This window comes from Malus domestica, chromosome 02 (genome assembly GCF_042453785.1).
Source record: "Malus domestica chromosome 02, GDT2T_hap1".
NCBI lineage: Eukaryota > Viridiplantae > Streptophyta > Magnoliopsida > Rosales > Rosaceae > Malus > Malus domestica.
In genome coordinates this window covers 18,699,638-18,771,726 of record NC_091662.1, presented here as the reverse complement: position 1 = coordinate 18,771,726, position 72,089 = coordinate 18,699,638, and the positions used below count along the sequence as shown (strand labels likewise).

The 72,089-nt window shown below is 37.3% G+C and overlaps 4 protein-coding genes and 1 long non-coding RNA gene across 9 annotated transcripts in view; all 5 read right to left on the bottom strand.

Moving 5' to 3' along the window:
- The window catches only part of LOC103405657 (MADS-box protein SOC1-like), a 6,012-nt gene extending 5,011 nt beyond the window's left edge, over positions 1-1,001 (bottom strand). For 2 of the 5 annotated variants that reach the window (XM_070804364.1, XM_070804375.1), the window contains exons 1-2: positions 272-1,001; positions 22-104 (exon numbers count right to left, since the gene is read on the bottom strand). The gene's annotated coding sequence lies outside the window, so the exon portion shown is untranslated. The remainder of the gene's footprint in view (positions 1-21; positions 105-271) is intronic. The other 3 variants (XM_070804378.1, XM_070804368.1, XM_070804373.1) reach the window with 3 other exon arrangements.
- Positions 1,002-29,197: 28,196 nt separating this feature from the next.
- LOC139193552 (uncharacterized) lies at positions 29,198-29,710 on the bottom strand. The gene is made up of 2 exons (XR_011577767.1): positions 29,414-29,710; positions 29,198-29,319 (listed from the first exon to the last, which is right to left on the bottom strand). It is a non-coding gene; the product is annotated as an uncharacterized lncRNA (long non-coding RNA).
- A 337-nt stretch (positions 29,711-30,047) lies between these two features.
- LOC114821066 (lysophospholipid acyltransferase LPEAT2-like) lies at positions 30,048-37,230 on the bottom strand. Its single transcript, XM_029092878.2, has 14 exons — positions 36,690-37,230; positions 35,991-36,171; positions 35,819-35,878; positions 34,803-34,966; positions 34,655-34,718; positions 34,486-34,554; positions 34,251-34,352; positions 33,996-34,040; positions 33,124-33,194; positions 32,019-32,085; positions 31,245-31,295; positions 30,843-30,953; positions 30,680-30,727; positions 30,048-30,559 (listed from the first exon to the last, which is right to left on the bottom strand). The coding sequence occupies exons 1-14, from the start codon at positions 37,142-37,144 to the stop codon at positions 30,389-30,391; spliced, it is 1,659 nt and encodes a 552-aa protein (XP_028948711.2). The 5' UTR covers positions 37,145-37,230; the 3' UTR covers positions 30,048-30,388.
- A 25,872-nt stretch (positions 37,231-63,102) lies between these two features.
- On the bottom strand, positions 63,103-63,855 carry LOC103413802 (disease resistance protein Roq1-like). The gene has a single exon (XM_008352245.2). The coding sequence runs from the start codon at positions 63,853-63,855 to the stop codon at positions 63,103-63,105; it is 753 nt and encodes a 250-aa protein (XP_008350467.2).
- A 6,295-nt stretch (positions 63,856-70,150) lies between these two features.
- The window catches only part of LOC103450260 (CRS2-associated factor 1, mitochondrial), a 3,071-nt gene continuing 1,132 nt past the window's right edge, over positions 70,151-72,089 (bottom strand). Inside the window, exons 2-5 of the mRNA XM_008389581.4 lie at positions 71,859-71,986; positions 71,433-71,658; positions 71,217-71,344; positions 70,151-70,913 (exon numbers count right to left, since the gene is read on the bottom strand). Of these exons, the coding sequence (XP_008387803.2) occupies positions 70,707-70,913; positions 71,217-71,344; positions 71,433-71,658; positions 71,859-71,986 (689 nt within the window). The 3' untranslated portion in view covers positions 70,151-70,706. The remainder of the gene's footprint in view (positions 70,914-71,216; positions 71,345-71,432; positions 71,659-71,858; positions 71,987-72,089) is intronic.

The window sequence follows — 72,089 nt, the reverse complement described above, 5'->3', positions numbered from 1 at the left end:
AAGAAGATAATTAAATCTTACCAAATAAGCAAAATTAACCCAAAAAGCTTATTTCTTTTTGTGAGTTGGAATGATGGTATAGATCAGGTGGAAGGGAATAGATCCTGTTCAGTTCAAAAGGGTTGGCAAGCAATCAATATATATACATATAGATATAATTTGTGTAAGCAAACGAAGAGTGCATAAATTAAAATGAAGAGTAAACAAAAACAAACAAAGAAAAAGTGGATGAGAGAGAGAGAGAGAGTCTAAGGGAATAAGTAAGTCTTACGAAATTATCACCAAATAGCCAAAAGTGGAAAGCGAGAGCTCTTTTCTCTTAAGTTTTTGAGCAAGGACTTGGACTACACCCCAAAAATAGCACATGTATTTGCGCATATATATATATATATATAGAGAGAGAGAGAGAGAGAGAGAGAGAGAGAGAGAGAGAGAGAGAGGGAGGAGGAGGAGGTCGAGGAGGTGGGTGTTTTGTGAATGATTGATTCAAAGAAAAAGAGAAGATCTTCTTCAGAGTAGTGGAAGAGGGTACTGAGCGAATTTACCAAATATGCAAACTAACCCAGAAGAAGCTATGGACAAATATGAGAAGAACAAGATGCCAAAGAAAGAAAGAAAAAAAGAGGAGAGAGAGAGAGAGAGAGAGAGAGAGAGAGAGAGGGAGAGTGATGGGGGAGACTAAAAAACCCAGAAAGAAAGGAAATTATAGAGAAACAGGGAGGGTGGAGATTGATGATTGACCCTTAGCCTGGTGTAAGCTGAGGCAACTAACACACCCACCTTTTTTTCTCTTTTTTTTCTTTCCTTAAGACCCCACCTTGAAAAAGAAACGTAAAATATACTATAATAATATAAAAATCAAAGGTTGTATGCAAAAATGCCTCATCTTTGCTTGTTTTGGTAAACCCACAAAACACACAAGAAAAATAAATTCTGGACACAAAGGGCAAGTACTATGAGAAAGCAAGGAACTTAAAACTACCTGTTTGATGAAAGTTCTCAAAAGAAAAACCAAAGAGTGAGATGTACAAATATGAGAGTGTACTGAGTTTCTGGGTTGGTACGCTTTTTATATTAATGTTATCGTTGTTTATTATGTATTGTTCCTGCAGTGCGAGGAGAGGAATAATTTGATGTTAAAACGCAGTAGATTAAAAAAAATACTAACCTTCGAGGAAGAAAGTTGAAATTTCATCATAAAATCAATTAATAATATAAGAAATAACTTAATTACTTACAAACACGTATAAAATCTTTCATCTCGTCAACGTAGATTTATCCTGAACATCATCCACCACCTGCACATTATATTTTTATATTAATTTTCTCATTGTTGTTATTAATGCATTGATTTTTATTTTGTTTCTTGTGATGGACAATAAACTACAGAATGGCACCCATAACACAAAGCAAAGAAAAAGAGCCAAAAAAAAAAAACACAATAAAATATGGGAGGGGCAGAGTTAAAACCGGCAAAGATAGTACAATGTTAGCAATACATCAACATCGTCCGTACGACTAGGCAGGCCTCCAGCCAATAAGAAGTCGAAAACGCAACAAGCCTATATCATTAATTTGCTTGTCAAACTTAGGGGTGTAGTCCCCACTGCCCCGACCTTATCTGGCACATCACATTTTTCCCTTTTCCCCAGTTTTGTTTACTTTACTTTTTTAATGCCAAAAAAAATATATTATAGAGTAGATGTTTCTTTATATAATTAAATAATTAAAAGTTTGTGATTAAATTATAAAAGGAATAATGCTAAATAATTAAATATGCAGGGAAAATATGTAAGTTTGTAAATTTTATTGGTGACACATCATTTAGTTTGTAAATTTTATCTAAAAATTTAATCAACCTAGCATTACCCTTATAAAAATGGGTAATGCTAGGAAGATTAAATTTTATAAACTAAATGATATAGAAGTTAATAATTGTGTTATTACTTAAGTGTTGATAAACATGCTCATTTATATTAATGACAAATTATTTAATTTACAAATTTTGTCTATAAATTTAATCGTCTTAGTATTATCTTGTAGAAATAGTTTATGTAAAAAGGCAAGCATGACAACTGGGGGAGCAACGAGCATTAGTAGGGCTTGTGTTTGTCAAAGCCTCAAAAGGATCATCTCTTTCTTGTGTGGTCGAATCGACCGGATAATGTAATGTGATATTGGCACTAGATAATTCATTTTTCTCACTCCTTATGTCCTATTATATTGTACTAATTTATCTTTTAATATTTAAGTTAGCAAATACCAATCCCACAAGTAAAGATAAAAGAGCATGATAGGTTGCCTTAGGCTGTCTCCAACAAGGGTGGAAAAAAAACTCACATTTTGGGTCCAAATCATCGCTAAGGCTGTCTTCAACTGGGGTGAAAAAAAAAAAAAAATTCAAATTTTGAGTCCAAATCATCTTCCAGACTAGGCCTGACAAACGGGTCATGTCTGTCGTGTTCGTGTTGTTTTCGTGTAACACATGTTATCTTAACAGATCATATCGTATCACACCCGTTAAGAAAAATATATTTTTTTCTTAAATTTACACATATCACATATTGCCACATAAATATTATTTCAAAACATTAAAATACATTTGTCGTTTAAGTACTACATCTAGACTCGAAAATAAGAGTCTAATAAACAAACATCCATACACTACTGGTCTATTACAAAATATTAAATGTGCAAAATAAACGTGCAAGGATATGCAAAATGAAAGAGTTTTTGTTTTCAGGTTGTGAAGCCTTTCTTAAAAGTTTAAACCTTGTCAATGGAACTCAAAGCTTGCATATTATTCTTTTTACAAAATCCTCAATTTTCATCGATCATCATGACATAAGATTTTGTGGTATCCACTAGTGTAAATATTTTAAATTGAAGATTGAATTCATTCATTATATTTATATAGGGTCAAAGAGTGTAGCTGTAAAAAAAATCATCAAAATAAAAGTTAAAATAACCATTAAATCGTGATTTTTCATTGATAACTGTCGAAAAGTTTTGTTCTGTTACTTGATATTTGAATGTTTGTTCTTTGTGATTTTTGGCATATGCGATCTTGAAGCATATACAAACCAAGTTTGATGGTTGGATCGTTGAAATTAGTTTCGTAGAATGCGTATCCCATTAAAACGATAGATTTACTAACACTTAGAGTTTATTTATACTTTCATTAAATATAACAGAATGAAGTAAGTTTAGTGATTTTTTATTATTTCTCGAAAATTTAGCTTTTAACCCCCAACCACTGGAGTTTGTTTAAAGCTCTGTTTGAGATTGCTTTTTTTTTTTTCTTTCCCAAATTTGCTTCAAGTGAAGAACCAAAAATCTGTTTGGTAAATATTTATAGACCTGCTTATTTTTAAAATTTAAGCCTTTTCACGGTAACTTTTAAAAGCTACTATTAGGTTGCTTTTAAAAGCCACTTAAAAAAAAAAAAGCAAAATATAAAACGCGGAAGGATTAAAATTAGTTTCTCTATACCTACAATGCTCCTTTTATTTTTCTAAATGGCTTCATCTGCCCTATTTTTTACACGCTATTATATATACAATATATATATATAAATAACAAACCCTAGCCTAATCTGTGAGCTTTTTGCACAGCCTCAAATTCATCTCTTTGAACTCTTTGAAGGCGAACTCTAGTTTTGGATTTTATGGTTTTCTTTCTAAAGAATTCATTTTTCTTGTTGGTGTGCTATTTCCCTTTAGTGGTGATGTTTGTTCTATAAAATAACTCATAGGTTTGATACATATTTATTTATTAATTCTAATGATGCTAATCATTTTAATTTATTAGTGTCAAGTTGGGAGGAAAGTTCTAGCAACATATGTTTTTTTATACTTTGATTGTGCAATACTCTTTAGCTATATTGTTGCTTGTATGTTTGGGCACTCTAGCAATATGTAACATAGTAGTTCGGTAAAAACATAACAGAGCAACAATCATGTTATTTCTTGTCATCTTTGATATTACTCTTAAAAATTTATTGGTTTATATTTTTTTTTTCAAATTTGACATCATGCCTATTTTTGTCATTATACAAAATACAATTTTTATATTACTATTTACCAAACACTTTTTATAATATGTTTCATACTCACAACAGTTTTAAAAATACAGTTTACCAAACGCTTATCTGCTTTATTTCACAACTGATTTTTTGAAAAACACATCACAAAATTTTTTTCAAAAAAAAGTGCATCAATCCCAAACTGGCCTCAAGAGATGTTTTGGGGTGGAAAAAATAGGAATTTGAGTTTGGGGGCCTAGCAACACGTGAAAGGGGGAGTGGCGAGCCCACGCGTCAGCAACAGGGGTCAATGAATTCACTGGGGGCAGGTGCATAGCTAGCCCAGTTCCTACTGCTGAGATTTGCATGCGGTTGTCATCCAATCGATGTCATGCGCTCCTAGATTATGAACTAGTGTGGCACTTCTAACTACATCAGTTTTCAAGGGTCAGTTTTGAACTTTTTTTTCAATGCCTTATTGTGAGTGCTAGTCAGCTACCATCCTTGATTTTGTTGAGTGTATTACTCGTCGTTACGGATGCGTGGGTGTAAGCGAAATTGAATTTGGAGCTAAAACAAAGATTTTACAGTATTCGGAACAATATGGCCATTTTGGTAATTTTACAATTAGAGATATTTCTCCATCACGGACCATTAGGGTGGCGACATGTGGCGACTTTTTAATCCCTCATGTGATCTCTCTCTCTATTTTTTCCTTGTCTCTCCCCGGGAAACACTCTTTCCCTCTCTCCGAGCACACCACCACCCACCCCTCGCAACTACAGCGACCATTACACCCTCAGCCACTGTTACCAACTCAGCCACCTCTAGCTCTCTATCTCTCCCTAATCTCCCTCCCCTTTTCTTCCATGTCTGTGCAAGCTGCACAAGGAAGCAGAAACCACCTTACCGTCTTCAGTGAACTTTAAACCCTCGACCAAGGTGAGCCTCGAGAATACTTTAAATTTTATACATTCATCTTCGTGGTTCGATTTTGAGCATGCTTGTGTGTTTTGGATTGGTTTTAGGACAAAAAATAGCTCGGGGAACTTCCCAAGTTTTTCGGCGAGTCCGACGGCTTTCGAGCCTTTTTTCGATCAACTCCGACTACGACCGAAGAAACCAAAGGTAAATTTTGATTCCTTGTTCCTTGGGCTTCATTTTGGTATATTACATGACTAGCTTTAGTTAGGTTTTGGTGATGAGTGGAGCTTGGAAGCTCCAACTTTCTTCTTCTTGAAGACCGGTCGACCTACGGTTTGAAACTGGGTCGACCTGGCCTGTAGCCCAATCGGATCTAGCCCAACCCAAACCAAGCCCAACCTAATAGCTGGATCCAATCCAATAACCCGGCCCAAACCCTTGGGCCATGTAACCTAAGCCCATGGCCTATTAACCCTAACTCGACCTAACCCATTAAACCTAAGCCAGATCCGACACGGATCCGACCGGATCTGGACCCAAGCCCTGTCATGGTCGGTGCGTGGCGTATATGCTCCTTCGCCAGAGGCAGCCCCGCCAATGACTTTTTCGAAGAATTTTTCGGCGACCCAACTCAGCACGTGCGGTGGTGCGTGGGGAAACCTCAGGTCCTTCCTTAGATTTTTTGACGTGTCGAATCGAAATCCACTGTATGTTTTCCCAAATTCTATCATTTTTGTAGAGTTTTACCAAATGGTCTCAAATTGTATTTAGGTGCGTTGGTGGGAAACGACACCATCCTATCTAGTTCAAGCAGCTCCTCGGCAATGGAATACTGTGAGTGGACTCCTTCTTAAATTGCATGTTTTATAAAATATTAGGCTTGCATGCATTTCATATTTCATGATTTAAGTATGTTTTATATTATGTTTTTATGGATTCCTATATTTATGGTTTACAGAGAATTTATGAGTTATTTATATTGCTTTTACGAAATATTTATGATTTATTGAATTTATGTTCTACTAAAGGTTATGACTTATTGGATTTTCATATATGAAATTCTATGGATTTACAAATATGGCTTATCATGGATTTATGAGATGAGGCTTTGAGCTTTTGAGCTTTGGATTTGATATGAGTTTGAGGTACGTTTTTGGTGCTTATCTAGTGGGTTATCATACAACACATCCACACAACTTGGGTATGTAGACGTCAATGGCCATAGGACACAAATGAGGATATTTATGCCATACCCCTAGCTTCACCAACGAAACTAGTGTCAGACAGTTTCACTAGCCACGGCTAGTGTCAGTGTGAGATGTTATATGTATATGTTTCTTCTCTGGCACAACCTGGAGTCGTACAGCTTCACCTTTGGGTGATAAGGCCTACCATGTTTCTTCACTAGCATAACCCAGTGTCATACAACTTCACCTTCGAGTGATGGACATGTTATGCCTTCGGGCGACTGTGATACCTCTAGTGAGTATAGTATTGATAAGATTTACGAATTTGCCTTCGGGCGGCTATATTACCTTTACTAAGCACTGTTTTACATGTACAAGTTTTATGAACATTTTCCATTGCATGCTAGAGTTTTCAGAAAACCTATTATGTAGTATTATATGTGTTTTCAAAACAGGGGGTTAGTATGTTAATAAAGAAAATGGTTTTCTTATTATTATTACTATTATTATTATTATTATTATTATTATTATAAACTTTGGTCCACTCACCTTTTGGTTTTGCACCCCTTTCAGGATTTAGATTCGAGGCACATAATCCAGGCGTTAAGGCATTTCTACGTAGGGATCTTCGAGCCTTCTCAGGGTAGGACCCGTTCTTCTATTGTACCTTTTTATAATAATTCCTTCACATTATTCTCAATTAGTTGTATGCTCTGAACACGATTATGCATTAATGCATTTCTTCCTATTTACATATTTTAGTTGTATGCATGTTTAAAATGGCTTCGTCACCCTTGGGTGTCAACCAGCATGTGCCTATCTTGGTATTTGGGGATATCGGGATCGGGACGTGTCAGTTTGGTATCAGAGCATGGTTTGTTCAGAGCATACTTAGGATCTTTTCCTACTCTAGTTGTGCGTCGGCCTTGATATCATTCAGATGTCATGGCTTCTATCTATTGATGTCATTTGGCACGGTTGTGTAACCCTCATCCTGCCTGAATAGTCATATCCTATTTGAAGCAATAGAAATTCGTGTTAGAATTGAGCCTCAAGTTTAACGTATTTGTCTGATGAATGACTTTCAACATCGAATCGATACTTTACGACATGTGTTCCTTAGGAATGGCGGGCAGTGTCTGATTTACATAGAAGTGATGTGAAATAGAGAAATCTTAGTGGGATGAAGTTTAGTTGGGACCAGTAGAAGATTAGAAACGATGATGGTCCTATGCATATTGCGTTCTTTAGGAATGGCGAGCAGAGGCATACCTGTTAGGAGATCGCTTAAAATATCCGAAGTTCGTGTTAGAGAAAATTAAGGAAGCACTAGTCATAGGCGAAGTTAGCAGATATCTATAGGGTAGACCGAATCAGTTTCCTCAGACCTACTGCTTCCACTAAGGGAATTCGCATAGACCCTCAGAAAATGTCTCAGTGATTGTTTTGTCAATAATGTCATTGTTTACTCCAAGCATAAGTTCAATTTAATAAACGTCAACATCCAACTTCATACCAAATTTCTCAAATGTCGATCTTGCTTAGATTTCGTACCTTTCTTGGGAGCCGTGTGCGTAGCAGAAGATATATTCTTACCAAATCCAAGGTTGAGATAGTTGGAAATTGAAAATTCTCTCGAGTGTCGTGAATTCCGAAATACCATTGGTTGTGTCGATTCTATTGACAGTTATCAACGATTCTTTAACCATAATCCTATTTCCATTTCCTTTGGCTAGGAAATAGTCAGTTTTGTTATGATGTCAAATATGAACGAAGTTCCTAACAATTGAAGTGTTGTCTCACTCGATCATTTGTTCTTACACTTTCCGATGACATGTTTTACCAAACGTGTAGATATGCATTGATGCAACATGATCGAGTAACGCTTATGCATTTCGATGTTGGAACTGCATGAAGTAAACGTTTTATTTACTACCTCCTGTCAACGGCTACTACCCTTACTTAAAAACCTGATGACACCCCTATGTGGAGACCACCGAGATGATTCGATGTTTATTGACCATCTCATTCGTTGTACTATCCATTAGTCCGTGAGGACTATACTTTGAACCATTTGGCCAAATTCCTTATTCTCGATTCTTCCAACCTTTCTGACATCTTGGTCTGCATCGACTCTATTCGTAATCTTAGTTTCACCTCCTGGTATTAAAAGATATCTGAAGTAGACAAACTGTCTAAGTGGACCACTCAGACATTGGAGTTCTTAGTTGAGATCGTCAGTCCTTCAATCACCCAATCAACACCCTGTCGTAATGAATTTTTGTGAATTTTGGATTATGGGAAAATTTAAATTTTCATTCATCAGTTTTCATTAGACTATCGTTCAAGTTAAGTTAGCGTTCGACCATTTCAATTGCTATCACATAACCAAGTTAAGTATTTACACATATTCAAGCATCTGAGTTGTATATTCAATCCAGACATCTTGTAATCTAGATTTAATGGACTTGTTTTGACCCTTAAAATCCTGGAGTGTTCTTTTAGCCTTCTTGATATAGTTTCTAGCTAAATCCGTGAGGAATTCACGATGGATCGACTAGGCTGAAATGTGCGTCCAATTTCATATCGATTCTAACATGAACATTAGGAGCATAACCTTTTCGCAAGCTTACCAGACTTACCAGGAAGACTTCCAAGTGGCTTTGAGGATTGAGCAGTCTTTTAGCATGGAATTGGTGAAGGTAGAAATGTAGATTCTGAGCGTGGCGTTTGTGGTGTCAATTCATATGTGTGGCTCGAAATGGTAACTATCATTTGAAAGAAGTGATCAAGTGATAGTTCCTCTAAAATAGGTTTCGAATTTTGTATCCCTCGATTAGGAGCACGATGATCATGGTTAGTCACGAAAGAAATATTTTACGATAAGTGTTCGCCTTTATGCATCTTTTAAGTATTCCACTACACGACCTTATTGTTCATGTGTATGGGGATGTTGAAGCACTTCTAGCAGCTCTAATTGGTGCACTTTGGGGTAGTGCGACAACACGATCGAGGCATAAATCGGACGATTCATGCACATTCTCACATTGAAGAGCAAATTGGTAATTTTGGTACCCTCGGGAACTTCTCATTTGTTTACCGAGACAACAATGAGTTATTGGCATTACAGGCTGCAGACTATAATATCGATGACTTATTTATTGGGTTCACTAAGCAAGTCGGCCGTCTATGATGGTAATTGTGAAGTACTATGGTTAAGACTCGACCCAAGACACACACACCCATTCTCAAAGTACGTGACATGACAAATGCTTGGGCAGAGCCCATTTTCATTTTTGGTTTTGATTTTCCATGCAAATATTTTAAACTACATTATTTTATTTATATATGTATTTTTGCCATTACAAATTTTAGGTGGGTCATTTCTACTCTCGATTTTAAACTCAGTGCAAATATTTGAATCGTACATTTTTATATATCTAATTTTGTTGTTGTCTTATTATACGCATATATTTTTGACCTTATGTTATTTCCTAATAATATGCATTTTCAACTTTATATTTTTATAAGTATTATACTATACTATTATATCAAGGAAGGAAGAAGGTATGAGCTTGGAGGCATGAAAGAGGAATCAGTGCAATCCGATCACGACGGAATGACATTCTTTTTTATGCAACCTCTCTAATTTGATTTCTTCCTTGTATATATATACACATATATTTTCTCTCTATTTTCAAGTATTTTACATATAGCAAAGTTATTTCACATTTCAAGGATGAAATTTTGTTAAGAGGGTAGATTGTAACGACCCGTCCCCAAATATTACAGCTTTTATAATTTTAAAATGCAAATTTATGAAAATGCCCTTCGAGGCAAAAATGTTGACTTATGTTGATCGCCTTGTCGTGTCACGTAAGATTCATTTCCTTGGCGTAACCTTGTAGTACTCGTCGTTATGGACTCGTGGGCGCAAGTATAATTGAATTTGGAGCTCAAACAAAATTTTTACGGGATTGAGAACAATATGGGCATTTTTGTAATTTTACAATTGGAATTATTTCTCCATCATGGATCATTAGGGTGGCGACACATGGTGATTTTTTTCTCCTTCCCGTGATCTCTCTTTCCTTTTTTTTCCCTATCTTTCTCCTTGTCTCTCCCCATGAAACACTTTTTCCCTTTCACCATTCTTTTTCTCTCTCCGAGAACACCACCACCCCCCTTTCACAACTCTGTCGACCACTACACCCTCCACCACTGCTACCAACTCAGCCACCTCTAGCCCTTTATCTCTCTCTGATCTCCCTTATCTCTTCATCCATGTCTGTGTACGTTGCACAAGGAAGTAGAAACCACTTCGCCATCTCTGGCAAACTCCAAACCCTTAACGATCTCGACCAAGGTAAGCCTTGGGAATACTCTAAATCTTATACATTCGTCTTCGTGGTTCGATTTTGAGCATGCTTGGTTTTAGGATGGAAAATAGCTCGAGGAATTCCCTAGTTTTTTGGCGAGCCGAACAACTTTCGAGCCAATTTTTGACCAACTTTGGCCACGACTGAGGAAACCAAAGGTATATTTCGATTCCTTGTTCCTTGGGCTTCATTTTGGTATATTACATGACTAGCTTTAATTAGGTTTTGGTGATGATTGGAGCTTGGAAGCTCCAGCTTTCTTCTTCGTGGAGATCGGTCGACCTAAGATTTGAAACTGGGTCGATCCGACCTGTAGCCTAATTGGATCCAATCCAACCCAAACCAAGCCCAACCCAATAGCCGAATCTAATCCAATAACCCAGCCCAAACCCTTGGGTCATGTAACCTAGGCCTATGGCCTATTAACCCTAACTCGGCCCAACCTATTAAACCTAAGCCATATCCGACTCGACCCAGTCCTAAGCCCTGTTCCATAATCGGCGCATAGGCTGCAAGTGGGTGCGTGCCATGGTCTGCGCGTGGAGCACACGAGCCTCCGTCGGAGGTACTATGCTCCACGGCAATCCACGGTGACGCCAGCGACTTTTCCAACAACCCAACTCGGCAAGTGGCTTTCCGAGCTACCGCCCCATGGTGGCACATAGGGGAACCCGAGGTCCTTTATTAAGTTTTTCAACATGCTGAATCAAAATCTGTTGTCCGTTTTCCCAAATTCTATTGTTTTGGTAGAGTTTTACTAAATGGTCTCAAATTGTGTTTAGTTAACGTTGGTGGGAAGCGACACTATCTTCTATAGTTTGAGCGGCTCCTCGGCAATGGAATACTGTGAGTGGATTCCTTCTTCAATTGCATGTTTTTATAAAATATTAGGCTTGCATGCATTTAATATTTTGAGTATGTTTTTTATTATCTTTTTATGGATTTCTATATTTATGGTTTACAGAGAATTTATAAGTTATATAAAATGCTTTTATGAAATATTTATGATTTATCGAATTTACATTTTACTAAAGCTTATGACTTATTGGATTTTCGTACATGAAATTCTATGGATTTACGAATATGGCTTATCATGGATTTATGAGATGAGGCTTTGAGCTTTTGAGCTCCAGATTTGATATGAGTTTTGAGGTATGTTTTCGGTGCTTATCTAGTGGGTTATCATACATCACATCCACACAACACACGTACGTAGACGTCTATGGCCATAGGACACATATGAGGATATTTATGCCATACCCCCATCTTATGATAGGAGCATATTTATGCGCCTTAGTTAGCTAGTTCTTATGCATTTATGTTGTGTTTTCTTAGTTAAGTTAGTCTTTTAAGCTATTTTCATGTGTTTTCAGGTTTTAAGGGCAAAGTAAGCAAAAAGATGCAATTTGGAGCAAAATTGAGCTAGAATGGAGCTCATGCATGTGGAGCACTATGTATGGACGAATTTGAAGGATTGAAGAGCTAGGAATGTGTTTCAAAGTTGAAGACTTGAAGATGCAAAGTTTCCTAATTGAAGTGGGAAAGTGCTTAATTGAAGATGAAATCCTAGTCAAACATGGATTCCTAGTTGAAGAAGGATTCCTAGTGGAAGAATGATTCCTAAGTGAAGTTGGATTCCTAGAAGATTGAAGTTTCCTACTCAAACAAGGTTTCCTACTTGAAGAAGGGAAGTTAAAGCCAAAGAATCAGCTCAAGTGATGAAACCTTATCCAAAACATTATCCAAACCCTATCCTATCCTATCTTATCCTAATCCTAATCCACCTATATTTCAGCTACTTGGGAGGATTCCTAGCTATATTAGGATGCTTAAAATCAGATTTCTAGAAAACCTAATCCTTTCCTACAAAAATGGCGCCTAGAATCTTTCTAGAAGACATTTGCCTTGCATTGCAAATCAGCCACTTTCCCTCCACTTTGTGCCGTGAGTTTTTACCCAATTCCCTTGGGATTTTGGTTTCTAGAAGCCCTTATCCCTTCCTAGATAAGTGCCGCACCTTATCCTCCCATTCCCTTTGGATTTCTGATTTGTTTTCCTTCAAGGATTGTGTTTTATTTTCCTATGCAACTTAGGCCTTTAAATCCTTTTCCTTTGCTACCTAGGGGCTGGATTTTCAGCCTATAAATACAACCCTTTGCTGCACCATTTAGACACCACCCTCTACCAGATTTTCACTACATCATTCACCCAATCATCCCTCTTGTGCCGTGAGTTTGCAAAGGAGAAGGAAGGAGACTCTTGGAGCCGTGCATGCCATTCAAGGAGCTTGGATTGTTGGAGCGTTTCTAGGTGTTTTCTATCTTTATGTTAATGTTTAGATTTATTTATCTTTGTTTATTTGCGAACATGAGGAACTAATTTCTTTATAGTTAGAGGGGAATTCAAAGCCATGATCATATGTTTTATATGATTTGATTTCCTCTAGTTATGATTTCATGAATCGTGAATGTGGTTTACTTATCTATTTGATTGATAACATGTTTATGTATGTTAATTAAGGATGGATACTTGGTTCGCATGCATGAATTTGATGCTAGAGTATAAGGAAATTTCACCTAATCGTTATTAACTTATATTCATAAGTAGTAAAAGTCGCTAGTCACAATTGTGTTAAGTAAATCCTTGGCAAGAGTAACATGCGTATCCCATAGTTATGAATGCCTCGTCAATGCTTATGATTTTCCATTGAACTTAATGATCTTTGATATGTGTCTTTATCATGCGTATTCCATAGTTAGGGTCCTTGATAAGAATAATTTGGTTGTAATGCGTATTCCATTCAATTCAATGAATCTAGGGAAATCTGAGAATTAATTGGTGCAATCTAGTTAATTTGGGGCATTGTCATTCATGGTTTGTTGAAAGAGTAACTGGAAATCGAATTATATGCATATGTTTCATGTGTGGAGAATGAACCCTCTAACTAGCCTTTCACCATTCTTTTTCATACAAAATCGTTTTTGTTAAGTTTGTTTTCAAAATTTATGTTTTAAAGTCCAATTTCGTCAAAACCAACCCCCTTACTTTTAAGTCTTGTTTTTAGAGTCAAAACTTGTTTCTTTTAAGTCTTTTGAGTCTTTGAAGTTCTATTTTCGTCCAAATCACTTGTTAGGTCTAGAATTGAGTCTTTTTGGTTGTTATTTGATGTTTTGAGTGTTTTGAGTTAGTTTTGAGTCTATAGAGTTTAGTTTAGTGTTTTTGAGTCTTATTTGTGTTGATTAGCATCCCTAGTTAATCCCCGGTCTAGAACGATCCCTACTTACATCATTACTACAATTGTCATCAATAGGGTTTAATTTGTGTGTCAACTTAATTTTCACATCAAATTTTGGCGCCGTTGCCGGGGATTAGCAAAGTTGCTAATCCCTTGGATTGTTTTATTTTAGTTTGTTTAATTCCAGATTCTGACTTTGTTTTTGTTTCTTGTTTTAGGTACTAGTTTATGACTCGGAGTACTCATCCGATTCGTGAACACATCTTGGACTTCGACGACAATTTTGAGCGAGAGTTGAGACGAAAAAGGAAGAATCCAGAACCTAGTGAATCAAGTTCGAACTCAGAAGCTGAAGTTGAGTTTGAGGAAGAGGAACCCACGGCAAGAGTGGGTGAAGTGGAGGAAGCCATGGCACAAGACAATCGTACAATCAAGGAGCTTTCGGCTTCGAGATTGGACAATGCCGCACCTCTATGTATTCAATATCCCGTAGCTGCCCAAGGAAAGACCGAGGAATTCGAGTTGAAGTTAAGTTTGCTACACCACATTCCGAAGTACCATGGGTTGTCCATGGAGGATCCTAACAAGCACTTGAAAGAATTTGAAGTGGTTTGTTCAAGCATGACTCCAATCAACGTCGATGGGAGCATATTAAAGATGAAGGCCTTTCCCTTTTCTCTCTTGAAAAAGGCGAAAGATTGGTTATATGAATTGGCTCCCGGAACAGTCACATCTTGGGAGAGCATGAAACGAGCCTTCTTGGAGAAGTTTTTCCCAACTTCTTGAGTCATCCTCCTACGAAAAAGGATAAGTGGAATTCAACAAGAGGAAGGTGAATCTTTTCCTACTTATTATGAACGTTTTAAATCTCTTGTTGCTTTTTGTCCACAACATCAAATGAAGGAGGAGCTTCTTCTACAATACTTCTACGAGGGGCTTCTACCAATCGAACGTCAAATGCTAGATGCCTCGGCGGGAGGAGCCTTAGTGGACAAGACCCCTACGGCAGCAAAGACATTGATTGCCAATCGAGCATTAAACGCTCAACAATACGAAGGTGTTGGACAAAGGAGCAACCCACGGCAACACCAAGTGAATGAGGTAAGTGCCATAACTGAACTTCAAAATCAAATGGCTAACCTTACTACTTTGCTTTCTCAGGTGGTGGAAGGTCCAAAAGTGCAAACCGTGGCAGCTTGTGGCGTATGCTCCATGCAAGGACACCCTACGGACAAGTGCCCACAATTAATAGAGAATGGAGGGTGGGAGACCCTCAATGCCGTGGGATTTGGCAACCAATACCAACAAAGGAATGACCCCTTTTCTAATACCTACAATCCTGGTTGGCGTGATCACCCAAATTTCAAATGGCGAGAACCCCAACAAGGCCAACAACAAAGCACGTTTAGGCAACAACCCCCGGGTTTATATCAAAAGCCGTTTATATCAAATCAACCCCAAGCACAGCCCGCCCAAAAATCAGGTTCTTCTATTGATAATGATCAAATTTTTAATTTACTAACTTCTATGGCGCAGGGCATGCAAACTAGGGACAAGAAGGTGGACGAGTTGGAGAAGCAAGTGGGGCAGATTGCCGAATTTATGGGACAGTTTCGAGACCAAGGAAGACTCCCTAGTTCAACCGTTGCAAATCCAAAGGGGGGATTCGAAACCGCCAAAGCAATCACATTGAGGAGTGGTAAACAAGTTGGAAGTGAACCCCAAGCATCCAAATCAAGTCATGAAGAGGATGAAAAGTTACAGTTTGAGGATTAAACACAAGCCACACCCACGGCAAGGATGGAACAACCTTTGCCGCAACCATCTTGCATTTCCAACTCATCTAAATCGACCAAGGTAAGTGCAAATCCGAATTCTCCTAGTTCTATTCCACTAAACATGCCTTTTCCTAGCAGATTGAGGCAATCCAAGAAGGAGGAGAACGGGAAAGACATTTTGGAGATGTTTCGGAAAGTGCAAGTCAATATACCTCTTCTTGACGCAATTAAGCAAGTACCTAGGTACGCCAAGTTTTTGAAGGAACTATGTACAACAAGGAGGAGAATTTCTAACAAAGAGGTTGTCCAGGTAAGTGAGAATGTTTCCGCTGTTTTGCAAAGAAAACTACCACTTAAATGCAAAGATCCGGGGAGTTTTACAATTCCATGTGTTATAGGCAATACTAAGTTTGACCATGCCATGTTAGATCTAGGAGCTTCAATTAATGTCATGCCATACTCAATATATGCATCTATGAACTTAGGAGAGCTTAAAAACGATGGTGTTATAATTCAATTAGCCGATCGTCCTAATGCATATCCGAAAGGAGTTTTGGAAGATGTGTTGGTGCAGGTGGATAACTTGATATTCCCAGCGGATTTCTACATTTTAGAGATGGAGGACTCACCAAATGTCACCCCATTGCCGATTTTACTTGGGAGGCCTTTCATGAAAACAGCACGCACCAAGATCGATGTGTTCAAGGGGACGTTAACAATGGAATTTGATGGGGAGATTATTAATTTTAACATTTCTGAAGCTATGAAATTTCCTAAAGATGATCATTCTTGCTTTTCTATTGATATATTGGATGAATTGGCGCAGGATTATCTTGATATGTTGGAAGACGATCCCCTTGAAACAACAATTGCACAAGGAATTGGAATGCCACCCAATCTGGCCATACCTAAGGATGAACATGTCGAGCTTGTGGCTGCCTTTGAATCATTGCCACAACATCGTGCATTGAAGTACTTGCTCACGAAGCAGGAGGCTAAACCAAGGCTTATTCGATGGATGCTTCTTCTCCAAGAATTCGATATCAAAATCTGAGACAAGAAAGGAAGTGAGAACGTGGTGGCTGATCACTTGAGCCGTTTGGTGCATGAAGAAGATGTTGTGCCTATCCCAGAGACATTCCCAGATGAGCAATTGATGTCCATCGAGGTTAGTGTGCCATGGTATGCAGATTTAGTTAATTATTTGGTGTCTAAAGTCATTCCAAGTGAATTAAATAAAAACCAACGTGATAAACTCAAGTATGATGCACGAAATTATGTGTGGGATGATCCTTATTTATGGAAATATTGCTCTGATCAAATCATTCGTAGGTGTGTGCATGATTCTGAAATTCAGTCTATTCTAAACTTTTGTCACACTTATGCATGTGGAGGTCACTTTGGCACTCAAAGGACTGCACGTAAAGTACTTGAATGTGGTTTTTATTGGCCTACTATCTTTAAGGATGCTAGAACGTTTTACATAGCATGTGATCGTTGTCAACGAACTGGAAATATAGGACCAAAAGACCAAATGCCGCAAAGCCCCATTTTTAATGTTGAAATTTTTTATGTTTGGGGTATTGATTTCATGGGTCCTTTTCCCTCATCTCATGGTTTTGTTTATATTCTACTTGCAGTTGATTATGTTTCGAAATGGGTGGAAGCAAGAGCCACCCGTACTAATGATTCTAAAGTGGTTGCAGATTTTGTTAAGACTAACATTTTTGCAAGGTTTGGAATGCCGCGGGTACTTATAAGTGATGGGGGCTCCCATTTCTGCAATCGAACAATTGAAGCGCTACTCAAGAAATATAATGTCACACATAAGGTGGCAACACCTTATCATCCTCAAACAAGTGGGCAAGCGGAGGTTTCCAATAGAGAAATCAAGCAGATTTTGGAGAAGACCGTAGGGCCAAACTGGAAAGATTGGAGCTTGCGCTTGAATGATGCATTATGGGCGTATCGTACGGCCTACAAAACACCAATTGGAATGTCTCCATTTCGGCTAGTCTATGGGAAACCATGCCATCTTCTAGTTGAATTAGAGCACAAAGCACATTGGGCCATCAAAACTTTCAATATGGACATTGATGCCGCAGGACTCCATAGAAAGCTTCAATTGAATGAGCTTGAGGAAGTTAGGAATGAAGCTTACGAGAATGCTCGCATTTACAAGGAGAAAACGAAGGCATTCCATGACAAGATGATTCGTAGCAAGACATTCTCTATCGGGCAGAAAGTGTTACTTTTCAATTCTCGCCTTCGGTTGTTTCCAGGTAAGTTGCGTTCTATGTGGATTGGTCCTTTTATTGTTACTAATGTTTTTCCACATGGTGCAGTTCAAATTCAAAGTTTGAAGACGCAACAAGAATTCAAAGTTAATGGACATCGTTTGAAGCCATATTACACAACTTTTGAGGAGAAGGCCGTGGAGGAAGTCTCCCTCTATGCCGTGGGCACTATTCAAGCTTGATTGGAGGCATCGTCCGGCTGGAAGACGTTAAAGCAAGCGCTTCGTAGGAGGCAACCCATGCGAATAAAGAAGACCTAGGAAGCTCCAGCATCACAACCAGATTTGCGTTCCTAAACCCTACTCTTTATTGCTCTTATTTTGCCATATTTGTCATGTTTGCTAGTTGTGTTGTTTGCTTGTTTTTGTGTGAGTCTATGTTTGAAACATTGAGGACAATGTTTGGTTTAAGTGTGGGGAGGTAAACAAGTGTTTTTATTGAAAAATTCGTAGGATTTTACCACCTAACATTTCAAAGGTTGTTTTTCACTGTTTTTAAGTGTTTTTAGTGCGTTTTGAAGCATTTTAGTGTTGTTAACATGAAAATCTGAAAATCCCATAAAAGTTTGAAAAATTGTTTTAAAAAACCCAAAAAAGACTTGTTTTTGTGTGTTTGTTCGTGTCTTAGAGTACCTTCCAACACAATGATGAGGATTCGGTTTTTAATTGCATGACTGTTAAAGAGAGTTGTGAACATGGATGGAAGTTTGATTTGCTCTTTGGTTTATGCTTGGTTGTGGTTATAACTTACGAATTCACATGTAATCACAAAGAAAAATCAGTTTTTGTAACATGCTTGAAGGAAGGAACTCAAACTAACACTACAACCCTGTGAGACTTGAGCCTAAACATTCTTTGGAAAGTGATAATCTGTGAATTTGTTGTTTTCTAAAGTCGTTGCATGATCTCATCATTCTTTGCTCGGTTACTACTTAGAAGACGTGTCATCATTATAGATCCAAATATTAGAACTCATACCCATTTCATTCAAAGCATAAAATTGATTAGCATAACTAATAAGATGAAGTTGTTTAGTAGTTACCACCAGAGCCAAAAAGCCTTCATACCATGCATTTGTTTTGTAGGTTCACCCTTTTGAGCCTTAGTTAGCCATTTTCTTTGTTAGCCACATTATCCTTACCTAGCCTAGATTAGGACTATCCATACCCTTGTTCTTAAAGGATAATAAAGCATGACTTAGAGGGAATTCCTTTTGATCAACATTGTACAGAAAAATAAGTGTGGGGGAAGAAAAAAGAAAGAAAAAAAAAGAGAAAAGAGCAAAATTCGTAGAAAAAGAAAAAAATGAAGAAAAAATGTGAAAAGAATGAAGAAGAGTTTAACAATGTGTGAAAAGAAGCTCTAAAGTGTTGGTTGTTGAAGAAAGGGTTCAAAAAGCTTGAATTTGGCCCTAAGTGTTGCATGAGTCTTCCCCTTGTGTTTCAAAATTGATTTTTGCATGCAAAAGTGAATTCTAAGGGTCAATTTCATTACTTTGCTTATTATTCTTTAAGAATGTTTGTTTATCCTTACCTTTCTTTGTTAGCCAATACCTTAGCCCCGTTACAACCCTTTGCTTCTATCTTGATTGTTATGTGTTTCAATATGTGGAGTTTGAAATTGGTATGAGCATATGATATCCTTGGTTCTCGCATCTAAGTAGTAGCATTCCATTCATGAGATCATATCTAAATGCTTATTAACTCCAGAAAATGCTTTCTTTGTTATACATATATGTGAGCGTTCGTTTTCATATTTACATCAATCTTCTCACATATAACTAGTATAGGGTGTGGAGTTAGAAAATCTGTGTGAAAATTGAGTGCATATCTAGTAAAGACTTGAGCAAATTCTCTAAGGCATGTTACTACATCCAAAATCATGTTTTAATTGGTTAAATGTGAACTAGTACGTGGTGACTATGATTAAGTATGTGCTTAAGTGTGAAGATGACTAAAATCTGTGGGAATGATGATTTTTAATATGTCATGTGCATTGGGAATCCCTGAGGCAAACGTTGGAAGGTTTAGGTTATGTTTTGATTATTTTGTTTCGTTTCGTTTTGTTTCTTTGTTTTGCTCGAGGACTAGCAAAAGCTAAGTGTGGGGGAATTTGTTAGGAGCATATTTATGCGCCTTAGTTAGCTAGTTCTTATGCATTTATGTTGTGTTTTCTTAGTTAAGTTAGTCTTTTAAGCTATTTTCATGTGTTTTCAGGTTTTAAGGGCAAAGTAAGCAAAAAGATGCAATTTGGAGCAATTTGGAGCAAAATTGAGCTAGAATGGAGCTCATGCATGTGGAGCACTATGTATGGACGAATTTGAAGGATTGAAGAGCTAGGAATGTGTTTCAAAGTTGAAGACTTGAAGATGCAAAGTTTCCTAATTGAAGTGGGAAAGTGCTTAATTGAAGATGAAATCCTAGTCAAACATGGATTCCTAGTTGAAGAAGGATTCCTAGTGGAAGAATGATTCCTAAGTGAAGTTGGATTCCTAGAAGATTGAAGTTTCCTACTCAAACAAGGTTTCCTACTTGAAGAAGGGAAGTTAAAGCCAAAGAATCAGCTCAAGTATGAAACCTTATCCAAAACATTATCCAAACCCTATCCTATCCTATCTTATCCTAATCCTAATCCACCTATATTTCAGCTACTTGGGAGGATTCCTAGCTATATTAGGATGCTTAAAATCAGATTTCTAGAAAACCTAATCCTTTCCTACAAAAATGGCGCCTAGAATCTTTCTAGAAGACCTTTGCCTTGCATTGCAAATCAGCCACTTTCCCTCCACTTTGTGCCCTGAGTTTTTACCCAATTCCCTTGGGATTTTGGTTTCTAGAAGCCCTTATCCCTTCCTAGATAAGTGCCGCACCTTATCCTCCCATTCCCTTTGGATTTCTGATTTGTTTTCCTTCAAGGATTGTGTTTTATTTTCCTATGCAACTTAGGCCTTTAAATCCTTTTCCTTTGCTACCTAGGGGCTGGATTTTCAGCCTATAAATACAACCCTTTGCCACACCATTTAGACACCACCCTTTACCAGATTTTCACTACATCATTCACCCAATCATCCCTCTTGTGCCGTGAGTTTGCAAAGGAGAAGGAAGGAGACTCTTGGAGCCGTGCATGCCATTCAAAGAGCTTGGATTGTTGGAGCGTTTCTAGGTGTTTTCTATCTTTATGTTAATGTTTAGATTTATTTATCTTTGTTTATTTGCGAACATGAGGAACTAATTTCTTTATAGTTAGAGGGAAATTCAAAGCCATGATCATATGTTTTATATGATTTGATTTCCTCCAGTTATGATTTCATGAATCGTGAATGTGGTTTACTTATCTATTTGATTGATAACATGTTTATGTATGTTAATTAAGGATGCATACTTGGTTCGCATGCATGAATTTGATGCTAGAGTATAAGGAAATTTCACCTAATCGTTATTAACTTATATTCATAAGTAGTAAAAGTCGCTAGTCACAATTGTGTTAAGTAAATCCTTGGCAAGAGTAACATGCGTATCCCATAGTTATGAATGCCTCGTCAATGCTTATGATTTCCATTGAACTTAATGATCTTTGATATGTGTCTCTATCATGCGTATTCCATAGTTAGGGTCCTTGATAAGAATAATTTGGTTGTAATGCGTAGTTCATTCAATTCAATGAATCTAGGGAAATCTTAGATAATTGACACACCCTACAATTCTCAACAAATTTAGTGATCTCGCGTCGCATAGATGGCCAGAAATAAGAGTATGACACTAGATGAAATGTTCTGTCTCTCCCCATATGTCCCTCATTATGTAATTCACTAACAATCTTTAAACGCAAGCTAGACTCTGGAATGCACAACTGATTCCCCTTGAATAGAAAACCAGCATGCATTAGAAAATCGGAACGTAGGCCAAATGCTACATCTCGCAAGATTGGTCCAAAGTATGGATCAACAGATAATGATTCTTGTAAAGAATCAAAACCCAACACTTGATTTCTCATGGTTGTAAGAAAATCCGTCCTTCTACTAAGAGCATCTGCTACTCGGTTCATGGCTCCTGATTTGTGCTTTATAACAAAAGTAAATTGCTACAGATAAGACGCCCACTTAGCATGTCAAGCAGAGACTTTGTCTTGTGAATTGATGTGCTTTAGAGCCTCGTGATCTGAATACAAAATAAACTCATTATATGCCAAATAAGAACTCCAATGCTTGAGGGCTTGAACAACAACATAAAATTCCACATCATATGTGCTGTAATTCATTTTCGACCCACTCAATTTCTCACAGTAAAATGCTACAGGTCGTCCCTCTTGGCTCAACACAGTCCCAATACCCACTTTGGATGCATCATAATGCAACTCAAATGGTTTTCTAAAATTAGGCAAAATGAGAATTGGTGCACTGATAAGTTTCTCTTTGATATTGTGAAAAGCCACCGTAGCCTCCTCGGTCCATTTAAATTTTCCAATCTTCATACAAACTGTTATAGGAGCCATGATAGCACTGAAATTATGAATAAAGCGTCTATAGAAAGAGACTAATCCATGAAAGCTTCGAACATCATGCAACCTTGGATTCATCCACAAAAATCCCATTTTTTGACACAACAAACCCAAGAAACAGAACCTTATCCATCATAAAGGAGCACTTCTTTATTGCTATATAAAATTTTTCGTTTTGGAGTACTGTCAAGCTTCTTTCAGATGTTGGAGATGTTTCTCAAGATTTTCACTATAGATAAGAATGTCGTCGAAATAAACCACCAGGAACTTTCCAATGAACGGGCAGAACATCTCATTCATCGCCATCATGAATGTACTTGGAGCATTGGAGAGGCCAAAAGGCATAACCACCCACTCATAAAATCCTTCACGAGTTTTGAACGCTATATTCCACTCATTTCCCTCCCTGATCCGAATTTGGTGGTACCCGCACTTCAGATCCAGCTTACTAAAAATTGTAGCACCACTCAATTGATCTAGTAAGTCATCCAAATGAGGGATGGGAAAACAATAACGTACCGTGATTTTATTAATGGCTTTACTATATGTACACATACGCCAAGTATGATTTGCCTTTGGTGTAAGCAATGCCGGAACAGCACAAGGGCTAAGACTCTCTCGAATGTATCCCTTCTTCAACAAGTCCTCTACTTGACGTCACAACTCTTCATGCTCTTTGGGACTCATCCGACAATGTGGTCTGTTTGGCAAAGTGGCACCAGGCACTCAATCAATTTGATGTTGAATGTTACGCAATGGTGGCAACCCCACATGCAACTCTTCAAAAAAGACATCTTGAAACTCCTCAAGCAACACTTGTACATGCATAGGATTTGCTGAAATATAACTAAACCAATCCTTACCAACCAGCAAATAAACAACTCCCATTTCTTGTGCCTCTTCTATGAACTTTGTCATGGTCCACAATGTAGTCAACCCTTTGTTTTGAGAGGGGGCTTTGGAACCTATTGTCTAGTAGGCAAAAAGGTGATTTTGATATCATTAAACATAAAGCTATAGGTGTTTTTCCATCCGTCGTGCATCACGCGTCTGTCAAATTCCGAAGGTTTTCCCAAAAGAATATGGCAATAGAGAAAGCTACAAAAGCTCGCTTTGAAATTGTTACCTCATTAACCTTCTGCAGCTAAGAAAGCTTATATGGTCGAAGATGTTGATGCATTTAAAGTCGTAACTTGTTCACTGCTTCTTCAAAAATAACATTTTCCCATCTTCCAGAATCAATCACCAACCTACAAACCTTCCCACCAATGGTACATGTTGACTGAAATATGTTATGCCAGAGCCATCCATCATCCTCTTCAATTTCCCAAGGTGTGAAGCATGTTCTCCACACCACGAGTAATGGGCCTTCATCCCCAGTCACAAACTCCTCCATGGCAACATCATCTTGAACGTATTCATCATAAACTGGAGCTTGTTCTAAATCATGATATTCTATGAATTGAGCACTTTCACCCACTGTAAAAAATCCTTTGCTAGTTTTTCCTCTCTTTGTGCAAACAGCCATTTAATGTCCATATTCCCCACAATTAAAAAAACGACTACCACCTCGTTCAGGACCCACAGTCTATGCTCTACCTAGAGTTGTATTTGAGTTTGTCCTCGTGCTGTGAACTTGGGGAGTTTGCAAACGAGTAGGGGCTGAATTGCTCACACCACCCTGATTATTAGAATTGCTTGCAGCCTACTTGCCGCCACTATTTGCCTTTCGACTCATCTGCATTTCTATCTGCAAGGCTATTTGATGCACTTCAACCATAGAAAAAGGATCAAATAAATTCAAAGTATCTTGAAATGGAATGCGGAGGCCCCCAATATACCGTGACACCATCTGCTCCTCTGTTTCAACAATATCACTTCAAGCTATTAATTGATAGAACTCAGTAATATATTCAGTTACCGCTCGATTTCCCTGCCTCAAGTTTTGGACCTGTTGGTAAACTAGCCTTGAGTAATAGGTGGTAGGAAAGTTGTGCACATGTGCTTCTTCATTTTCTCCCAAGTTTTAATCTTGTTATTTCCTTGTCGTGATCTAGTCATCTTCAATTGTTTCCACCAGTTTGAACACGCCCCCGCAATCTGGTTGCTACAAGAGATACACTCTTATTCTCAGGGACATCCTTGAACTCCAATACCTCATCCATAAAATTGAGCCAATCTAGGAACTCTTCAGGTTGAATGCTTCTGTGGAATTCAGGAACGTCAATTCTCAATCCTGACTCCCAACGCCTAGTATCAAAACTCTCAAATGGTCTCATGACTTCCCTTTCATTTCCTTCATTGAAAGGATTTATGTTCTCGTCATAGTCCTCTTCTTCTTCCCGTTGTCAAGCAAGCAAAGTCTCCATTTATTGCGTAACTCACTGAACCCGTTATGCTAATTGCCCGATATCTTCTCTCTCGTGCACATTATCATGGTTGGGTCCCCATCCCAGACCCCTTCCACCATGACCCTTTCTTGGTGGCATGATGGAATCTGGCTCTGATGCCAACTGATGCAGTGAATAATATAGGGAAAAGGAAACAAGCTCTAAAATACAATAGCCCTTAATTCTTGTTGATTCTCACACAAAGAATAGCCAAGAACAAAGGAAATCTATGCCTTGTTAATTCCTATGGAATGCCCAAGTTGATAGAAGGGAAGAGAGAAAAAAAAACTCTTGCTTTTCTTTCACATTCAAAAAAAAAAAAAAAACAACCGCCCAGCCCTCTAGGATTACAAGCAAATATAAGATGAAAGATGGAACCCCAAAAGCCAAACCCATCATTAATTCTAATACAATGCATCAATATTTATTTAGATATAAATGCCTTGATGAATGCATCGTATCCCAATGTATTTGCATCAATATGCATAGATGAAGAGTTGAAAATACGAGGTTAAACTTTAGGATCTCCCACACTTGGGTTGGAGATAGGCTAAGGGATGCATTTTTTTTTGGGTGGGAAAAATAAGAATTTGGATTTGGGAGTGGGTATTTGGGTCTTCAATGCCCCCATGGATGGAAAGGAATGTATGTGGGTCGAGGGCCACAACAATCTGCAACAGCACGTGAAATGGAGGGGGAAGTGGCAGGCCCCCGTGTTAGATGCAAGTGGATTGAGAGATTCACTGCGGGCGCGCTAACAGGAAAACCAGTTTCTACTGCTAACATTCCCTTGACGTTGTCATCCATCGGTTGTCGCGCCTCATAAGTTGCATCCATTTTCAATGGTGTTGTGTTGTGAGGCCCATATTTATTGACCGTTGCAATCCAACGATCAGTTTGGAAATTTAACTTTCAACAGTAACTTTTTAAATCCAAAGACTCAAATTAAAATCCAACAGTCAAAAGAATGTTATTAATTAATCCAAATCAGATCCAACACCAAAACTCCTTTAAAACTTTATAAATATCCATCCATTTGTTCACCAATCCATAAAAAATCAATGAAACATCAAAATTTCTTCAATCATTCCATTCTTCTTTAAAAAATTTAGCTCATATGGCAGACAAAGAGAGCGCTAGAAAGTCGTTTGTTGTGCAAAATTTTAGTTTGGGCAAAATTTTAATCTATCTAGTTTGGGCAAAATTTAGTCCTTTAAAAAATTTAGTCGTGAACGGTGAGGACTCAAGTACTTATCTTTTTAATCTATCTGGTTTGGGCAAAATTTTACTTTTTAGTCTTTACGTTTTCAATTGTCACAATTTAAGTTCATATAGTGTCTTTTAAACTTAATTATCTTTCTCGATACTAATTAGTATTACGGTCTAACGATATTTTTCTACACTTGTAAGTGAAAAGTTTCAAGTTCGACTCACATAAATAACATCGACTTATTATATTTATGTTGAGTTTAATAACTAATTAGCAACTAACCCATGGTGTGGCCTAACCCAATCCCTCATCTTAGAGTAATATCCCTCTCTCATTAGAATATAATATCGTTGCATAAAAAAATCTTTTTGTGGGCAAATAAAGTATAGAGTAAGAGAGAACAGAGAAAGATAAGAAAGAAACGAGAGAAGAAGTTAATTATCTTCCATTATCATTAGCCATCTTTATATTGGGCGTCAAATACATGAGTGGTAACCCAAAAGGCTCTCTGCGTTAATAAAATTGTTTATGATGGTTTACTATCATAAGTTGAATCATGACAACCACTATTTATGTTTCACAACATTCCCTCTTTGGATGTCCGTGCATCAATGATAGTTGTCTCGATAAAAACTTACTTGAAATACCCAGTGGGAAAAAAAACCTAAGCAGAGGAGAAAAATCAGGCACTACAATTATGAAATATAGATATGGTGTTGGAAGCGCATAATGTTGCCTTGCGAAAACCTTGACAGGAAAAATCTAGTGGGGTAAAAACATAGTCAAAGGGAAAAGAGCATCACACTTATATGTCCATTATATCATATTGTCGAAAACTCCCCCAATGATTAACCATGCTAGATAAGTGACTCCCCCTGATAATTGTAAGCCTTGATTGGACTGGTCATCACTGTCAAGTTTAAAGTAATGTGACTTCAGTTTTCTTGAAAATTAAGTTTGAGTAGAACTTGATCTGAGGAAGTGCGGAAGTTTATCAAGAGTTGACAACAGCCGTTTGTGCTCTTTGAACTTTAGGATCTCCATTTGAAATCTTTGATAAATAATTTCATGGAATTTTCTATTCATCAAGCTATTGCTTCGAGAATTATATTAAAAATTAAAATCTCAAATAGTATGCAATATCCACATGTCATAAGTCTCACGTGCAAGATAAAATTGTACTTGTAGAAATATCGTTGCACCCTACAATAGGAGTTTAAACTATAGGTTCACTTATTTCACATTTTTCAATGGCACTCAAAATGGATTTTGCATCTTTATTCAAAAAAAAAGAAAAGAAAAAAAAAAAAAGGATTGTGCATCTTTCCAATTTTGGTCAACCCAAAATTAATGGTAAAACGTGATTGAATAGCCCTTAATGATACAAGTAATTACTATAGTCAAAATTATCAAGTATCATCAATTTGTATCCAACAATTCTCATTTTGATGTGCACTCTTATTTATAAGTATTCTCAATGTTTGGGTACAAGTGGATCTTACAAATGAAGATGAATTACTTAAAGAATTGGATCATAACCTCCTATGGAGCATTATCTAAATAAGGCTTGAACTCTATAAATCTCCACACCTTGAGAGTTTAGAGTTGGGAACCTATAAATCTGGCAAGCTTAGTATATGCAACAGGTTAATGTACGTCACTTATGAAACAAAAGTGGATGTATCACCGATGATTCACGACGTTCTTGAAATTTCATTTCTCCCCTTAACGGCAGGAACATTGTCTCATTAAAGTGACAATCCAAAAAATGTATTAAATACGAGCAAAACCAAGATGAAAAAAAATAAACTTGAAACCCAATTTGGATGGATGAACCATATTTGTGTAGATAATTACTTGTTGGTTGGAAAAATAACCTCGACCGAACTAATCATGATGATGCAATTGATCAAGTTGCATCTCCCAAGCAAAATAGCAATGAATAAAAGGAAAACTAACGAAAAGTTCAAAAAAACTTCTCTTTTAATGAAAAGCCATTTTTAAAGGTATAGTGAATAGTGTCAGTTAAAGGTAAAAATATGGTTTTTCATTAAAAGTGAACAGTACCGGGAGTGTTTTGTTAAAACTCCCATGAATAAATTGCTTAAAACTTCTAGTAAGCCATGAAAAAAATGTATGCTAAAAAATTAATCCCATGTGAATTGAAATAGCGTACAAAATTTGGGAATTGCACATGTAATAGGAAGTGAATATTATAATGACAATTTTGTAGATACATTTATGCTATTAGTCAAATAATCCACAATAAGATGTTGATTAAGCTCACATATACACTTATAGATTCTCAAGAAGAAATACGAGGATCCAAGGTCAATTTTAGAGGGTATGAGGACCAATTTTCCGTGTGAGCAATCCTTACAAAGACGTGCACAATGCATTGTGTTAAGGCTTCAAAATATGTCCATGCGGATTTGTAAGAATCCATCATATCATTGTGGATTGTGAATGGGCATGAAAATCATACCATCATTTGGTCAATGAACTTCTAGTTCATGATTGCACGATACAACTCATTAAAGAAAGTAGGAGCTTCTCAAATAAAAGATATCAAATTAACAAATTCATAATAATATACGAAAAATGAAATAAACAAAATTGAAATCAACATAAAAGTGCTGAAAAATAAAAATAAAAATAAAAGAACAAGCTAAATAAAATAAAATAAAAGAACAAGCTATTGGGAGATAACCAAATGATTTTTCATTGGTAAGAATAAATTTAAAATCTCAAAGTGAGCTTGTCCATTGAGTACAAAATTAATCATGGAAGAAATGTCAATTTGTCTCAATCATTTGTTATTTGTCTTGAATTTACTTGCTAAAGAGTAAATTAAAGGAATGTTCCTGAGTTGAATTGTAGTTTTAATTCCTGAACTAAAAATCCATTAAATTTGGTCCCTAAATTTGATAAAATGTGGAGCATTGGTCCCTAAACTTGATAAAATGTGGAGCATTGGTCCCTAAACTTGGTAAAATATGGAGCATTGGTCCTATGATGTCAATTTTGTTAGATTTTCCGTTAAGAGTGTTTGAGTAGCAGGTTTATGGGCCCCACACTTCAATAATTCAGTGCTACCTGGATTAGAAATATTAAAAAAAAAATTAGGAAAGATAAAACTAAAAAAGAAAATTCTATAGACCCACCGCACTTTTCTATGTTGGTATATTTTTTTGGTGACCAAGGCCACATTTTCTTTTTGCTGACTAAGAAAATTGACAATCCTAACTACTTAAATAGATAGCAACATAGAAAGGCATAGTCTAATATTCCAATTAATTTATTATCAATACTCAAATTAAAAATCACCAAAAGTCAAGTAGCAGCTTACACCACAAGTTTCCAAAGCTTATCCACCCGGGAATACAAAGCCCCAGAAAACTGCACCAAAAAGAGACAATCGTGTTAGAATTTCAAAATAGTTGGACATGAAAATAATTTGAACAAAATTTGAGTGAATGACTAAAATCATCACCTAAAAGCAACAGCCAATAGATCAAGAATGACAAGAACTGAGATATTGGGGTTTTGGGATGCAGGGGTGCAAAGAACAACAATGAAATTGTAAGATTTTTATAGATAGAGAGGAGGAGAGATCGATCTCAAAGAGGCCATAGAGAACAATCAGGGGTAAAGTTGATTCTTGCGTGATTTCCAATTTCTTGATTTTTGAAATTGTCTTGAGGGTTTGACGGAAGGAGGATTGACATTGGGTCTGAGGGTTTGGTGAAAGGAGGATATTCTGGAATTCGAGTGGCCAGGTTTCGACGGGTTTGCAATATTGGCTATGACATCGGGTGGCCGGGTTTAAACTCAAGAATGATTTTTTTTGGGCTTTTAACCGACCCAACCCATTAATTAATGTTGGGTGGGTTGGTCGGTTGACCCGCACAAATGCCCACCCCTAGTTAAAAGACTATTGCTACAATTTTCTCAAAGAAATATTAAGAGCGTGTTGGAAATAAAGTATGAAGCAAGAGAGAAACAAGAGAGAAGAGAGAAACGAGCGAGGTCAAGTATCTCCCATGTGGCAATGCAAAAGGCTCTCAACATTAACACGATTGTTTCTAACGGTATACTACCATACACTGAATAAGGACATCCACTAATTTAAATTTGACGACACGTTCTTAATTTTCTTTTGTTTTAATTTGTTCCATCCAACAGACGTGAAGTTATAAAGCGAGTACTAAGATTAAAACGATGTTTATACAAACTTACAGATTAAGAAAAAGCAATTGAATCAAAACTCTGGTATGACATGACCAGTTTTAGGGAGCAAGGCAAAAATATTATGGCCCCCCCGGGGTCCTCCCTCCATCCACTGTACTTTAGCAAACCCGAAGCTCGGCCTCTCTCCGCTCCCTTATCCACCCAAAATAATACCAGACTATCGGAGGTTACAAATGCTGCACAAAATCTCCACAAACCCTCAAGAGAAACCCATCCACTACACAATCTCCTCCACCAACCTATTACTATCTTCTGAAATGTCTTTGTTAAGCAAACAAGGCGAGAAAAGCGCAATCAGTAGTGGGTTTTTTCTTAGGCACGTCAAAAAATCTTCCTTGCTGATTCTTCCGTCATTATCAGAATCAAATAGATTGAACAGTTCACGGACCTGCAAGCAATTTATTACACATTAGTCATCTTGCAATTGGTAATATCTTTGCTATGCTTTCATGCTCCATTATGTGCAGGCAATGTTGAAAAATCCTAGCCTAAAAGGGTATGCCATCACCTCATCCTCATTCAAATCCGGGATTGCGGGCCTGATGGACTCTCCAAACTGATTCAGAATCAGAAGCAATTAAGAAACAAGGAATCACGAGTCAATTCATCATAAAAATGATATGTGGGACTTGAAAATGACAAAAGAAGGAAAATCAGTGCAAGCAGTGTACTTTTTGTTCTGAAACGTGGTCACTCTCCCCAGAAACGCATTCTGAAAAGGCGAATTCACAGGCTCTACGGAACAACGGCTGCTTCACGACATGCGCTGATCCAAATAAGAACTGAAAGCGACAGAGTGATACAATTATGTGCTACTCGGTATCATGACATTAGCATATATAAAAGATAAACCAAAACCAACTCAGATGCACAAACAACTTCATCTATGCCCAATTCCCATATATGCATGAGCAAAAAGTTATTCCAGTTGTGAAACTAAATTATTTGGTATCTAACCAAATATGAAATATGCAAAGCTATTATGATAGTTGAATATGCCTGTCAACATGTATTGAACTATCTAACGCAACTTTGTGGATTTCTAGAGAGAGAGGTTGGGAGTGTTCGATTACCTGCTTAAACGTTATTACTCCACTTTTCTCCACATCCATAAATGCAAATATCTGTGATCCAGAATATTTCCATGAGAATGACACGGAAAATTGAAAGTTAAATACATTCAAGAAACCAATTGACATGCCGTAATGCTCAATCATATGTAATACAGTATACTTTACACATTCAGAAACAGAACACAATCACGATAGTTAAAATAAGGAAAAGACAACAGACAAAAAATTAAAAAGACCGGAATGGTTATCATGCATTCTCCACATATTTAAAACTGTGTACCCTGCCCATGTACCCTGCCCATAATTAAGACCTTGTGTAACCCTGCAAAAGGATACGTGTTCCCATGTCCTTAAAGATGTAGACACCATGCAAACACACTAGCCACTAAGCTACTTGTAATGTACGCTACTGAAGTCCACAAGAGGACAAACACTTGGAGCAAACAATCATCCGGATTCCAGGATATAGACAAAAAAAAGTAACTTCACCAGGTCCAGGTGACCAACAGAACGGTATCAAAAGCCATGCAACCGTATTTGAATTGGGGTGCTTTGAAGCATCAATTCATGTTACGTTTACCAACTCACTATTCTAACTCCCACACATGTACACACACGATTCTAATGTGAATCTCTTATATACCAAAGTTCATATCAGAAAAGCAAGAACATATCTTATAAACTGTCTAAACTCTAAATCTTAGCATTGAGTTCACAAAGGCTGCAAACCAAGAGATGACAGAAATTGTTTAGCAAAAGATAATGGTAACTGACCTCTTCGGAAAAGCTACAAGTCTTGAGTCTTAGCACCCTTAAGAAATCATGGTAGTGAACATGACCTCTGCAAGCAGGATACAATAATAAGAATCCTACAGGTCTTGCGTTTGCCATAAGTTTTGCATATATTCAAGGGAGCTTTAACGAAAAGCTCCAGGTACTGTTCACTTTAACGAAAAACCACATTTTTACACTAAAAAGTCAATCCTGGTACTATTTACTTTACCCTTTATTTTGTCCTTATGGTTAGAACTCAAAGTTTTCAAGCCCTTTTAATTAGTTTTCCTTATATTCAAAGCACTAGTAAGTTAAGCATTTCAAATGCCACTGTATTTAACTAAATTATTCGCTAGAATCTAATCACTAAATGATGTTAAATAAATTGTCCAAGGCCTTAAGCATTGCTAAGTGAACTATAGAAGTTGCAAAGCTTTAGGAACGAAATTGTACAAACATGAAAATGAAAAAAAAAATTGTCAAAATGCATACAATTTAGAAGCAGGATGAACACAAATAGTACACACATAATAGTTGGTGTTAGTACGACTGACAAAGAGTCAAAGACAATAAAGAGAAAGCATGCACCCTTTTGGTTTTTTGGGTTGGCAGGACTGATATTTGCCATTAAAACATGACATTCTAAGAGCATTTAATGTATCATCTTGAACAAGCAATCTTAACACAACTAATTACATTTATCTAGTAACAAGAATTTCCACCATAAATGTTAAGAACTTAAGAGCATATGGCAGGAGGGAAGATATTTACAAGAAACAAGGTGGAGGCAACTGAATTATATATGAATCATAATTCAGATGACAGATATTAAATTTAAATAACCAACTGCGGCATTGACAATATTAATAAGGGAACTTTAATGAAAAGCTCCCGGTACTGTTCACTTTAACGAAAAACCATATTTTTACACTAAAAAGTCAATCCTGGTACTATTCACTTTACCCTTTATTTTGTCCTTATCGTTAAAACTCAAAGTTTTCAAGTCCTTTTCATTAGTTTTCCATAATAATAATGGTTGAAAAACATCACTCGCCAAAAATAAGACTCGGTGATAGCTTCAATGTAATGATAGTTTCAAGAATACCTTGGGTCTGGATTCATAGAAAGAAACTTATCCAGAAAGTCTACAGCTTCCATGCCACTTATATGGAGTAACTGAAAAACAAGACATAAATTCAAATATATTGTTAACCAAAGCAAAGGGCGCAATAACTTATAAAGGATATCAAACTTAGACACTCTGTATTGCCAGCAGATAGAAATAGCATATAACATGCAAAAAGTAGACGCATTAGACTGTATTCAAGAAGCTATAGCCACTCTGGTAGACGTTAGCACTATAACTTGTCAATGCATTGAATCAATGAAATAAGTAGGATAATATTGGCAACTTCGTCCTTGTCTACTCTGGTATGCTCGTGAAATTATTCTGTTTTCAAGCGCCGCATCATTATGTTACAGTATGTAAATAAAGGACAAGCGCCTTGAGAATACAGGCACACAAGCAACACAGTCATGACCAAGGAATTAAATAGTCATCTTAAACTATTTCAACAGCCTTGCCCTTGTTTACTGAATGCTTTTATTGGGCATATTTGATCAGATCTATAAGTACTAATGGCTGATTTTGCAAATCATCCACAACTTTAGAATAGAGTATTCAGAGGAAATAAATGAGGTGCAAGAAAAATATTAAACTAATTTCCAAATGTAACTTTTTCTAAGAAAAAGATAGAAGTTATTTCAACCGTATAAGCTGAATGTCACTCCTGTGGAAAAATAAAAAATCAGTTATAGTATCTAAAACTATAATGTTAATCTACACACCAGGATGCACAACTATAAATTCTCTTGCAGTTCATAATATTATATATACATATATAGATAGAGAGAGAGAGAGAGAGAGAGAGAGAGAGAGAGAGAGTGAGAGAGAGAGCAATTATATGAATGTCTTACTGATTTTACACTTGCCATTTCAACCATATACACCGAAGGTCGCTCCTGTGAACATATAGAAACATTTAGTACAGATAAATCGGTTGTGAATAGCTCTTAAATTTTTTTAAACAAAATGACATAGAAGTTCTTGTAATGCTAAATTGTTGGGCTTTGGCTAGGGTAAATGAATGTGGTGGGCTGGTCTCAGGTTTATAGGTTGGTTTCAAACAAAAAAAAAATTCTTAAGAAGTAAGTATTAACCAAGATGTTTACCGGTTTCAATTTTGACTGAGATGCTTTCGTGAGAAGCATTAAGTCTCCATATGAATGAGATGTCTGTACAACGTTGAGTGCAGTTGCAATAGCATGACTAGTCTGCATATATTCATACGTGTCAACTTCTATTAACAATCTACAAAACAATGGCAGAACAGAAAATGTGCAGTGCAAAACTAAACTCATGGCTCAAGAAAAACAGTCAGCAAATCAATTTAACAAAAATTCTCACCCTCTCCGAAAAACAGATAGCACTTTCTTTCTTGTTCTCAAGGGGTGAAACAACAGGAAGGTACTCTACCTGCTCAATTCAATTTATCTAAATCAATGCCCATGCAATACAAAAATCTTATAACACCACACGGTGCATCAACCAAAATCAAATAGGAGAAAGAGATTACCTCCATGAAATTGTGAAACTGTGTGAACATTCTAAACATGAGCCTTGCCAATGAAATGTGCCCCCTGAACAGCATTCCACATGAAACATTATTAGATACCACTGAAGACAGCACCAAATGAAAGTTTCAAATTGGAAAAGTGTCCTACCAGGATTGGTCAAAGTGTACATGGGGATATCGTACAACTACTGGTTGGATGGCAAAACCAGGGATGAATGCACCAAGTTCAAATGAAATGAGATATCTCCCGTTGGTTGTGGTTCCCTCGGGAAATAAAAGAACTTGAGGAAATCTACCACACGAAGCTTTTCTCTGTATTCAGATCCTTGAAAGCACATTTCTGTATCAAATAGCTTATAAAAATGATAAAAACACTTAACTTTTTATCTCCTAAAGTAGTATGGATTCACACAGTTACATCCAACATGCAACTAATTAAACGAAGATAAATACCAAAAAGTGAAGTAAAGTGTATTCCAGCTGCAGTTGGACTAAAAGAGCATGTAAGTATTACAATCTATGACAAATTGAGTAATTGGCATGGTAATTGGATAGTAGTTGGCTATAGGAAAAGTAAATGGGATTGTTATTGGTGAATTCATAACCTTAGACTTTCTTGTACCATGTGTTTATTTTAATTAATTTTCTTTTCTTTTTCTCGTCAATTTTAGTCTTAATCAATTTACTCAATTTTTCAACTCAATCTATCCTTTGTTTGTTTAATTAAGTTTAGAGTAATTAATCGGTTAAATTGTGTTAAAGCAATCTCTGTGGGATCGACGTCGTATTTGCATATATTACTATAATTGATTTGTGGGCTTGGAAGTTTAATTTGGTTTAAATTAATCTATTATTTACATTAACATGGTGATTCAGGCTAAAATCTCACAAGAATACAGTGTCCAAGTCAAGAGACCACATCACAAGAAATACAATTATAGTTTTAAGGAAGCAACAATTTACAGTTGAAAGAGAGATGGTTCAAGGTAAGGGCACCCAAATAATTAAAAAGATAACTTAATAATTATAAGGAGGAAAGCAGAAGCATATATACTTTTATAACAACCGACTGGCAGTGACAATGGTCACCAACCTATGATTCTAAATGGGCTTATAACTTACTAATCAAATAAGGATAACCAAGAACTAACAGAAACTTTCTACCTTGATTTCACTAACGGCTTGCTTCCTTGATGATGCTGAAAACCTATTAACATATATCACCTGACAACGTAAAACAATAAGACAAACTAAGAAAACCGAATATAATTCCATCAACCAAAGAGACTGAAACAAGTTTGTTAGCAAATGAAGTGCACAATTACTTTGAAATTACCTGCATTGCTCTGATGATCGTCCCTACAAAAGGTAGGGAATCATGGGATTCCGATGCCACAATTGTGGGGAATAATTCATAGAAATAGAAGATAGGTTCAATAAAAGATACATGGTTTGAAACGACTATTGGAGCAATGTCTCTAGGAGCTGGTTTTCCTTTCCGTCTTATCCAGTGGTAGCTGCAAAAAGGGGTGCAGAAGGGAAAAATCAAAATTTTAAAACTCCGAGGAAACAGAGATTAAAACGAAAATCAACAATAACATGAAAGGGATAAACTGCCAAACGATTACTTATTACACCCGATACCATTTCGCTCCAGTTTGTATTTTCAATTTTCCAAGACAATCTAATAGTTTACTCCAACACTTCTTATCCTTCCTTTCAATTGAATCTAATAAAACTATTCCCTTCACTTTGATTGCAGCAATTAAATATACCCAAAACTCAAAGTTCATTACTTGCTCAAGTTTTCACTTTTCAGCATCCAAACGGGTCCCAAGAAACATTTCACAATCCTAAGCTTCCATCTGACCATTTCCAATCAAACTAACTACCTCACCTCAATTAAAATAAAAATTCCAAATTCCAGTTTCTAGTCCATTCCTCCACTTTCCCAGCAACCGAACACAGCTTAACCAACCCAGAACAGAATAACAAACAAAAACAAAAACCCAACAAAAATTCAGATCAAACTTACCCAAAAGCGAAGAGAATGCATCGAGTACAGACCCTAGTGATCCACATAATCCTGCACCTCCACCTAGGCATAGGGTTCTTCTTATCCTTCCACCCCTGAAGAGCCAATTTCGTCGCCAAAAACCCAATCACCAACGAGGCCCCAAACAGCACCAGCCGAGCCAGGGCGACGGGCAGACAAATTCCGATCTTTAACCACTCATAAACACCCGTAATCTCCAGGGTGTGGTTCCGAAACGGGTCCGCGGTGGTGGAAACGGGCACGGTGAACCCATCGGACCCGAGAAACGCAAAAGGGTTACGAGAGTGGTGGTGGTGAGCGCTGGTGCTCTGATGAGTGTGGGTGCCGTTGTGGTGGCTATCGGTATCGGTGTCGTCTTGGACGGTGAGGATCAAGTGGGAGTGATCGGAAGGTGGAGGAGAGAGGAGGGGGGAGGTGATACCGTGGTCTGCCATTACTCTGTGTATGAGAGAGAGAGAAGCGAGATATCCTCCAGATATCCTCTCCCCTCACGTCCCTTTCTGTCCTTTCAATCTGGTGGGTTGGAGTTGTTCCATGTTTTTAATAAGTTTTATTTATTTATTTATTTATTTAATAAAATAAGCTCATAAAATATGTGGCATAACTTTAAAAGAATTTTAACGAGAAATTATATTTTTACATTAAAAAGTCAATCATAATACTATTTATTTTTTCTTTTATTTTATTTTTATTGTTAAAACTCAAAGTTTTCAAACTCTTTTAATTAGTTTTCCTTAACTTTAAACCATCAAAATAATTTTAAACTGTTTTCCTTAACTTTAAACCATCAAAATAATTTTAAACTGTCTAAATTAAAAAGAAGAGATAGGATGAGAGACGACAAAATCAATTTTTTAAAACTCTATTGTTACTTGTTATCAAAATTGTCAATTTATTTGACACATATAGATGAATAAATATTTTTTAAATTGAATAATAGTTTGTAGAGATTATTTTTACATGATAATAGAGACAACGGATTGTTTCTATTATATTATTTATACGGTAAAAATACATTGATCATAAGTAAGTGAACAAGTAGATTAAACATATGTTCATGTTTTTTTTTTTTTCCGACAAAATGAAAAAGCAAATGAAAAGCTGTTTGAAAATCGTTTTTCATATCCAACTACAAAATGATATTTATTTTTCATAGTTTGTACTATTTCAATTTATTTTCAAATTAAACACGACAAGGTTTAATAAATTTGATTAGTCTCGAATAATTTGATTAAATGAGTTGATTTGAAAAATGAGATGATAATGTGACGAGATAATGTGAATTGTTATATCATATGGTGTGACTGTTTTTTATTTTATTTTTTATTTCTCTTTTAAAAATAAGAACAGTTGATAGCAAGTTACTGTATAACCTAAAATAATTCTAAAAATTTTAGAGGTGACACGTGGATTTTTGCTCAAGAAAGATAAGATTGCCCTCAGTAAATGGGTAAGCCTCTCAGATGCTCTCATGCGCAGCTCACATCCCTAAAAGTCCCAGTAGTTGAATATGACTGCCCACAGCTCAACGAAAAGTCAAAGCATTAAAGATAAAGATTAATTACCAAAATCCTATCTTTAAACATTCCCAATTGAAGATTGACTCCAATCAAGTAAGTTATCTCAATTTAAATAAATTAGGGATAATTACTCCATTTTCTCAAGATAATGTTTCTTATTTAATATCTTGAGAATATTTAGAGAATATTTCTCCATAAAACACTTGGCCAATAGGATGCCGCCACGTGTAGGGTAAAACCCTAACACGATGGTCGCCCCTATCCTTATCCAATCCGAGGCCATCTCCAGCGATCCAGATTTCGACCACTGGTCCCGTGATTGACTCACGGTCATTTTCACCCTACTTTTCTACAAGAATGCCCACTTTGGGCTCAAGTTTGTATCTGCAGTTCACTATACTTCCACTACACATGGAGATGCCCATTATCCAAACTCTTCCAATCCAAATGGCGAGCACCACCTGCTTTAGCAGGTCGCCAATTTGGCGAGAGCCTTCGCGTAGCAGACCACCTTGGTGAACCAGCTCCTTGAGCGTATCAAGATGCAGCGCACCCCCGACGAGGTGTCCTGAAGTAAGACAAGGGCGGAAGAACGTGGCTCATTCCAGCGATGTCCCGGCAAAGAGCCGTCAACCCTTAACCATTAAAGAGGCCCTTTATTTCCACGTTCCGGAAGAACGTTGCTAAGCTTTAGAGATATTCAAGATAATCAATATCATATTAAAACCATTTAAGTGAATTTCTTTGTATCATTTCTTACGAGTATGGCCAGAAGTATATTCACAAGAAGTTGGAACGTCTCTCGAGTGGGTTGTACATAACAACCATTTGTGACATAGAAGCCCACCATGTGGCCAGCCCTATGCCTGAGTTCCAGAGCACTTTGCTACTTTTGCATGACCGTATGGGACATCCCGGACGTGACATGATGTGTCGTATCCTCAAATCATCACATGGGCATCATTTACCTCCTTACGATGGATTCTAGCCATGCAAAAGCGTGTTCTTTAGGGAAGTTGAATACTCAACCCTCGATTACAAAGATTATTCACAACCCTCCTAAGTTTCTTCAGAAGATTCAAAGGGATATTTGTGGACCTATCTAACCAACATGTGGACCAATTAGATACTTTATGGTGTTGGTTGATGCATCGACACGATGGTCACATGTTTTCTTGTTGTCCACACACAATGTTGCACTTGTGAAACTCCTAGCACAAATTATTAAGCTAAAGGCTCATCACTTTGATTATCTGATCAAGTCAATTCGATTGGATAACGCTGGAAAGTTTATGTCAAAGACTTTTAACGATTATTGCATGTCAGTAGGGATTGAAGTCGAACATTTTGTGCCCCATGCTCACACCTAAAATAGCCTAGCAGAAGCTTTTATAAAGCGCCTTCAACTGATAGCTTGGACTTTGGTTATGTGAGCCAAACTGCCGGTATCTGCTTGGGGCTATAAAATATTACACGCAGTTATGCTTGTCCGCCTAAGGCCCACCCCTACCCAACCTCATTCACCGTTACAGTTGGTTACTGGATACGAGCCTGACATCTCGCATTTACATGTGTTTAGGTGTGCAGTTTATGTGCCAATAGCACTGCCACTACGTACCAAAATGGGTCCTTAGAGGAAAATGAGAATCTATATCGGTTATGATTCGCCATCAATTATTCACTATTTAGAGCCCTTGACAGAAGATCTATTTACTGCACGTTTTGCGGATTGTCACTTTGATGAGATAGTCTTTTCATCATTAGGGGGAGATAAGCATGTTAACGTTCCTGGAGAATGCTACGAATTGTCGTGGTATGCTCCCATTATGTCTCATTTAGATCCCTACACTGCCTAGTCTGAAACTGAGGTGCGACGAATTATAGATCTTCAGATCATTGCTCAAAGCATGCTAGACGTTTTTACTGATCTAACTAAGGTGACAATATCACATATACCTGCTGCAAACGCGCCTGCAAGGATAGACTTACCCAACATACGTCGTAATCTCGCCTAGGAAGGTCGGACCATCCCTGAAGGTGGGAAGGCTACACTTCCATGTAGCCCGGTACATTGGTGGCTATCCAATCATCTGCTCTGACCCTGAAGCGTGGTAGACCCCCCTGGTTCAAAGGATTCACAACCCTGAAAGAGGAAATCAACACCAACTAATGACCTTAGTTTGAATTCGGTCATCGCTCACTTGTGTGTTCTAACGCATGAGGTTATTCTAGATTATGGTGATGTCTTAAATGAGACAACCCGACCTCCAGAGAATTGCAAGATTTTGGTTCATTACACAGTATTGGATAAAGTTTGGAATATGTGATCGTCGATGATGCATTCACTTGAAATCAGAAGTTGAGATGAAAGATCTTGGGAAACTCAATATTGTCTTGGCCTGAAAATCGAGCATTGTTCGAATGGAATCCTAGTACATTAATCGAACTACACCCAAAAGGTGTTGCGACGTTTTAATGAGGATAAAGGGAAGCCTTCGAGTACACCTATGGTCATTCAGACTTTAGATGCTAACAAGATCATTTCCATCCAAAGTAGGATGAGGAAGAAATTTTAGAGCTCGAGGTTCCATACCTAAGTGCAATTGGGGCTATATTGTACTTGGATCAAAGCACTAGACCCGACATTTCCTTCGCTGTTAATCTTTTGGCTAGTTACAGCAATGCACCCGCACGTAGACACTGGAATGGTGTTAAAGACATTTTTCGCTACCTCAAGGGTACGACGGATTTGGGCTTGTTCTACACCCACAAATCTTCGAGAGGTGTCGCCCTTTTTGGTTCTCGGGTTGATTCCTGCCTTGTTGGTCACGCAGATGCTGAATATCTGTCTGACACTCATAGGGCACGTTCTCAAACGGGCTATGTCTTTACCATTGGAGACATCGCTATATCTTGTGTTTGAAATATGCCCTAAAACCAATCATATAATGATACTTTATGGACATTTCACATGTTAAACTAATATAGTTTAATTTCAAGGGCAAAGGTTATTGTTTGAAGCTTCTCATATAAATGTTATACGCTTAAACGATAAGTCCAAGGAATATGTAATTGGGAGAATGCGATCTAAAGAAGTTAGATTCATGAGACCATTCTTTTTCATATACATATTCTAAACGTTCCTGATCATAGGATTGCCAATTAGGCATTGACAGTCCGTTAAGATTAATATGTGTTATGTCTTCTCTTAGGGAGAGTGACTGGTCTCGAGTCATTGGTGTGACTGACACCAAGAAAAGTACGTAGGTGCTCAATAGAGAATGAGTTCACTGAACACGATCAACAAGGAGTTCTCGTACTCATGTCACATGAGAACTCATGGTTAGGATAATGCAAAGTAGTCCTTTGACTTAAGGCATCATAGTTGTCTTGTGGTTAGGTCCTTGATCTTTGACTATGTCAAAGTCATTCCATCCGAGGGTGTCCACGACATAGTTGGGGTTAACCCACTTAGCCATGGAGGCAAGTGAATGCGCAACAAGGGATCTCTAACCTTCAAACTGTTTGAGGGAGAATACTCTATGATATGATTAAGAATCTCTGGCCAGAGTATGAATGAGATTTAAGAAGTCGTTCCAAATCACATTCAAGGTAATCATATAAGTAAATGAATCACATTGGATAGTAGACATGAATAAACTATCAAACCAAACAATGTGGTCAAGAGTATTGTATTAGAAAAAGACTGTATTGCATTGTAATCCTAAACTGAATAGGTTCTCCACCTCTTCTGATTAGCTTGGGTAATCATGACATACTGCTAGGTGTCACTCATGGTTTATGAAAGCCCTAAATGTGTATAATCACTAAAGGAAGAATTGAAAGTAAGTTTCAATTCACAATCGATTTGAAAGAGTTCTAATCGCCCACTGCCTTGCTAAAAGGAACTTAATGGATCGCACATTGTGTAAGGTAATGCTTGAAAAAAAATGACGAATATGAGTAAGGACAATTAAATGGTTTAATTGTTTATGGCAATAATGAATTAATATGTTAATTAATCAAACGAATAAGTTCGTTTTAAACCTTGAGTTAGTTTTAGGCCTTAAAGCCCAAATTGGGCTTCGAATCGACAAGCCCATTAGCTTAAGTTGTACGACAACTTAACAAACAAAATTCAAAAAGCCCAAAATAGCCCAAAGGCTTGGGAAAACCGGCCATATAGAGAGGGGTAGTGAACTTGGCTTAATTGCAAGTTTGCCACTCCATTGTGAGGTGGTATAAAAGCAACGTTATAGCCATTTCATCCTTAGGGTTTCTTTTGGAGAAAATATGAGAACACAAGCTCCCTTTTCTCTCTAAGAGGCCGGCCACCCTAGAGGATTTTAGCTAGCAATCTTACTTCCTCTAGGTCACTCATCTCTTCTTCAAGTCCTACCTTGGTGTGGAGACTTAGAGGTTCTCAACTTTAGGAACTTGGAGAATCCTTTCAACCATCCTCATCTAAGAAATCCATGGAGCTAAGAAGTAAGGAATGAAGGCCATCTCCTTCGGTGATTAGCCTTTGCTTATGCAAAGATGAATCAACAAAGGTATAAAATTTCTCAACTCACTTTGTTCTTGAGTTGAGTCTTGGTTCACATAACTACTAAGCTTTGAATTTCATGGGTAATGTTTTGTTTTGAGTGCATACAAACATGATTCCACCTTTAATTGTTAATTGCATGCCATAGATGTTGCTCAAATGAACATGTTTTTCACAAAATTTCCTTCAAGTGGGATCAAAGCCTAGGTCTAGTAGTTGGTGAATCCTTTTGGGTTTTGTATTTTCATAGTTTATGATTTGAATGTTGTAATTGTTACAAGCTTTATTCTTGCTTCTTTGAATGTAAATTTTGTTAGAAAATTTGTCATCTCAAATGTTGTAGATGTAGTTCATATGAGCATGAATTTTGGAGCTAAAATTTGGTGCCATGTTTTTGGGGAAATTCGGCCAAATCCAAAGCGTGGTTTTTTGGGTTCATGTTTGTCTTGTTAAAAGTGTTTTAAAGTAACAATAGGAACCCCTAAATACCCTAGTATGGTAATATGTTTTTTCCCTTAAGTTTGAGAGTTTTTTGGGTGTCTTTGGGTGAAAAATGTTCATGGATGTTCTTCATTGTTCTTGTTATGTTTTTGGTAAGAACAAAAAGGTTGGGTATTTTGATTCAAAGTTTTTGGTTGTTTACATAAAGTTTTTGTTAGTGATAGATGGTTTGAATTTTCAATCAATACCCATACCTTTTCTACTATTCACACCATACCAATCACTTACATCTTTTCCTTGTTCCAAGGAATCATGTTTTATGGAAATCACTACCCATCACCTTTCACTTTTGTTGAAAAATTCAAAAGTTTTATGACACTTTCTCTCATCCAAAACCGGCCACCCTATTAAATATGGTACTTTTGGGGCTTTTATGCAATTACATAAAGTTTTGATACTTTTGTGTATTTGTACTTTGACCCGAAAATTTACATTTTTACGTAAAGGCCCAAAAACACTAAAGGACAAAATGTTTTGCTCCTTTAATGAAGTTTTTGTATTTTGATGAAATTTTGGGTTCTAGTTGTAATTATATGAAGTAGTGGACTTTTGTGTTTTTACAAAGTGACCTCAAAAGTTTGTGTTTTGCAATATAGCCCAATAGTTGAGGTTATTGTTTTTCGGCCCAAATTAGTTGAGAACAAAATAGTTGTGTATCTTTAAATGAGAATTGATTTTCATTTCATTTAGCTCCATTTAAATCAATTCTATAGATACAAAAACCAAATGAAAATGTTGCATTCAAGTTTAATTAGTTAAAGCGTTAATTAATTAAAGAAAGGGGAATTATGAACCTAAGCCTACGATAATTGAGCTATGTGAAAGGCCATCTCAAATTTGTTTGAACCATGGGAATGTGTAGATTAGATTTTGGTTGTAATTTGATATGATCAAATATTGTAAAAGAGCATAAGCTCTTCTTTACTTTAAAGTAATTTGTTTTGATCAAATGTTGTAAAAGAGCATAAGCTCTTCTTTACTTTGAAGTACTTCTTTCTTGCTTCATTTGATATGCATGAAAATGAAGTAGATGGTCAAACGCCCAATAAGAAAACACGCCTTAGTGTGATTAAACGCGTAACTAAAATCAATCACCATCCTTAGACCGAGATTCAACACTAGGCTCGTGTTGGATTGAATCAAAGGTTCATAGTCATCCTAAGGCCCTAAGGCAACTATATAGTCCATCAATGAATGCAAACCTTATGTTAGTAGTACCATATACTCTTGCTTTAAAAACCGTTTTACAAGCATAGTGGGAGTATCATATACAACTAAATCAATCATATGGACCAATAGTTGTAATAGGACCAAATTGTTTTAATAAGATTAAAATGCATGCTTATATGTGATGAGACCTAAAACCCTCAACCAAACCATTATTAAGTTGATAAGCATGAGAGTGCTTTGAACACTCTTTCGTGGCCTTCCACCGTGGTAGGCTCCGATCGTTTGTGACTCATACACCGACTTCACCCTATCATGGGGGAGTACAAAGTGCGTGCTTACACTCAGGAGGAGTTCTATATGCGTATATGATGTTGTGAAGGTAGGCAACGAGAATGATCAACATCATATCATTGTGAGGTTGTTCTTGAACCCCTACTCGAACTTGCATGGTGGGAATGACTTAACTAAGTGCAATGGAGCCAACTTCATATCATTGTGAGGCTTTATTCTTTAGAGGACAAATAAGATGGGTACTTGCAAGAGATGCAAATGAGTAAGCGTACTCTCTTATTATTATTGATGCTAGCCAACATCATATCATTGTGAGGTGGGCTTGGTAATGATGAGTCTCCCATAACCTACTAAGAGTTTCCTCCAAAACTCTTGAATTCTGATGAGGGATATGGAATTTGCCAAAAATAGTGGGTGGTGCTATTTGATTTATAGACCCGGATCAAATGGCTTAAAATCAATCAATTTATATTCGTTATGTATTTATTTACCTATATATTTGCAAACGCTATCCAAAACTTGACAAAGAAAAAGCCGAAAGCTTTAGTTTCCGGACTTGGTACTACAATCCCATAGATTGTCTTTAATGGCTTGTATATGTACCTAAGTAGTCTTATCCTCGCAATCTTCCTATTGATAATGTATCATTGGAAGAACATGTTAGATAAGTCTATCATAAAGAGGACAACACTTTTAATGTCATAATTCTTCAATTAAAAATTGTTGTATGAAGAAGTAAGAGTTGCTTTGAACAACCCTTAGTTAACGCAAACATTAGTGCTCGTTTCTTTGTTACATGAATAAGGAACTTGAGAAGTAAGTACAAGGGCATGGACACTTTATGTGCCATGATTCTTCACTTACAAATTGTTGTATGAAGAAATGAGAGTTGCCTTAAACAACTCTTGAAAGTTTGTAATTATGTTTAGAACATAATGGTTGGTTGACAAAAATAGTCCATCAACATGGACTTATGAAGATTTTGAATCATTGAGTGTTGAAGTTTTAAACCACTTCACGAGACGGAAACTAGGCAAGGACTTCACTTTTGTGTCCCTATCCAAATGGTTCACTAAGTTGATTGTAAACTATAGAGTGAATAATAACCACACGCTCTCCAAATTATTTGATGTATATAACACAATTGAAATAAGTTTCAAGAGACATAATGGGAGTTTAGGGACCATGACTATTGTAGTCAAATGAGAAGTCAAATGAAGAAGGCGAAATAACTCCAAGGAAACAAACTTTCTTTATGAAATGATGGACATTGGAAGGGGCATTTGCAAGAAATGTCTTGCAAATGTCAAGAACACACCTTTCAAAGGTGTAGTAAATTGTTCTTAAATAGTTCAAAACAGTTGGTTCTTCTACTTGAATGCTTGATTCTGTATTAGTAACTATGTTTTACAATCGTTGTAAAAGTGTGGCTAATAAGAAGTAGAAGATTAATGAGAAGAGAAAGTACTTCACATTCAGAACGTGAATCAAATGTAGATCTCTGCGAAAGAAGATAGTACTTACTTCCTCATATGAACTACCAACAAAAATGGAAAAACAAAGATTGTCTTTACATTCCAATTTGAATAAAGGAACTTAATTCCGTATGAGAAATGGATGAATGTTTTGTTTGACAAAACATTGTTCTTTATTGATGAATGATTAGATTATTGTAATCTAATTGATTATCTCTATAGTATAGATGATATGGTAGTGTCAACTGTTTAGAATATAACGATGCTTAAAACCCAAAAGGTTGCAAGGTAGTGACTAATCCCAACTGAGTTGTGATACCTCTAGAACATAAATTATGAGTTGGTCATAGATGGATGCTTTGGATCGTTAGATCCGGATCCAATGCCTTCTTGTTAAAATTGTATAGAGGCAAAATGTTTGAATCTTTATTCTTTTGGAAAGGAAGAAAGAATCACAAAGTTGTTGAGGTTAATTCACTTAGATGTTAGTGGCACTTGTCCACAACATAATACTACTCATGTTGTAAGACATTCACCGAAAATCGCTCTCGGTTGGACTATCGTTTATTTTGAATAAACACAAGTCCGAATACTTTGCAAAAAGTTTCAAAGAATTAAAAAAATGTAAGTTGATGAGTAAGACGTCTAAAGTATTTACCTCATTAGATTTGATCCAAGGAAAGGTAACACTTTAGAACAGTTTCCTTGAAAGATATCAAGGAAAGAAGCATCATAAGATAATGGATTTCTCCATTAGGAGAAGAACGAACTTGAATAAGATTTAGTTTGTTGGATGTTATCAATTACCCATATATAGGATATATACTTCTAAGAAAATATGATTGTCAATTAGAAGATCTTCCAAAATTTTCATGACTCCATAGGATGTAGTTGGAAAGAAAGATAAGTCTTAATCGTGTTAATATTTGAGGTTATGTGCTAATAAGCAATATTTGTTTGAAAATTATCTTGTGGATATCCTTAAATTAACCTTTGGATATCACTTCTATAAACCAACTAACAAATGTTGTTTTGTTGGGTAGTTCATTGTAATCCTACAATATGATTTGCTTAAGCACAAATGAACGAGAGATAGAACTCAAAGAATGGGTTCTTTGAGAGACAAGATGATAATCAACAAATATAACAACCTAGTTCCTACACCACAAGCTCTAAGGTAGTCGAGAAGGATTTATAAACCGTCTCAGTTGAATGGTTTGAACTTTATGACTATGTCATAGAGTTACACCTCTTAATTCGAAAGAAATAAGAATGAAAATCCTTATGACTACATTGAGTGTACATACGACACATACTCAAGGAAATGGTAAAGTACCATTTGACCCGAAATAGTGAAACTTGTAATAGCTAATTGGTAGCTTAAGGTGACTACAATCAAAGAGATTGGTTGACTTGGAAGAAACCATCTTTGACGTAGTCTTGGTTTCAATTAATTCAAAGATTGCTGGCTACAACTAAATGGTGATTCAATGTGTGGACATAATATGGGTTTTCGAAACCATTATTAAGATAGTCTTGATAATATATGTATAAAACTATGAATCACAAGACATGTAAGTTGTAGAGATCCATCCATCATGAATCTTAGCAAGCTAGTGGGAGCTATAAGCGTCTTATGAGAGAAAGATCAAATCGTTTGATTTCTCATAAAGATGTAAATGAATCTTTTGTTTACTAGGTTTACAAAAGATTAGTGGGAGTTAATCATGTTCCTAAATTTGAATATATATATATACACACACACACACACATATATGATATATTAATTTTGGAAATGAAAAGAATACTTCTTCGTTAAAGTTATGACTTTAAACATTCTATAACGATAGAATGTGTATGGGAGACATAGTCTATAAACATGGGATGGAAATCTATAATGATAGATTTCAAGATATAATTGGATTATATGAAGCCCTAATGATAGACAAAAGATGCTAGGAAGTTTCTCATATGATGATAAACTTCAATTAGAAGAACAACTCTAGTGAGACTAGGAGGTAGCTCTTCTCAAAGGGAAGGTACCCTTTGACTCCAAAAGAAATAATGCGTAAATAGAATCTTTTATGTATACGCAGAAAGGTGATTTATGTATTTCATATTGTATGAAAAACGTTGAAATGAGTTGTACCAAGATCGGTACAAGACAATATCAATGCAAACCCAGGATCAGAACCATGGTAGCTGTCAAGTGAATCCTTAAGTATTTGAGAAATAATAAAGGATGGATTCCTCAAGAATGAGGAAGAATTAGAGTATCGTAGTGGAAGCGTAAATGTATTAGATTATGAATCTAATCCATCATTGGATGTTTCTTCATTATGAATGAAGAGATAATCAGATATCTCTTTATTATGACTAAAGAGATATTTGGATGGAAACATTAAAAGTAATAACTTTAGTGTGTTCCATTGTGAATGCAAAATATATTGCTATATAGAAGCTTACAACAATGTTGTTTGGATGAGAAAGTTCATTCATGAACTCTCTATTCGGTTCCAACCAGAAAGTGTCTCTAGTGTACCAACACTACGACGCTAATGGGGCGATAGCTCAAGCCAGGGAATCAAGGTCTCATCATGATTCGAACTCAAATGAGAGACTAAACCACATGATTAAGAATCATGTATAATGGTGACGTCGTTATTCTTAAGGTTTCTTCTATGGATAACATATAGATATCCATTGTCTAGGCCTACTATTCAGCCATTTTTGAAATGACTACAGAAGAGGTATCATCATTGATGACCAAGCTGATTGGCTCTAGTGCAAGTGGGAGGTTGTTGGAAATGTGCCCTAAAACCAATCATATGATAATACTTTACGGACATTTCACATGTTAAACTAATATAGTTTAATTTAAAGGGCAAAGATTATTGTTTGAAGCCGTCTCATATAAATGTTATATGCTTAAACGATAAGTCCAAGGAATATGTAATTGGGAGAATGCGATCTAAATAAGTTAGATTCATGAGACCATTCTCTTTCGTATACATATCCTAAACGTTCCTGATCATAGGATTGCCAATTGGGCATTGACAGTCTGTTAAGATCAGTACGTGCTATGTCTTCTCTTAGGGATAGTGACTGGTTTCGAGTCATTGGTGTGACTGACACCAAGACAAGTACGTAGGTGCTCAATAAAGAATGAGTTCACTGAACGCGATCAACAAGGAGTTCTCATACTCATGTCATATGAGAACTCATGGTTGGGATAATGCAAAGTAGTCATTTGACCTGAGGCATCATAGTTGTCTTGTGGTTAAGTCCTTGATCTTTAACTATGTCAAAGTCACTCCATTCGATAGTGTCCACGACATAGTTGGGGTTAAGCCACTTAGCCATGGAGGCAAGTGAATGCGCAATAAGGGATCTCTAACCTTTAAACTGTTTATGGGAGAATACTTTATGATATGATTAAGAATCTCTGGCTAGAGTATGAATGAGATTTAGGAAGTCGTTCCAAATCACATTCAAGGTAATCATATAAGTAAATGAATCACATTGGATAGTAGACATGAATAAACTATCAAACCAAACAATGTGGTCAAGAGTATTGTATTAGAGAAAAACTGTATTGCATTGTAATCCTAAACTGAATAGGTTCTCCACCTCTTCTGATTAGCTTGGGTAACGATGACATACTGCTAGGTGTCACTCATGGTTTGTGGAAGCCCTAAGAGTGTATAATCACTAAGGGGAGAATTGAAAGTAAGTTTCAATTCACAATCGATTTGAAAGAGTTCTAATCGCCCACTACCTCGCTAAAAGAAATCTAATGGATCGCACACCGTGTAAGGTAATGCTTGAAGGATTTGACGGAGATGAGTAAGGAAAATTAAATGGTTTAATTGTTTATGGCAAGAATTAATTAATATGTTAATTAATCAAACGAATAAGTTCGTTTTAAACCTTGAGTTAGTTTTGGGCCTTAAAGCCCAAATTGGGCTTCTAATCGTCAAGCCTATCAACTTAAGTTGTATGACAACTTAACAAACAAAATTCAAGAAGCTCAAAACAGCCCAAAGGCTTGGGAAAACCGGCCATATAGAGAGGGGTAGTGAACTTGGCTTAATTGCAAGTTTGCTACTCCATTGTGAGGTGGTATAAAGGCAACCTTATAGCCATTTCATCCTTAGGGTTTCTTTTGGAGAAAAGATGAGAACACAAGCTCCCTTTTCTCTCTAAGAGGCCGGCCACCGTAGAGGATTTTAGCTAGCAATCTTACTTCCTTTAGGTCACTCATCTCTTCTTCATGTCCTACCTTGGTGTGGAGACTTAGAGGTTCTCAACTTTGAGAACTGGGAGAATCCTTTCAACCATCCTCATCCAAAAAATCCATTGAGCTAAGAAGCAAGGAATGAAGGCCCTCTCCTTGGGTGATTAGCCTTTGCTTATGCAAAGAGGAATCAACAAAGGTATAAAATTTCTCAACTCACTTTGTTCTTGAGTTAAGTCTTGGTTCACATAACTACTAGGCTTTGAATTTCATGGGTAATGTTTTGTTTTGAGTGCATACAAGCATGATTTCACCTTTAATTCTTAATTGCATGCCATAGATGTTGCTCAAATGAACACGTTTTTAACAAAATTTCCTTCATCTTAGAGGTCTACCAAGAAAACGTTAGTTGTGACTTCTTCGAACTATGCTGAGATTCTCGCTATGTAGGAAGCATCGCGTGAGTGTTTTTGGTTGAGAGCAGTCATGGAACATAATCGAAGCACTAGTGGTCTTACTTCCATTGTTGACCTTCCAACAACGATCTTTGAAGAGAATGTAGCATGTATCGAGCAGTTAAATAAGGGATACATCAAGGGAGACAACACCAAACACATAACGCTGAAGTTCTTTTATTCTCACCAACAACAACAGCATTAGAACATTGAAGTTAAGCAAATCCGTTCCCAAGACAACCTAGCCCATCTCTTTACCACGTCATTGCCCAAGTCTAGTTTTCAGAAGCTTGTCTAAGGAATCGGTATGTGTAAATTATCTAAATTGAATCGTTTGTAGTTCTCTTATTTGAAGTTATGTCTAACTTAGGGGGAGTATCCTAAAGCATACTCACTTGATCTCAATATACTATTTTTTCCTACGATTAAGAGCATTTTTTCCCACTAGGTTTTTGTTACCTAACGAGGTTTTGATGAGGCACCCATCTTGGGATGATCATACTCCTTTGAGTTCACTACTTTTGTCATGTTTGAAGTTTGCTTTAGACATTATGCATACTTCTCATTTTTCTCCTCAGTGTATGGGTTTTCACCTGCCTTAGGTTTTACCATAGCAAGGTTTTGTGAGTTTTATTACCAATGCATATTTTCTTTAAATTTGAAACTCGCATTCGCCCGTTGTGTTGTCAACTTCGTCAACTTTTCTACCTCATCTGCTAAAGATATGATGCGATGTTTTGTTGAGTATTTACACACTCAAAGGAGAGTGTTGCAATCATATTTAAAATAGGAATGTGATTGTGTAAATCCTAGTGTATCTAGGGATATCTTTGAATATTCCCTTTAGTAGTTAATATCTTATCAGAGTTGTAATCCTAAAAGGGTAAGGATTTAACTTATCCTACTACTATAAATAAGGGCACAATGGGGTGATACAACACACACTTCACAATTAAATCTCTCTTTTTTCTCTCTTATTGGAACATGTTAGTTACCCTCGCAAATGAAGCATTAAAAGGTGTGCAATATGCATTTCCAAATGACTTCAGACCTACCAAGATTTGATAAAATGACGATATGCATGCTATTTCTGATTAAAAAAAATGTTCAATTTTATGTGTTCAATTTTATTTCTGATAAAAGCGCTTATTTATGCACCTAATGTTATGTGTTCAATTTTATTTCTTTCTGGATCGCTTGTATTAAAAAAGTGGTCAATAGGTAAGCAGTCAACTTTTTAGGATTTTAGACCTTCCATTTCAAATGGGTAATAAGGGATCAGACTTTGCTCGATGGATCACTAAATTGTGAATTAGCTAGGATATGAAATTAGGGAGAGCCAAGGGGGTAGAAAGGAACACATATTTGCTCTCATTCATGATGACTGGTTCGAGTGTCTCTAAGCGTCTTTGGGTGAATCAATATTTTCCCACTCGCCCACATAAGACGTTACAACCTCATAGCCATAACAAGAAATCAAACCCTAAGAAAAGAAAACAATTGAGAGCCAGAAGAGATAGTTGCCATGGCCTTGAGCTAGAAGAGGAGTGCCAAAGTACCTTCTGTTATTTCTCCACTCCCTTGCCCTGCCCTGGAAGGAATAAATTTGAATGTAATCGACTTCTTTTTCCAATGAATTCCCGCTAACGATCCAGCAACGTCGACGTCTGTTTTATTTTTCTATTATAATGCTGCACAGAAATGAATAACAAATATGTCAAAGAGTTAACAACAAATAATTACTTCACCAAATAGTGTTGTGTGCTGTCAGTGAATCACCCCGAGGCTGACTAGCTTCTGGAATAATAAAAGCCATTGTCTCTTTACTGTGCATATCCCCAGAAAATAAGGACTGCAGAAAAGTCCCCTGCAGAGAAGGAACCAACTGCAAATTTTTCTCCCTGTGTCTCCTTAAAGTCTGCTCGAGTTCTGGATCAAAAGGAAGCAATTGCTGCACTGTTGAACAGGTGCTGACCATGCACAGATTATCTTTGTAATCTGCACTGTACTGCTGTAATCTGAGATAAATAAAATAAAAACAAAAATTAATTTTTTTTATATGTATAAACAGCAATAACTAACTGAAAATCTGATAAAAATGAATTATTTTAAATAATCTCCGACAACGGTGCCATTTTCTTGATAGGGATTTTACTACACATGTGAATGGGCTAAAAACTCCTATTATACTTGCAAGAATCACAAGTTTGTTGCAGTGTAAACGGATATCGCAAGGTTGTTTTCCAAAAAGATTATTAAATAATTCGAAACAAACCAAATTCCAATTAATGATTGTCAAGTAGAACTTGAGATGATTGATTTTTATGGCCAAATTTAATAAAACGAATTTAACTAATAAAAATAAGACAATCTGCAATATTAAAACTAGAGGGAAAAGAAAACAGTTTTGGGAGAAATCAAATTAAGAAAGCAGGGTTCAACCATCACCTAGCAATCCTATGAACTTTTACCAATTACTTATGATCTACACATGCCACTTTGAAGGTTATGTTTTCCTAATTTATATTCTACTTGGAACCTCCAACATAGAACGTATATCTAACTTGCAACCCGTCCGGACGTTTGGATAAATCTAAACATAAAAGATTCATTATGCTTTATGAAAACCCTTTGAAAAACCATGCAATCCTTAAGACGTGATGTTCATTCTAAGTGAAATTACAATTATTAATCACAAGAAGCCAACGTCAATTTCAGGGAACCTTCCGACCAAAATTGCATCAAATTACTTTTGTAAAGATCCTAATGGTGATTAGGCATTAAGACAATTAGATAGTTTATATCCCGATGATTAATAATTCAAAGTATGCATGCAATCAATCATAAGCAATTAAATAAAAATCACATATTCATGCTAAGGCTCAAGATTTCGCCCTAGCAAAAGGAATTAGTTACGCATATTCATAATTAAAACCATAGAAAATATTATTAAGAAAATGATTGAAAACACCTTAAAGTAGAAAATCTCCAAAAACCCTAGCAATTATTTGTCTCCAAAATTGCATAAAATAAAGCGTAGAGAAAAATTGTAAACGGCCAAGCAATAAATCTGCTAAGCCCCCCACACAAACCCTAAAAACAGGTCCTTTATTCCCAGTAGGAAACTAAAAATAATAATAAAATAAAATAGGAAACATAATCCTAAATTAAATGGTAAAATTCGCCTAAAATCTGAACAGCCACGTTTTGGACCCATAAGCTGCTCCAAAACTGGCCCAATATAGCTGGATTTAATGTTTGGAATATTCTGAACACTTCTCCAGAAGGCCACGAACCCATCCGAGGCCATCTTGGGCTCCAAAAACGCAATTTAAGCCCAGAAACGTTATTTTTCAGCACCACGCATCCCTCCTTTATTTTATCGCCAGAAAATAACCGCTTAGTAAAAAAATCCCAAATTTTGATACAATCAAGCTAAGTGACTCACGAACGTCCTCCAATAGAAATTACTCCAAAATCCGTCCATTTGGTCATGTTTTGCTCTAGAGGAAGTCGAAAGTCCTATATTAAAAATATAATTCAAAGTATCAAAATTCTTCCAAAATATTAACCAAAATATACTAAGATTAGGGTAAAATGTATAATATAAAATATATAATATACAATTCAAAGTACCTTCTGTTATTTCTCCACTCCCTTGCCCTGCCCTGGAAGGAACAAATTTGAATGTAATCGACTTCTTTTTCCAATGAATTCCCGCTAACGATCCAGCAAGGTCGACGTCTGTTTTATTTTTCTATTATAATGCTGCACAGAAATGAGGAACAAATATGTCAAAGAGTTAATAACAAACAGTTACTTCACCAAATAGAACTATGAGAGCAATAAAACCAATCCGCGTATGCGAAAATAAACATGAACGCATCGTATTTAATTTGAGCTGTATGTTATCAAGGGGCAAAGGAATCTTACATATTGATATCTCTAGAATCGACGGAGGCTTGGGGCGTGCGAAACTCACATTTTCACTAGGCTGCGGATTTTCTTGGATCACCTCCTCTTGGTTATTAGAGAAAACAAGGGAACTAGAAAAAGGAGAGGATCCTGCTTTCAACGTGCTGAGGGTCAAGATCTGTACAAGGTCATCAACATCTTGCTTATACACTAGACGACGGGCGCATGCATGCTGCCATATGTCTGGGTTTCTGGACGTCAAAATTGCGCAGATTCGATCGCATTGGTTCAAGGATCTAGAAAATAGAACGCGCCGTATATATGAACCAAGTGAAACAGCAGGCATCCAACCACATGGCTTTGTTTGTAAACTCGGCGCCAAAAATTCTCTCGGAAGCAACATTGGTGAGCAGTTCACAAACAAGGGCTGGATAAGTTTGCGCAGGACAAGTCTCTTCTGAGTCGGGCGTTGTTTCATTAGTAGGACGATGTTCGTGGACAGCGAAATAAACACATACAGCAACTCCCAACCAGTTGCTATCATCGTACAGATTCGGAGGCAGTTGAATTCGCGCATGAGATCCGCTTCTATATAACTGTCCAAACCATTTGGGAATTTTAATTCCAGGGAAGCTGCATGTGAACTGAGTCGCAGGCCAGTCCTGTAGTATAATTTCCAACGTAAGATATGTAAGTGAATGTATGCATGACCGAAACAGAGAGAAAAATATATATGCGCATACATATACTGATATACATACATATATGCATGCATATATTATATATATATAGAGAGAGAGAGAGAGAGAGCAGCCTCTCCATAAATGGGGTAAGGCTAGCTGACATTCACCTCTCCCAGACTCTGCGTAAAGCGGGAGCCTTGTGCACTGGGTACGACGATATAAAGAGAGAGAGAGAGAGCCGATTTCGAAAATCTTGTGAGGTCGCCTGATACTTTCTTGCCCATGCAGGATGTAGATTTTTTGTGGTATTCTGTCTATATTTTCATACAAAGGTTACACAAAATATATATAAGAGTTTGAGTGAGTTGCAAACTGCACTCAACACTCATGACAGCCAGCATAGGATTCCATGCGCTCAACACTTACGACAGCCATCATAGGATGCCACACTAATCTCCTTAAATCATGCAAATCATCTCTCCTAAAAGCATGCAAGATAGCTAATCTTCCTTGAGGCATAGGGAGCCACTCGGCACTTGAATGATGAAAAGATCAAGAAGAAAAAGAAGGCTATTAACTAGATAAAAAACCCTAATGGAGTTGACCCTAATCATGAGTAGTCAAAAAGTAACCGGTGGTCCTTCCTTCAATACTCCCCTTCAAGCTGGATCCAAAAGGTTGATGGATCCAAGCTTGCCAAGAAGAAGCTGAAATTGATGAGAGGCCAAGGATTTGGTGAATAGGTCCGCAAGTTGATCCGAGCTCCTTACAAAATGAGTTTGGATAACTTGAGATTGAACTTGTGTACGAACATAGTGACAATCGACTTCAATGTGCTTGGTTCTCTCGTGAAAAACTGGGTTGGAAGCAATGTGCATTGCAGCTTGATTGTCACAGAAAAGAGACATGGATTGATGATTGAAAACACCTAAGTCACACAGTAAACCTTTGAGCCAAATTAGTTCACACGCAGTAGATGCCATGGCCCGATATTCTGCCTCAGCACTTGATCTTGCAACGACCGTTTGTTTTTTGCTTTTCCATGAGACAAGGTTGCCTCCCACAAACATGCAATATCCCGCTGTAGACTTACGATCAATGGAATTGCCAGCCCAATCTGCATCACAATAACCTGTAATCTGAGTGCTTGCATTGTTCTTCATGATTATACCACGGCCCACAGAACCTCTTAGATACCGAAGTATCCTTTTGACTAGATTAAAGTGCTCCATCGTGGGAGAGTGCATAAATTGGCTAACAATACTGACAGCATAGGTAATGTCGGGCCTTGTGATGGTCAGATATATCAACTTACCAACCAACCGCTGATAATAGCTTATGTTCGGAAAAGGTTGACCCTCTAAGCTGAGCTTGAGTTTAATGTCGAGAGGTGTAGGGACCGGTTTAGCATTACTCATGTTTGCTTCCTTAAGGAGATCAAGAACATATTTGCGTTGGTTAAGGAAGAAGCCCTTGTGAGAGGTAGCCATTTCGATGCCAAGAAAGTATCTCAGTACACCAAGGTCTTTTATTGCAAAGCGTTGTTGAAGAGAATGCTTGAGTTCTTTGATTTCTTCAGCGTTATCTCCGGTGATGATCAAGTCATCAACATACACAAGAACAACCAATGTACCAGCGGTGCCTGAGCGTACAAATAAAGAGGAGTCCGCATTGCTTCTTTCAAAACCAACACTGATAAGGACTGAACTAAGCTTAGCATACCAGGCTCTCGGTGATTGTTTAAGACCATAAATTGATTTGTGCAGTTTACACACAACATCCTGTTTATGACTTTGAGAGTGACCCGGTGGTAATCTCATGTAGACGTCTTCTTCAAGCTCACCATGTAAAAAGGCGTTTTTGACATCCATTTGATACATAAGCCACCCTTTGTTGACAGCCACGGACAAGAGGACACGCAATGTGTTCATCTTTGCAACCGGAGCAAAGGTTTCCTTGTAGTCCACATCAAATGTCTGAGTGAAGCCCCGGGCTACTAATCGTGCCTTGTGTCTTTCTATAGACCCATCCGAGTTGAATTTAATCTTGTATATCCTGCAGCCTACTATCTTTTTTCCTTTGGGCAATGGCACAATGCTCCAAGTTTTATGTTGATCGAGTGCATGTAATTCATCTTGCATGGCTTGCTGCCATACTTGGGATTGGTTAGCTTCTTGAAATGATTGAGGCTCTTCATGTACAAATATATTACTCAAATAGGCAATATAATTAGGTGACAACTTTTGGTAAGAACAGTAGTTGGATAAGGGGTGCTTGGGCTTGTACGTAACAAAGTCTTGCAGTCTTGCTGGTGGGTGCCTCTCACGAGTTGGATTTCGTCGAGCTATGATAGGAAGAGACTCCTCTGAAGATTCTTCAGGACCAATACTGTGTAGAGTTTCATCTTCCACAGGCATGTTGCTGTCGTCATATGAAGCCGGTTGATTTGGGACCACAAGATCCATTGTATGAGGTTGATCACCCAAATTGTTGAGTATCTCAGTCCTTGGCAGTGGAAACATGTCCACGATAATCTCCCCTTGACTTGTACCATCCAGAGACTTACTGTAATAAGAATTAGTTTCATGAAATTGAACATCCTTTGAAACAATTAATCTCTTAAGTTGTGGATTGTAACACTTATACCCTTTTTGTGTGGACGAGTAGCCAAGGAAAATGCATTTAGTTGCCCTAGGATCAAGTTTGTCTCGATGTAAGGGCTGAACATGAACAAAACAGATGCATCCAAAGACTTTAAGATGAGACAAGTCCACCTTTCTGTTCTTGATTATCTCCATTGGAGATTTGAACCCCAAAACCCTACTAGGTAACCTGTTGATCAGGTAAGCAGCTGTCATGACGCCTTGAGACCAAAAACGTTTTGGTACATTCATTTGTAACATCAATGCCCTAGTTTTTTCAAGGAGATCACGGTTTTTTCTCTCGGCAACACCATTTTGTTGGGGTGTGCCAACACAACTAGTTTGATGTATGATTCCATTGTTACTCAAATATTGAGTCATGACTTGGGACATGTATTCAGTGCCATTATCAGACCTTAGGGTTTTGATTTGAGAAGAAAAATGATTTTTAACAAGGTTGTGAAAGTCCTTAAACACTTCCATCACCTCACTTTTTGATTTTAACAAATATAACCAGGTGGTTCTTGAATAATCATCAACAAAAATTATGAAATATTTATAACCATCAAATGATTCACTTGAAGGTCCCCATATATCAGAGTGTACAAGCTCAAAAGGTTGAAAAACTCTAGACATCGAAGACCCTAGTGGTAGTCTTGTTGCCTTTGACAAATGGCAAGTTTCACAGTGGGTTGATTCTTTGCCTAAATCAGGGAATAAGGTGGACAAGATAGGTTGAGATGGATGGCCTAGTCGCTGGTGCCACAAGGAGACAGCTTGAATGGAGTTATGGATGGATTTTGACTTGGCATGGAACCCACAGGAAGAGCTTTTCGATATGTAATAGAGACCATCAATGAAAAACCCCTCACCAATCGTCCTCTTGGTTATACAATCCTGAAAAATGACATTTTTTGGTGAAAAAATGGCCAAACAATTTAAGGAATTTGTGATTCTTCCCACTGAGAGAAGTTGAAATGGAAAAGATAGGACATAGAGGGCCGTAGACTCTATTTGATCAGATATCAGATGGATTTTTCCCTTTCCTACAATCCTAGCACCTTCACCATTAGCAACACATACATGTGAATGATTATGTAGTTTCTCAAATTTATGTAACTTTGACATTTGATTAGTCATATGGTCTGTGGCACCAGAATCTACAACCCAAAAATCATGTAACTCATTTATTTTAAGAGCAGTTTGGAAAGCAGTTACAATACCTTTCAAATCTGTCTGAGGTACACAATCAGCATCAGCTAAAAAACCTGCAAATTTGCCCATCAATGCAGTAGTACTTCCATCTTCATGATCAACAGATCCTTCCTTTCTTCCCTTCTTTTGTTGGAGATACACTGCGAACTCATTTAACAGGGTGGCAGGATTTGCAGTGAACTGTTGATAGGTATCAAAACTGTTGATAGATGAAGATGTTGCAGTGTTGGCACGAGGGTGTGCTCGACTTGTCTTTGGTGCGGATTTATCCTTCATGAAGTCAGGTTTGAGTTCTGGATGTAGGATCCAGCACTTGTCTCTCACATGCCCGATGTTGTCACAATGTAGGCACTTCAAATGAGGGTTTTTTCCTTTATACCTTTTTTCATTTGTCAGGTAAGCCCTAGCTTCTGTCACGTTGGTTTTTATACCATTATTCATGACTTTTCTCCTTACTTCCTCACGTTGGATAGTTGCACAGACACTAGTGAAAAATGGTAGCTCCGGGTTCATGAGAATGTGACTTCTCAAATCCTCATATTCTGAACTTAAGCTAGACAATAATTGAAAAATTTTATCTTCTTCAGTTCTTTTAAGGAGCACTGAGGAATCAATAGTGTGAGGTCTGTACACATCTAACTCATTCCACATGCTTCTCAAAGAACCAAGATGTTGAACAAAGCTTTTACCTTCTTGCTGTATATTGGAGATATCCTTCTTGAGTTGAAAGATGCGAGCTGCATTGTTTTGATTTCCATACATCTCCTTCACGGTGGTCCAAAGAGTGAGAGACGACTCGGAATAGCTGAAGATTTCAGCAATCTTCATTTCCATAGAATTTAACAACCATGACATGACCAATTGATCTTTACATAGCCATCCTCCAAATTCTGGAGAAGAAGCATCTGGTGCAGGTTGACTGCCATTGATGAAACCAAGCTTGGATCTTCCACCGAGAGCAAGACTAACAGCCCTTGCCCATGGCAAATAATTAAACTCATTCAATAACATTGAACTTAGACGTTGGTTTGGATTGATATCCATTTCAGATGCGCTTATAGATGGAGAAGCAATGATGCTTACATCCTCTGGACTTCCATCTGCCATTGTTTTTGAAAAATAAACACAGCAGTTTCGATATACATAATAGGCTCAGAATGATGCCCGCTCTGATACCATGTAGATTTTTTGTGGTATTCTGTCTATATTTTCATACAAGGGTTACACAAAATATATATAAGAGTTTGAGTGAGTTGCAAACTGCACTCAACACTCATGACAGCCAGCATAAGATTCCATGCGCTCAACACTTACGACAGCCATCATAGGATGCCACACTAATCTCCTTAAATCATGCAAATCATCTCTCCTAAAAGCATGCAAGACAACTAATCTTCCTTGAGGCATAGGGAGCCACTCGGCACTTGAATGATGAAAAGATCAAGAAGAAAAAGAAGGCTATTAACTAGATAAAAAACCCTAATGGAGTTGACCCTAATCATGAGTAGTCAAAAAGTAACCGGTGGTCCTTCCTTCAATACAGGACTCATAGTACTGTGCCTCCGAATTCTTGGACTTGTTCTTCCCTCTGAATGTTGTGCTTTATTATGACTTTGCTGTTTAATGAAATCTATCCATTGTTTAACCATCATTTCACTATAGTGATCAAATAGGACATTTGTTGAGCTGCGTAATATGCACCGGATGAATGCCTGCACAAAGCCTTGTATATCTTCCTGATACAACACACGTAACCCAGAGATCTGAACCTGACTTTGCTTGGCTAATGAACAAACATCGCAAGCATTATTGGACTTAAAAGGAAAATGTAACAGGTGTTTCGACATGAAATCTAGTCTAGAGGGTGATAAGTGATCCAAACGTTGATGCCACAACTCCGTAGGTGAGAGAACAAGGTTGCATATTCGTCGTGGGCTACCAGATTTTGTTGGAGCCAATGCCACCAAATAATAGAGCCCTCCGCGTCGCTTACCCAAACCAATCACTGTCTTCGTCGTCAAGTCCTGCAAAATACACCACGAAGGAAAAAAAGTTACGGAACAATGTAATCCACTTGTAATTTGATTCACAAACATCAAATCTACTTTGAAAGTGGGCACACACAACACATCTCGCAATAAAAAAGTAGAACTCAAGGGAACATTCCCAGTGGAGACTATGCGAGCTTGCTCTCTACTTGGTGATAAAACTGGTGACAAATTGGTGTTTTTGACACCATCAGTGAGTAAATCTGGTGAGGAGGTTATATTATCCGTTGCACCACTGTCTATTATCCATCGACGTAATGGCAACGGGGATTTTGACAAACCTGTCTTCATGGCAGCGACATTAGCTTTTGGAGTAATGGATGCATCACCTCCTTTATTATTCATTATGTGAAGAATTTGCTGGAATTGGGTGTCAGATAACCCAGACATCACCGACTTCATCTCCTCCAAAGTGGCACTTCTGAAACTTGATTCGCAAAGGAAGAACTGCCTTCCTTTTTAGAACGATTGCGCTTGACTTTGTGGAGACGATGCCCTGATGGATATCCGTGAAGATGGTAACAAGTATCGATTGTGTGAAAATCATGATCACAATGAGTACAGTGCAGAGGTTTGCGACTGGAGGACCCAGACGACCGCGAACCACCTTGTCGAACAGCCATAGCTGCTGTCTCGGTGACTCCGCATGAGACAGTAAGAGATCTTTGCTTCTCTTCCTGGGAAATTGAAGCGTAAGCCTGACGAACAATGGGTAAAGGATTGAATGGCACCATAGGACTCATTGAGGCCCATAAGAAATTGCATCAATTTGTTCCTTTCATTCTGCGCTCAACAAGTGCAGGAAGTGGAGTCACTGTAAGACGCCAGTTCATCCCACAATTTCTTCAATTTCGTGTAGTACGCAGCAATAGAAAGTTGGTCTTGGGTAAGAGAAGCGATGTCCCGTTGTAACTGGAAAATCCGAGGGGCATGGCTTTGTGAACAACGCTCTCGCAAAATTGCATGAGCATCAGTCATGTAAAGGATACTATCAGAAATTTCTGAATTAATGGAGTTGATAATCCACGCAAATATAATGTCATTGCATTTCTGCCATGTAGCATGGTTGTCCGATTTGGTCTTCTAGGAAGGCTAGCTGTGTGACAGTACCATCAACGAAGCTGAGTTTGTTTTTGGCACTCAGGGAGATCCTCATTGCACGGGACCAGGTCGAGTGATTGTTCCCTTTAAGGGGCTTCGAAACTAGCATCATAGATGGGTGATCTGAATTATGGATAAACAATGGGTTAACCGTGCTTACAATATCTTGAATAACCTTGGTTTCATACCTGCAAAGAAATAGATAACCATCTTCAGTATAAGCAACAATCTCATATTATTGATACGGCTCGGATGCACCCTTAGTTCAACAAATTCATCTGATTCATAGTTTGACGGCAAAGTATTTAAAGGACATGAATCCCAGTCCAAAAGTGCTAACTCATTAGAAAGATACTTGATGTTTCCAGAAAAGTTCCCATTCCGAATTTTGAGCAATCTCAGCCTGTCCATCTTTAGAAGGGGATGGTTAACATTCAAGTTAACCTCCTCTTCTTTTGGCAAATTCAACAATATACTTTGGACAGCAGCAGTTTCCTAATATGGGGGAAGAAAGAGTAGTTGTAGCACAAGTTATAGGAAAATACAAAGACTATAAATTAATTAGCTTTAACAATATTGAATCAGTATTTCTACTAATCTCTTACCATATTACTTTCAAGAACATGAGTAATTTCTTTGGAAAGCCACAACCTGCTACGGCTACCCACCTCTTCAGGTCTCTCCCGACAAACAATTTCCCAACCCATTTCTTGTATCATATCGTGCATCGATAATTTTCTTCCAACCGGAGTTAGAAGACATTTTTCCATGAGAACTTTTATATCAATGACTGGATGGTAGCCATAGCTACTTTCCAGTATTCTTGTTATACGATGCTTGTCCTCCCCTTTAAAGAAACATGCAATGTCCAAAAATACTTTCTTTTCTATTTGCTGTAATCCATCATAACTTACTTTAAGCACATCGATAATTTTTCTTTCAGGGTTTTCCTTTAGTCCATCCAATGCACTTGACCATTCTTCATTGCTTCTGCGGAAAGGGGACGAACCTAGAACTTCAATAGCTAATGGAAAGCCATTAGCATATACTACAAAGTTCTTAGATAGCTCGAGAAAATCCTTTCCAACCTGGTTTCCCTTAAAGGATTTCTGAATAAATAGCCCAAGAGCTTCATCATCAGTCAATTCCTTAACTTGATATCTTTCTTCCACTTCATGTTCAATCAGCAAACGTTCATCCCTTGATGTGATTATGATTTTACTCCCCAAACCAAACCATGTCATGTGACCACAGAGAGCATTCAGATGTTTTACATGACCCACGTCATCAAGAATGATAAGAGCCTTTTTAGTATGTAGCCTCTGGCTTAATATCCGGACTCCCATCTCCGGATCCTTAATGTTTACATCACATTCCTACAAGATATCTGAAATTAGTTTCTTCTGTAATTCGGCTATACCTTGCTTTTCAGTTACTTCTCTAACATTGGCAAGAAAACTGTAAGCTTCAAAGTGTTTTTTATCCTTTCAGTAACTACTTGTGCAAGCGTTGTCTTACCCATGCCTCCCATACCCCAAATCCTATGACGCGTACTCTGTAAATCCCTCCAACAATTGTTTGAATAAGTTTCGATTCATATCTGCAAAAGATAGCAACTAATAATAAGAATACACCATCTCATGATAAATTAGTCAGCAGACTCAGCACTCAGGTGTCCATCTTTTTTTAGGATCTTCGTGAGGAATACACAGGTGGACTGTAGGTTTTTGAGTAACATTACAAATTGCCAGGGTATTCATACTAATTTATTAAATTGTAGTAAATAGTGGTATTCCTTTTCACTTGTAAGTGAGAGACCTTAGGTTCGATTCTCGCCAAAAGTGAATTTGAATCACATTATTGCTAGCCCATTATTAGGCTTAGCCAACTTTCCCACTAGTGTAGACACTCCCCCACCCCTGAGTGTAGATAATATCGTTTTTTGAAAATAAAAAATAAAAACCGAATAGCAGGTCATATGTTCTTTTACTTTAAACTATTATAATCCATAGGGAGGAGAATTCAAACTTGAATGCAAGAGAATAGGCACGTTGTCCTAGTCAACGCCTAACCCAAATTTTCAATATCAAATCATATGTTCACCATTTTCACGTATGCATTGTAATAGTTTACTCTGGACGATGTTCATAGGAATTTACGGATCGAAAAGCGGATGTATGCGGATATTCCGTATTTAAAAAAAAAAAAGTATATATATGTGTACAAGAACTTATACTTTTGATATGTAAGCTAGTCTCAACGTAAGTTCATTTTGCTACAAAATTATTTCAAAAACTAGCTAATATTATTTCATATTCATATGTAATTAGAGATATTTTTAGTTTGAATTGGAGAAGGGAATTATGATCAGTTTGGCTTGATTTTTCTCACAAAGGGCCGAGAGTTTGAGGTGGAACTAACTGAGTAGTTTTGTCTTGATTTATTTTCTCTCAAAGATGAGGTGGAAAGATTGTAATCATTAGGAGTTTGCCTTGAATATAAAATAATGAACCATGTATACGTTAGGCGTTGGAGGAAAGGCTTGAGTATACAATAGGTTGGTTATAAATAATGAAATCTTGTATTACAATTATGTGTCAGGAGAAATGCCTATATAATAAAGTGAAAACTAAGAACTTAATTCTAAAAATTGGGCTTAAGGGATGAACAGGGGTTAACTCATATTCTAAGGTATTTAGAGTCAAGTGGTAAAACATGGTATGAGATGTGCAGGCTTGTATGCCTTAAGAATGTGTTAACGGGATTAAAAGGGAGTGAGTACATTCATCCATCTCATTTGCATATATCAAAAGGAATGTGATCTTGTACCGAAAAAAAATCTCTAGTTTTGAGTGTAATGTTTAATGTTTAAAATAATCCAATGTCTTTTTCTCAAAATAAAAAGTAATTCAACGTCATCCCTAGCAGCTTAGTTATGGGTTCTTAAAGGTAAGCTTAGGGCATGGAATTGGTCTTCTTTTGGATACGTCAACTCGGTCGTGGATAGTTTTTTTGCATGATTTGGAAGTTATGCAGGAGGAAATTGCTTCGCTTGGTCCCTCTAATGATACATTTGCACGTGACATGAGGCTTTTAGGTTACAAGAAATGTTTTTGAAGGCTAAATCACGAGCTCTCGCTGGTTATCTCTAGGGGATAGAATACTAAATCTAAATTTTTTCACTCCATGGTGGAATTCAAAAAGCTTCATCAATCCTTGGCATCAGTTGGTGTTGGTTCCCAAATATTGAATGATCCGTCTACTTACAAGATCACATTGTGATACACTACAAGACTTTGTTCTCCTCGGTCGACGATACAGTGAATACTAGGCTAGTTGAAAGAGTAATTCCTACAACAGTTAAAATTTTGGATCCTTTTAGTTCTTCGGGTCCTGATGGTTTCAATGCCTATTTCTATGTTACATGCTGGAGCATAGTTGGCCCAGATGTAGTTTTGGCTATTCAGAGTTTTTTCAGTGATGGGAAAATTCCTCTTCATTATAATTCTAACCGGGTCATTCTTATTCCTAAGGTTCCACGTGCAGACTCAGTTTATCAACTCCGTCCTAATGCTCTGGCTTATTTTGTCTTCAAAATCACCGCTCGTATTCTTACCTATAGATCGGGCCTGGTTGCCTCCAGGATTGTATCCTCTCAACAACATGCTTTTCTTAAAGGTCGTACCATCTCTGATGCCACCATTCTCACTTTCTGAGTGCTTGAATTTTCTTGATAAGCGATATGTGGGAGGTATCGTAGCAATCAAATTAGATATACAAAAAGGCTTTTGACACTTTGGAATGGCCTTTTTTGTAACGTGCTCTGAAAGCTTTTGGTTTCTCCCATATGTTTGTTAATTGGGTGGAGCAAAATTCTACGATCAGCTTATCTTTCTTTCTTATTTAATGGGCAAGTTTCTGGTTTTTTCCTGTTCTAGAGGTGTTCGTCAGGGCAATCCCTTGTGTCCTCTGTTAATTGGGTGGAGGTTTTGAGCCGTGACTTATCGATGTTAATTTCCTCTGGTGGTTCTAATGCATCCCCAACGGGGTATATGTGCCCCTTCTCATGTCTTATTTGGTGATGATATTATGATATTTTTGTGAGGCATCCGTGCTAAATCTTAGACGCCTTGTGAGATTTATTATGGAATATGGGCTTAACTCAGGTCAAGTAGTCAACAAGTCAAAATCTTTGGTTTTCTTGGTTAAATATGCGGAACCAAGCATAGATCTATCAAGAACCTTTTTGGTATTGGAGTGGGTTCTTTTCCATTCAAATACTTGGGTGTTCCCATCTTTCAAGGTCGATCTATGCGGAGTTACTTTCAGGACATTGGGGATAAAATAAAATGTAAACTCTCAGCTTGGAAGGGTCTTATGCTTTCTCAAGCAGGTCGTCCACAGCTTATCACGTTTGTCATCCAAAACATTTTAATTTATAGTTTTCAAGTGTACGCTTGGCCTCGTCTTCTTTTAAATCAAGTCCAACATTGGATAAGGAATTTTTTCTGGTCAGGTGATCTAGACTCTCATGGTACTCTTCTAATTTCTTGGACAAGTTTGTTTAGTCGACCAAAGCATCTTGGTTGCTTAGAGTTAAAGGATTTGGCGGTTCTAAATCTTTTGTTACTTTTAAAGCGTTGTTGGGATATTGTGGATTCCCACTCTAGTGGCTATCTTCAAGCATGCTCGCTTCTTGCATAGAGGTTTGGTTCATCTTTCTGTTTATAAAAAATCATCGGTGTGGCTGAGTTTTAGAAACATTCGACTTGGATTATAAGTGATGGTTCTTAAGTTTCATTTTGGTTTGATAATTGGTTGAGCAGTCCTTTGATTTCCTATCTTGACATCCGTGATACTCTTGCTCATACGGTCAAAGCCCTAGTGAGAGACTTTATACGTGGTTCTCATTGGGAATCATCACCGGATTTCATCAATCCTTTTCCTGAAGTTGCTGCTTTAATTATAGTTATTCCCTTCCGTTTTAGAAATCTTCCGACGCTTTATGTTGGTCTAGATCTCTCTCTAGTATTCTTATAGCTAAAGAGGCTTATTTTCACTTGCTTAACTTTGATATCCAAGTGCCTTAGGGGAAAATCATTTGGTCTCATCGGATCCAACCAAGGCAAAGCCTAATTGTTTGGAAAGTTTTACATGGTCGTTTGCTCACTGATATAGTGCTTCAACATATGGGAGTTTCAATAGTTTCTCGTTGCTTATTTTGTAATTCTGTTGGGAGTTTCAATGGTTTCTCATTGCTCATTTTGTAATTCTATTGTTGAGTCTCTATCTCACATTTTTTGGGAATGTTCTTGGAATGTGGGTCTTTGGTTTTGGTTGTTAGAGCTTTTTCATCATCCCTATCTTATGGTTAATCAGTGCTACATGTTTTTTTATGGAACTTTTCTTACATCTTTTTCTGGTTCTGCTCGAAAACTTTGGATTATAGTGGCTTACACTTTGACTTGGCTAGAGGTCGCACTTGGTGCGATGGCAAGTGCCTTCGCCCATAAGCGGTAGGTCTCGGGTTCGAGACTTGGGAGCAGCCTCTCCATAAATGGGGGTAAGGCTAGCCGACATTCACCTCTCCCAGACCCTGCTTAAAGCGGGAGCCTTGTGCACTGGGTACGACCTTTTTACACTTTGACTTGGCTCTAGTGTGTTTTTCAAGTGGTAGCTTATCCTTCGTGACTCCAGACTTGAAGACCATTTCAAATAATCAGGACAAAATCTAAAAACTTGGGTTTTTGAAGAATCTTATAGCTGTTTGGTATAACAGTATGTCCTGTCTGCTGTTTGTACTCTCTCTCTCTCTCTCTCTTCAGTGTTATTCCATATTGTCTAAGAGCATATCCAATGGAGTCCTTATAGAGGGACAAGTGGACAATAATCATATAAAATTAGCAGTGTTCTAAAAATGCCCTAGGCGCCTAGCAACCGAGGTGTTTTTGGGTAAATTGCGTGGAAAAATCAAGTGGCTAGGCGGGCTAGGCGGTCCTAGGAGGTTTTTTATTTTATTTATTTTTTATTAATTGCGTGCTTTTTTCTTTTTTGGTTTCATGGTGGTATACTTATGGAAATGATGTATCTAATTTGCAAATGATGGATTCACTACAAGTTCATCCAATACTTATGGAAATAGTGTACCTAATTTGCATTTTATCATTATTTTATTATCCATACAAGTATAGTTTTTTTAGGTGTCAATATGCACTTATTTACAAGATATACAATAAATTTACCTAAATCCGCCTAGGCCGCCTAGGCGCTAGGCGCTAGCCTGCCGCCTGACTAGCGCCTAGCATTTTTTAGAACCTTGAAAATGAGTATAAAACAAATATAGGGACAATGAATCTCCAATTGATCAAAAAGTGAGTCCCTAAAGTATGGGGACTTGCCAGATACTTGGTGTATGTACCCACATATAGGAGCTGAAATGGTGGACCCAATAGGACAATTTAAGTGGAAAAGCAGGTGTGGATCCCAGTCACATGACCTTGTCTTTTTTCCTTTTCTTTTCAACCATTTAAAATGAAGGTTCCATATTGATTCTTGCTTTTCAAATTCTTTTACCGTTGAAAGATCAATGGTTCCAATTAAATACCGTTTCAATTTAGGTTACTCTCTCATGTTGGTTTTCAAATTCTTTTGTTTTCTCTTTTCATAATGCCTTAGTTGAAATATTAATATTTTCAATTTGGGTTACTCTTTCATTTTGTTCTCTCATCATTGAAATACCAAATTATCTAACCAAAACTTACCACAACTTCATCTCCTATACTCAGTTCACTTGTACTCAATTCACTCATTCTAGTTATGTTTTTGTGAAGAAATAAATTAGTGTCTGAATTTGAATTTTTTATTATTAAAATGTTCACAAAATATTTTACGAGAACGTAATGTTAACATAAACAAAAAATGTGCACCTAATCAAATTATCACATAAAATTGTAAAAACCTCAAATTCAGGGATTATACTATAAGGACTCTCACATTGGAGGCAATATTCCTTTACGGACACAAAGATTCTCTTTAAATCTTTAAATGAGTACTCAAAGGTGGTGGTAGGAGTCCCTAAATAGGGACTCCCATTGGAGATGGCTCTAAATATATGCAAATTCAGCAAACACCTTACCTTCAAAGGATAAGTTCAGAAATAGTAATCATTCGTCACCATAAAGTAGAGAACAAAAAACACAAGTCAGAACCAGTGCACCTTTTCCGACAAGTAGAAGTTGAGGGAGCAACACGATTAACAATGGCGCCGGCAAGTTTGTAGGAAATACGCCGGCGACGGAGACATGAAGAGCCTGAGGTCAGTATCAATACTCAGAGTCGGAGTTAACGCGTGTTAATTAAATCCCTCCGAAGGACAATTGATTTGTGTGAATGCTTGCAGACAATGAATACTAAATCCTCCAATAAAAATATGTACTCAACATAACTCTAGTTTGACTCCGCATCCCAGGCCTACCTGGATAAGTTCTTGCGTCCGGACGCCCGTATAAGGGATCCTTGGTGGACAACCGGCGGTATAACCCCCATTAGTATCTCTCTCATACAAAATCAGAAAAAGTAAGCACGCGGTATATAGAATAGAATCAACAGACGAACAAAGTGAAACCGAGACATATGCGCATACAGCAACCCCCATCATCATCATAGAGAATTGGAGGCAGTTGGATTCTTGCAGAGTCACTTTCGTACAAATCTAATTAGAATTTAAAACATGATCAATGCCTTGATAAACAAAGCTACAACTAATAGCACACCATTGCAGAACTGGGGTTGGTATCTCCACCAAATGAGAGTCGGATTCATGGAATCACTATCTTACATGGAGGGCAGCTTACAGATGGTGAAAATCGGATCCAAAGAAACTCTACAATTCTTACCCCGTCTGTCACCTTATCTCAATACTTCAGTTGACACTCGTTTTCTTTTTCCATTTTGTGCTGCGACGAGAGGGAACAGTTTAGATCTTGCCATCTAGTTTCAATCAGCTGTTTCCTCACTGCACAACCCACAAGTTCACCCCAAATACTATTTCCAGGATATTCTGGACTGCCTCCATTTGGCTCTGCATGAATTCCAAATTTGCTATCGGGAGAGGGAAAGTTCGATCAAATCTGAGTCTCCAACCAACAACACCCAGGTGGCACTTGTATTTGCAGCAATGAAGTGACTACTCATCTTCTCAAGACGAGAATTCTTTTAGGCTACTGTTACCATCTGATTCTGACTTATCACACACCTCTGCTCCAGAACCCAAATGACCTTCTGGACTATCAAACAGTTCTCGATCTGGAAGGAAGTATCCATCCTCTGGAGGCTTATAGCCCTTCCCTCTCCAAACCACAATCTGTTCCTTCTCAAATGTCACCAGGATGCAAGGAACAAGATCCTGTAGCAACAGTAAAGTTTCAATACGAGAACTAAATAAACAGAAGCAATCATGCTATTCATGCATGCAAATACACATTTAGGTTTCGAGCGCAGTTCGCATCAACAAAGCCATGAAAGTTGAGACAGCAAGAAACTATTATGGTCTTTCGAGGATATTCAACCAACCGTTCCCATCATAAGACATGTCAGATACATGAAGAAACGCAGTAGGAAATCCACATGACTAGCCATTTGAATGCACTTTCAACTGTACACAGAAGTAAGCTTAAGCAGAGAAGAAAAAACAGGTTTGACAAATTACCCGAAGTTTGCAGCCTATTTTCTTGTAATCACTCTTCTCAAATCCCTGGCAATCTATCCGAATCAGCTCACAGCAGAGAAAAGCATCTCTGACCATGGATACCAAACTACCATAATAACCATTCTTGGCTGCAGTTTCAACAAGATTGTAAATAATAAGTAGAAATGCATCTTACTTCTCAAGTCATCGAGTCCATAAACCAGAAAAAGGACGTACCAAGTTTTGTTAAAGCAGGGACAGCTAATCCTCTCTTTCTCATTTCCTTTGTTTCCGCAATGCTTAGGCCATCAATTGTAGTTTTGATCAGCTTGGGATATACAGGCTCGTGTGGTTTCCACAACATTAATGGAATCACGGGCCTCTTCTTGGGGTTATAGTTCCTGCCTCTGTATAATACAAGTACACCACCATGTCTGTGGATGATTTTTCCAAAGGTTTTGTCCTGCAACATACACATGAAACCTGCATTTAGCATTTCTTCCAAGTTCCAAGAAATAATAGTGAATCATGTAACCATTCTCATATATAACTCAATTCATCATGTAACCATATTGTAAAAGACTCGAGGAAAAGAGAAAAATGAAACAACGATAGATCCATCAGAGGAAAGATACAGAGCAGTAATTAGAGAACATAAGATACCTCAAGCTGATTGCAAACATTTTTCATGTCAACAGTCGGAACACCTATACATTTTATCCTCACTGCCTCATCGAATTTCCAATGGTTATGAATATCATTCAGCATATTGTGAGTTAAACCATCTCTCCCTACAAGAAATTAAATCATAGTACACCATAAGACGATAACAGAGATAAATTAGAGGGGGAGATGAATAAACATAAAAGACACAGCTTATTCTTGTTTAGTAAT

What these genes read in the sequence shown, in the direction of transcription:
- LOC103413802 (XM_008352245.2), bottom strand. Translation starts at nt 63,855, where the DNA reads ATGGGAGTCCGGATATTAAGCCAGAGGCTACATACTAAAAAGGCTCTT.
- LOC114821066 (XM_029092878.2), bottom strand. Translation starts at nt 37,144, where the DNA reads ATGGCAGACCACGGTATCACCTCCCCCCTCCTCTCTCCTCCACCTTCC. An exon ending in TGCATTCTCTTCGCTTTTGG is followed by an intron (nt 36,172 to 36,689) that starts GTAAGTTTGATC and finishes CCCTTTTTGCAG; the next exon opens with CTACCACTGGATAAGACGGA. An exon ending in CTATCTGTTTTTCGGAGAGG is followed by an intron (nt 34,353 to 34,485) that starts GTGAGAATTTTT and finishes GAATATATGCAG; the next exon opens with ACTAGTCATGCTATTGCAAC.